At 52.0% G+C, this 60948-nt stretch overlaps 5 protein-coding genes and 1 pseudogene across 7 annotated transcripts; 1 reads left to right on the top strand and 5 right to left on the bottom strand.

Annotated features, from left to right (window-relative positions):
- Window positions 1–3516: 3516 nt before the first annotated feature.
- LOC128267103 (histone-lysine N-methyltransferase 2D-like) lies at window positions 3517–8012 on the top strand. The gene is made up of 4 exons (XM_053003893.1): window positions 3517–3528; window positions 4008–4449; window positions 4521–7593; window positions 7655–8012. Exons 1-4 carry the CDS (start codon window positions 3517–3519, stop codon window positions 8010–8012), a joined length of 3885 nt encoding a protein of 1294 aa, XP_052859853.1.
- A 3845-nt stretch (window positions 8013–11857) lies between these two features.
- Window positions 11858–13156, bottom strand: LOC128267105 (mucin-2-like). Its single transcript, XM_053003894.1, has 2 exons — window positions 13082–13156; window positions 11858–12622 (listed from the first exon to the last, which is right to left on the bottom strand). The coding sequence occupies exons 1-2, from the start codon at window positions 13154–13156 to the stop codon at window positions 11858–11860; spliced, it is 840 nt and encodes a 279-aa protein (XP_052859854.1).
- A 4944-nt stretch (window positions 13157–18100) lies between these two features.
- LOC128267106 (uncharacterized) lies at window positions 18101–20118 on the bottom strand. Its single transcript, XM_053003895.1, has 2 exons — window positions 20030–20118; window positions 18101–19694 (listed from the first exon to the last, which is right to left on the bottom strand). The coding sequence occupies exons 1-2, from the start codon at window positions 20116–20118 to the stop codon at window positions 18101–18103; spliced, it is 1683 nt and encodes a 560-aa protein (XP_052859855.1).
- A 1060-nt stretch (window positions 20119–21178) lies between these two features.
- LOC128267107 (mucin-2-like) lies at window positions 21179–27774 on the bottom strand (annotated as a pseudogene).
- Window positions 27775–40193: 12419 nt separating this feature from the next.
- LOC128276953 (ADP-ribosylation factor GTPase-activating protein 1) lies at window positions 40194–42991 on the bottom strand. Of its 3 annotated transcripts, none has more exons than XM_053015420.1 (6): window positions 42606–42991; window positions 41963–42528; window positions 41780–41894; window positions 41646–41723; window positions 41388–41447; window positions 40194–41247 (listed from the first exon to the last, which is right to left on the bottom strand). In XM_053015420.1, exons 1-6 carry the CDS (start codon window positions 42663–42665, stop codon window positions 40714–40716), a joined length of 1413 nt encoding a protein of 470 aa, XP_052871380.1. In that variant the 5' UTR covers window positions 42666–42991; the 3' UTR covers window positions 40194–40713. The 3 variants fall into 3 exon arrangements, with proteins under 3 accessions (XP_052871380.1, XP_052871374.1, XP_052871388.1); XM_053015414.1 differs by having other exon boundaries at window positions 41613–41723; XM_053015428.1 differs by lacking the exon at window positions 41388–41447.
- A 187-nt stretch (window positions 42992–43178) lies between these two features.
- LOC128275151 (uncharacterized) lies at window positions 43179–56991 on the bottom strand. The gene is made up of 7 exons (XM_053013559.1): window positions 56870–56991; window positions 50531–51073; window positions 49938–50132; window positions 47745–48410; window positions 46498–47675; window positions 46182–46446; window positions 43179–45825 (listed from the first exon to the last, which is right to left on the bottom strand). Exons 1-7 carry the CDS (start codon window positions 56989–56991, stop codon window positions 45375–45377), a joined length of 3420 nt encoding a protein of 1139 aa, XP_052869519.1. The 3' UTR covers window positions 43179–45374.
- Window positions 56992–60948: the final 3957 nt, after the last annotated feature.

Here is a 60948-nt window from a genome sequence, read left to right on the forward strand (position 1 = left end):
AATGGAAAGTGAAAAGCCGGACAGAGCCGCGGAACCAGACGGAGACGGCTGTCTGTCACTTGATTGCGGCGATTCATTTGTTAATTATGTTGTTACCGTGTGTGTGCCGTGTACATAAAATTTTGCTTCAGGAAACGGACCACAGGACGTAACCTCGGTGCGGTAAATTGATGGGCAGCTGGCAGCTCATCATTTCGAGCCTCTGGTAGCAGCATTGGCGTCAGTGGGTCAGTAATGCACACACGTGGCCAGCAGCCGTGTGATTAGGGCGAACGGCAAGCGCGCGCCCGATCAGAAAGGGGCACCTTATGGCTGCCGTGTGGATGGCAAAATAACGAGCAAAGTTTAAGCAGCGCGTTACTTAACAACACTTTCGTTTTCCCTCTGGCCCGCGAGTGCTCCCGCCGTACGAGGCTTGGAAGATTTTCACAGTGTCGGAGGCTCGGAAGATTTTATGGGCCGCGTGTGCGCGTTGCGCGATAAATATTGATGGATGAGTGTGCGCACCTTGTGTGCCGAGCCCGGGCCACCTGTTGATGGTAAACTTTAATACCCGACCACCCGAGACCCGAGACCCGAAACGCCGCCAAGAAGATGGATCCTTTCGCTAAGTTCACCCGGCAAACTCTAAGCAAACAGCGCAACGGTGCAGTGGCAGCGGTTGCTACGCTATCGGGTGGCTATGGTTGCTGCGTTTGCAGTGTTTTATGGTTGTGTGAGGTCGGGCGGGTTTGCGTAATGCTGTGGTTTTAACTCATCCTGCTCTTGGCCAGAGAGAGGCTTGTCGAAACATCCCGGAGCCGGATTTGACTCCGATTCTTGTCGGCACACTTCGTTACGTGACGATGATTAAAAGCTCATAAGCAACCGGCAAACCGTTTATCCTTTAGCATCATGTCCAATCATGGTTACCATGGTATCGCATGATGTTGAGACATATTTGATTCCTCTGCGTTTAAAATTTGTTTCCTGGGCCTCTTGGAGCGAACCGGTTCACTTTGTTGTTTCGTGGGCCATCTGTCATCGAGTAGAACCGATTCATGAACGACTCATTGGGCTAAATAACTGTACACTTTTTCGCTAGGAATTTTAAAACAAACTCCACATTCAACATCATTAATTGATCCACAAGCAGGTCCTCGCACCGGGCAGTCGTAAAGAGCCGACAAATTGGTACATCATTCCCAACCGAAAAGCCGGTCATCGTCAATCGACCAAGCCACTCCACTTTACAGCCTACTTTATTACTTACACACAGTCCGCTCGTAAAATCGAGTAGCTCCCATTCGGCGATCTGATCCGCCGATTCGGACGACAAACGACGCCATCGCCATTCTCATCATCATCGTCCCGTGCGCGGTACGTTTGTTGATCATTTTATTTTCTCCTCGTGCATCGTAAACCGATCACCAGACACCCGTCCCGCGTCATCGTTTCGATTCGTGCCGGGAGATGGCTGGCGTGTCAATTGACACTTGGTAAAAGTGAAAGGGCTGTCGAAGGGCCAGCCCACAACAGTTCGATCGGTCCTCCGAAAGCAAACGTGTAATTTGATGATGTCTTTCAGTGTTGGGATGTTCTCGGTTCATTAAAATTCTACATCACTTTATGGAACCGGGTGGAATTTACGATCGGAGGCAGTACTGTCCCCGCGGGAAAGGGGATTTTAATAGAGACACACGGCGCGCTTCGATCGGGCTGCAAGAATAAAAAACTCCCCCTTTTGGGGCTGTAATCCCCCGTTCCCGCAGGAAAGTGTTGGCTCGGCGATCACCTGTGTTCCTCAAGATTGTGAACATCACGCGGGTGCTGCCCCGGGTTTTGTCTGCAACTTTCTCTTTCAACACCCGGAGCCTGGGCTTCTGCCCTGTGGCGTAACACCGCCAGCACACTCTCCGGAGACCGGAGAGGATCCTGACTTATTGGCGCATTCCGACCCCCAGAATGCCCCGTTTGCTCTCGGCCACCATCGTCGTCGTCCGCGTCGTCCGCGGTCGGACTTTGATTTATGGCCCAAAACGAGACGACGACGCCGGTGTCCAGCGCTCCGTGCAGCTGGCGGGTGGTGGCGAAATAAATCGATTTTCGTGCCGTGGACACGAGCCGTAAATCTGGATTACTACCAGACCGTGCGTGTTAGAAATTTATGATTTCTTCTCGATCGTCGGTGACGAACCCGAAAACCAGTTCGGAAAAAACATGTCGCTTCTCGGAAGCCGTGAGCCACGCACCTGAGGGATCCGGCGGGAATGAAATGAGCGGTGCTGACTGGCTACGGTCACCCCCTGCCGGGGGAAACCCCGGGCGGGTGATTTGTGTGTACGTTGATGAGATGGTAATTAAGATTAAGACCCGCTGGGGATGACGATCCCGAGCCAGGGCGATGACGCTGATCCCGACCCGATCTCCGTCTGCCCCTAATCCAAATCCGACATTCCGGAACGGAGACGAATCAGGCGTGTGAACCGTGATCAATGTCGTCGCGCCAATTGTGCCACCAATAGTTAATAGAAACCGTTTCGCCATTCGGAACGGTCATTAACAGCGAGCGAGCGACTTGCAGATTCCGTACAGGTTTGTAGGTGATTAATTAGTCGGACCCACCACAACAAGCAAAAAAAACTGTGTTGGGAGATTCGGATTCGGTGGCTGAAAAAATGCAAATCATAACAAGACATAAAAGACTCTCCCAGCGATGCTGTTAGAGCCGACGAAAAGCGACCCACTAAAACAAGCTGTCCACGCTCACGGATGGCTGGGCACACGCGCTCCGGCTCGCGGCCCGGTAAGCCTATTAGGCGGACGGAATATTTGGCGCAGCCAACATTTCTTAACTCACAACACGACACGGTCCGTGTACTGCTACTGAACTGATTCACTTTAAATGCATACGCGTCGAGGAGATAAAGCCCGCAAACAGCTTAATTTTGGGATTCCGTGTTCCGTGTGGGGCGCAACAGGGCGGAAAATGGGTTTACATTGCCAGAGCAAAACCTTTAAGCCGCCGAAACAGGAGATAAGGCGATCCACCGAGCGAGCCGAGCGCGCCACGGATCGTTTAACGAGTTTAAGTCATTTTTAATTGTCCATTATTGTCGCGGCACCGACGCAGGAAGGGCCCCGCAACCGATGATTAATGGCCGGCAGGCAGGCCGGAAAGTGAAAGAATGTGTCCGCCCCAGCTCTAGAAGGCCGGACTGGACCGGACGGTTCGGTTCTGGGTGAGAAAAACTGGCCCGAACAACACGGGTCGGGTGAAAGTTGGCCCGTGAGAGTGGTGAGAAAAACACACAGCCTCCGAGGCGGGCGATGACTCGGTGGCACGGAGGATGCGCGCCCGGCAGGTGACGCTGCACTAATGCGCTCCGGGATCGGGAATGTGAGATAAAAATCCGAGGTCCGAGAATCTGGTACGTCATCGTCTCTCTTTCTCTGTGTGGTGTAATGTTATGATGGCAAATCGAATTTTCAATCTACAACGCCTTCGCCGCCGCCGCCGCCGCCACCGGACCCAGGATGATGTCGGAGGTCGGTCGGATGTTTACTTATCATCAATATATATTCGTCGAAATAGCTCCCCTTTTCACCATTATACGAACCACCAATTGTTTGGTTGGTTCAAATTTTGTTTCCTTTGAGGTCTTTTTAAAGGATTTTTCCTTCGGGTTTTTGAATGAGAAGCCCTTTCAGTAATCTTTTGATTAGTGAATGAATGAAGCAATATAAACAATTGGCGTATTACATTGAAAGATGTTTCGCAAGGCTCAAAGATACTAAACCGGCGAAAACACGACTGTTAGTCACTTATTCGAAATACGCATAAAAAGCTGCAGAAGCCATTTATGTTTATTTGAGTAACTTTAAACATTTAACACTTAAAACATTGTCCATCTTTTCGTTGAACCTCAAAAAACCGTTGTTTTATGTATTGCAATTCTTCGTTAGCTCAACTACTTATTGACCCACGTACTAACGGTGGCCTGCTTTGTGGTTTTTTCCGTTTTCAGGCAATCGCCACCTTGGCGGTTCTCCATGGGACAGTGGACTCGAAGAACGCAACGTCTCCCGTCAACGCGGCTAAGGACAGCGCCACGTCCAAGGGGACGACGGTGACGACGACGAAGGCACGACAAACGCCAACGAAACCGGTGACCACCACTACCACCACCGTAGCAACGAAGAAACCCTCTGGCAGCCGTGGAACACCACGCACCAGCACCACCGCGAAGCAGGCCGGCAGTGACCGGGAGGCGCGTGGCAAGCGGACGCTCGAGTTCGGCAACTTCGGGAGCACCAACTACAATTACCCGGGGTCCCCGATCGCCCAGAGACGCGTATCCTATCAGGACCCCGGTCAGTACAGCCACTTCCAGGGCAACTACATCCAGCCGCAGTACAGCTACCAGCAGCAGCATCCGCAGGCGCAGGGCAGTCTAGGATCCTACCAAGGTACTGTGGTTGCTTCCCGGCCTCTTGTCTTGTCACCTTCACCATCCGACCCTTTCCCCATTTCGTTTTAGGTTTCGACGCGCAGCTCGATGGCAGCAACTCGATCGGTAGCTTCCAGTCGCTCGGCCCGGCCGTCCATCATCAGCACTACGTGGAGCCGCCGGAGCCGATCATCGAGATCATCATCCAGGACGGCAACGAAACGGTGCCCCAAGCCGACCCGCACACTTTCTTCCGGCAGCACAAGAAGAAGAAGGAGGAAGTGCAGGTGTTTTACGTGAAGTACCACAAGGACGAGAAGAACGGGCAGCTGGTGCTGGACGACCCACTGCCGGCCATCAAGCCGATTCCGGACGAGAGCGAGGAAGAGGAGGACCCGTCGCAGGAGCCGTTCGTGGTGACGCCGGGCCCGCCGCTCAAAACGACGACGCTCCGGGCGATCATCAATCCGGACTCGGAGAAGTACCACAGCAACAGTGGCATCCGGATCTCGTTCGGTGTCAACGATAAGCACCAGACTGGCCACCAGCTTTCGGAGTCGGAGTCGGAATCGGTCGCGCAGCCCGTCGTGGCTCTGCCGCATCCGGGCGATCAGCGCTCCAAGTCCGATGTGTTCTACCAGCAGCACCAACAGTTTGTCCAGGGCCAGGCCCAGCAGGATCGGTCTGTGAGGCAGCAGTACCCGCATCCGGCACCACCAGCAGCACCGCAGCCGCCGCCACCAGCTCACCATCATCATCAGTTCGCCCCGCAACACTATCACCACCATTATCAGGCGCAACCCTTGGTTCAGCAACCGGAACCGTATCGGTTCGGACCGGCCACTCCGGCGCCTTACCGGGCGCAACCGGCTCCGCCACCACAGCAGCAGCAGCAGCAGCAGCAGCATTACCAACAACCTTATCAACCGCAGCAACAATATCAGGCCCCTCAGCCCCCTCAGCCCCAGCGTGTGGTCTATAGCCAGCCACCACCCCAGCCGCAGCCGCAGCAACAGTTCCAGTTCCGTGGCCAGTTCCAGCCACAGCAACAGTTGCCGCCCCAGCCCCACTACTTCCAACAGCAAGCTCCAGTTCCGCAGCCGCGGCCTCAGCAGGTTCGGTTCCCTCCGCAGCAACCCCAGCAACCCCAGCAAGCTTACTACCAGCCGCAGCCACCGCAAGCCCAACCGCAGCCACTTCAGCAGCAGCCTCAGTTCCAGCGGCAAGAGTACCAACAGCAGCCGAAACCGATCCCGATCCCGCTGCATAACATCAACCAGCAGCCTCCGCTGCGGCCACAGTACTCCCCTCAGCCGCAGCAGCAGCCGCAGCAGCAGCAGCAGCAGCAACAGTTCAACCAGCCCTTCAACAACTTCCATCGTCAGCCGACGTCACAGCCCCAACAACAGCCACAACCCCAGCCATCCTTCCGCAAGCCCCCGCCGCCACCACCTCCACCACCGGCCACCGTGGAACAGCCACCGTTCGTGTCGGCACCCCGGCCTCAGTCTCCGGCCGTGCGAGGCAACTTCTACGAAACGGCACGCCCCGTCCAAGGAGGGCTGGTGCAGCAAGCGGCACCGAACCTTGGCCCAACCCGGGCTCCGGAACGCGAGCACGCGCCCCCAGCACGCACCGCGGCACCCTCCTACAGTGGCCTGTCCGATAGTGAGCACCTGAGCAACCTGAAGCACGTGCTGCCGGCCGGCGGCGAACTCGTGGCATCGGTCTCCAAGTACGAGAAGCACATCACCGAGACGATCAACGGGCCGGGGCCGGTGGAACAGAGACCCCGACAGCAGCCCCAGCAGCCATTCGGCCAGCAGTACTACAACATTCTGCCATCGCAGGAACTGATCAGCCACTCGGCCGAGCCGACGATCGAGACGGTGCCGGCGGCCAAAAAGAACATTGGCCCACTGGCGTCTTCCATCGGGCATCTGCCGACTCCGCAGCGCTACGTCAGCCAACAGGCGGCCCAGATCATCCCGAACTCGGAACCGTTGAACTACGCACCGGAACCACGATTCCGCGGCGGCGGTGGTGAAGCCGTCAGCACGCAGCCAACGGTGGCCACCAGCCGCACGACCTACTCGCCGACCTTCTCGACGACACCGCGCTACCAGACCCCGACCACTCCGACGCCGACGACAACGACGGCAAGGCCGCAGCCGCCATCGACACCGCGCTCGGTGGCCGAGGAAGCCGAAGCGAACGAGAAGAAGCAGAAGGCACTGTTCGATCTGCCCGACGAGGTGCCGGAAGATCTGCGCCAGCAGCTCCTTTCGTCGGGTATCCTCGAGAACGCCGACATCAGTGTGCTGGACTACGACAAACTCGGTGAGACGGCCCTGGAGAACCTGCCACCGGAGCATCTGGCCAACTTCTTCAATGCCGGCGGTGGCGCCCAGCTGGCCGGCTCCAGTAACGTGCTGTCGGTGGTGTCCCCGAACGGGGACAAGCTGGCGGAGAAGTTCGTGACCAAGAACTACGACGTGAAGGGTAAAGCGGACGAGCGCGATCGGTACGAGATCGCGCAGCCGGATGGTGGTGCGGGCGACGACAACGACGCCGGTGGCAGCGAGGAACCCACGATCGTAACGATGCCCGAGCGGCAGCACGTTGACCTGAAGGTGGTGCGGTTCGACTCGAGCAACCCGAAGAACGTGACCGATCGGTACATCAAGCCCGAATCGACGATCCTGCCGTCGGTGGTGACGGCGAACGAGCAGCCGGAGCGCGAGCGGGACGAAGGATCGGCGCCGCCGTCGGCGGCCGAGCAGATCTTTAACCGGTACCTGCCGCTCAAGATTAACGGGGCGCAGTTCCCGATTCCGGATGTGGTGGAGTTGCGTGGTCGGAGGATCGCTAGCGTTGTGGTGTTGGCCCCGGTCGATAGTGCTCCGGCTACGGCGAGTGAAGAGACAGGTGGGTTTCTGATCAACACCGAGGACGGCAGCAGCAGCAGCAGCAGCAGCAGTGACGAGCAGCAGTCGCGGTTCGAGCGGGACGTGCTGCTGGACTCGAAGCGGATCAAGTTCATTGCGGGCGAAGCGCTGAAGCAGCTGATCAAGAAGCCGTCGCGGGACAACTTCCGCCGGTGGCTGGAGCGCGAGGGCAAAACGGACGTCGATCTGCAGAGTGTGGTGCTGCTGGTCACCAGGTAAGCGGGATCCGGGAACGATCGCCAAGAGCCCCGATTCACGATCTCTCTCGATTTTTAGGAACGCCGACAACGAGCAGGAAATCTTCATGTACGACATCGCGACCAAGGGCGTGACGCACCTGAGCGGCGAGCTGTCATCGGCGTTCGTGCGGGTGGCCGAAGAGAACGCCCAGACGCAGAATCTGGACGAGGTGCCGATCGTTGACAGTGGGATCGTGGAGCAGATGGAACCCAAGTCCGCCACATCCGCGTCATCGTCGTCGGTGGAGTACGGAGCGTCTGGTCCTGCAACGTCCTCGGAGGAGCAGGACGACGAGGAAGCCGAAGCGTCCGAGCGGGACGCCATCTACGTGTACCCGGAGAACTACCGGGGCGGGTTGGAGGTGAACTCGGGCTACAGCAACATCAAGAAGTAGAGACGACGGCGACGCGTTCAGAATGATAGTTCAAAGTTTGCCCCCGGCGCCTGCTTGCTGCCGCCATGACGATGCGTGAATGGTGACCGAATGCCTGCGTGTGTGTGTGTGTTTGTATGTGTGAATTGACACCAATCGATGGATTTCGAGAGCTAGCAAGGGATCGGACGTTCGGATCGGAAACAAAAAACTGGCGAGACGCGCACTCGCCCACAATGTAAATACGCTCGGGACTTCGTTTGCCCGAATTCTTTTTTATGTTTGGTTAAGTTAGTCAGTAGCAAATGTTTCCGTGAGTGTGTGTGTGTGTGTGTGTGTGTGGGTTGGCCTCGAAGGTCAACCTCGCCACACGTCGCCGCGATGCATTAGGTAGGCCAATTGATGTTTCCGCGGAAAATGTTTCCAAGTTGCCACTCGCTCGATCGCGAGTCCCGTTGCCGTGCCTCTATCTAAGGACGAAGTAACTCGGCGATCGGTAGCGATATTATATTATTTCAACTCTCGATTTTTCTCGATCGACGCGCTCGGTTCTCGCGATAAATGATGAATTTTGCGTTGTTTGCGTTTGCGATGCTACGACCGGGCACTCCGATTTGGCTGCACGCTCTGAAAAGTGTTCAAAATTTGTTAATAGAGTCACTCCCGGCTCTGGAAGAGCCGAACCGAGCGTGGTGTAAATTATTAGATTTCCACTATCCGATTAGGGGGTTAACAACAAAACGGATACTGTGCCGCGGTTTTCTCGCATCGCATTTTTTCCTAGCTTCGCTTCCGGTCTTCTGTTTGTACATTGTCGAACTAAAACGTACCGCCGTGCCTGTAATACTCTCTCTCTCTCTCTGCCTCTGTCTACCTTTTAATAGAATCTGTTTCTTCAATAAAATATTTTAATACAACACAACCCGGCTAACGGTGTTTGCTGTGATGCTTTCGGTGCGCTGTGACATTCCTTGCAAATGGACAAAAATGGAAAGGAAACGTTCGGAAAATCGCAAGGAACCATAATAAAGAAGCATTGCTTCGATGATGACACTTTTCATGCTTTCGATTGATTTGACGAGCTTTGGAAAATTTTCTCGATCGAGAAATATTTCACGCAAGCTTTTGTAGAAAAGTCTCCGGAGCTTATTTGAAATCGACGGCCTAACCTGAGTTTTGAGTTGTTGAGTTTGTGCAGTAAAAAACTAAAAAGTCCATTTAAAAAGGCATACGAAACGGAAAACCGGTCCCGAAGTCAGCCGTCGGCATAACTCAGACCGGTATCGGCCAGACGCCTCCGCAACCGGTCCGTTTTCTTCACCGCCGAGTGTTTTTATTTATTTAGTTGAGTTTTCAGATATTTTTTTGGGACATTTTCGGATCGACAACTGCGCACGTGCGTGGACACGGTGCGTGCGCGTCAAAATCCTCTCGCAAGAGAGCCGGTTCCAACGGTATTTTAAAAAAGGACATAGCCCAAATTCCACTGATTAGAAAGAAATCTAGCTGTCCTCTTTACTTTCCCGTGGAGATTAGTGGTTCGATGCTGATCGCTGATTGGTGCGATAAGCATTATTCTCTGAGAGTTGTGCCAGGGTGACCAGATGAAATCGGCAAATAAAATTGATTTATTGCAAATAACGTTGAAATTTTTGAAAACTCCGAAATTTAACTAGGGTAGCAGAAGCCACTGACAGCATCAGCGATTTGCATGCAAGATTTGATCCCAAAACTTGTACACAATGTTGCGTGCCATCTTGGTTGCGAAGCTTGCATGGAAAAATTGCGTAATAATATTGCATGATACGGCCAAACAATATTTTTGCCAATATTTCACTATTGCTGAGTGTGAAATATTTTGCTGCAATTTCTCGGTGCAAGGAAACATTTCGTAATAATATTGCATGATACGGCCAAACAATATTTTTGGCAATATTTCAGCATTGCAAGCCACTGGTGCTACCTACCAGTCGCTCCTGTTCTCCTAGTGTTTTTGTGTCTCCAGAAAACCGATTTTTTTCGGGTGGTGGTTGTTTGCGATTTAAAAAAAGGTAACCACACGATGGCAGCGTGCTACCCTGGACTTTTTCCCTGGACCTGCCGACGAAAACTGATTTTCTCTCGTGCATTGCTACGACTCTTACCTTACTTTCCTCCCCCATTTCTTTCGGTGACCAATTTCCATCCAATTCCAGCGGAAAAAAAAAGAAATTTCTAACAATGACTTTTGCGGTTTTAAGAGAAAATGTTTGGAAACAAATACAGGCCGAGGGTCTTAAGGAGATGAACACTACGATGCACAGCCCTATCACACAGCTGGCCCCCACCAGACCTGGTATATAAGATCAAGCCTTACAGTCTTACCCGTTTGCTTTAAGCGCGCGAAGGATTTATTGGTTTTGTTTTAGAAAACGCCCGGCGGCGGATGTGCCCCGATCAGATGGAAGCGGTTCCTTTGCGGAATCACGTTCGACATGTGCGTCTTTGCGGGCGGCGGCAGGTAGTGGTTGGGCGACTGCGGCGGAAGATACTGGTTGGGTGGACAATTCTGCGACGGACACGAACACTGCTTCGGTGGAGGGGGCGGCAGATACCCTAAACTGGTGCAGGGTTGCGTCATGGTCGTGACGACAGGCACGAATTGGGTAAGTGTCTCTGGATCCCGAGTGACGTACTTGGTTTCCGTTTCCGTCAGATACTCCGTGGTCGGCTCGATGACGGTTGATGTGGCGGTGCGCGTCCTGGTTTCGGTTTCGGTGAAATATTTTGTGACGGGTGACGGTACGGAAGTGCTGGTCACCGTTCGAACCACGGTCGTTGGCACGATCCGGGTGCTGGTTTCCGTCCTGTAATCCGTGACTTCGCGCGTCTCCGTTATCGGGATCGTCCTTGTAAAGTAGGACGTGTCCGTACGGTGCGACGTGATAGTTAAGGTGTCCGTCCGGGTCTCCGGTGGCAGCGTGCTCGTGATGGTGTCGTAGACCGTGAAGTCGTCGCACACGCTCTGCTCTGTAACCGTTTGGGTCTCCGTGGTCGTACGGCACGGTTCCGGTAGTTGATTGCACGGCGTTGTATACATGTATCCCTCGAACCGAGGATTGGCCCAGACTTGACACAACACCAGGGCCCACGACGCCACCACCAACGCGGGCTTCATCTTGTGTTTTGTCCGATTCACTTAGATAACACACACACACGTACGTTTGACGCGATCCGTTGCATTTGCCACCTGGCAATGTACTGTCTCGGGCTCGGGCACGAGCATCCAGTTTTATAGAGCATCGAGCGAGATGACACCCAGAACCCAAAGAACCGGTCTTCTTACTCAACGAGTGACCCGAACCCGCAACCCGAATCGATACCCGGCCCCGGAGGACTCGCCGGTGGTGGGCGAAAATCTGATATCGGAAAAGAGTTTCAAGTTCTCGGATGTTGGACAAGGATGATCGGTGGTTTTCGAGGTGAGTGTCACCGTCTCGCGCAGGTCGCCTTGCGTAACCGCATCCCGGCGTCTGTGGAACTCAGGGACAGGCACCGTGCAAAAATCGGGCAAGAATCAACCAAAAGGTTCTGGATGCACCGCCGAATCGCTAAGACCAGTTCCTAGTTTGATCGTTTGACATTTCGGACGCCGCGGTTGTAAAATGCGGCTTTTGCGATATGGGATGGCGGGACTTCGGTTTCGGGATTCGGGACTCCGTGGATCCATTAGAGTGCGTCTTAACTTTCGATTACGACCCACATTAGCATATCATACCTTAAGCGATCATTTTATTTACCATATTTTTGGCTGATAAGCGAACTTATTTGCGTTAAGTAAGCGGAAGCCCAAAATCCGACAGCCCGAGGAAAAGCCGCGGGAAACGTCAGTTACAGGAGCCGCTGGTGAGGTTAAACTTGCACAGCAGCCAGTTCATCAGATCGGCCGGCGGCACGTCTGCCGGCACGTTTCCGTCCCGCTGCGGGCTGCGGTCGACGTAGATGATGTTGATGGCCGGCTGGGACTGCTGGTCGGCCGTTGATCCGTCCGCTCCACCGCCGATCTCGTTCAGCTCCGTCCGCTCGCCGGTGGCTCGCTTGATGGGCTGCTGGCCCGCGGTCGGCTGCGGCAAATACTCTTTGGCCGGCGGATCCACGGCCGGAAGGTACGTGTTAACGGGTGGTGCTGGAGGCGGTGGCGGTAGATATGAGTTCGGCTGACAGTGGGTTGTGGTGAGCAGTGAGGTGACTGTCGTCGGGATGATTTCCGTATGAGTCGATACGATCAAATCGGTTGAGGTGTGGGTAACGAAGACAGTCCGAGTTTCGGTTTCCGTTTGGACGACCGGGGGCAGCGTGACGAAGGCCGTCTCGAACTGGGTACTGGTGAGCGGGGGAAGCGTTTCCGTTACCAGCGTGGTCGTTACAATGGTCTGCGTGTCGGTGACAGTGCTTGGCAGGACTAAAGGACACTTTGGCTTCGTGTAGGTGTAACCCTCGGTGAACGGCTTGGTGGGCTTCGGGTAGCTGTATCCTTCGAACGGGGCCTTAGTGGTCGGTTTGGGGTAGCTGTAGCCGCTGAAGCCACTGCTCTGTCCGGCGACGGACACGGCAGTGGCCATCGCTACGAGCAGGACCTTTATCAGGGGAGTCTGCAACGAGAAAAAATGTATCGCAGAAGATGTCATAAGTCGCCGATTCATACAATATTTTAATATATAAAATAAGAATAACGTTCGAATGCCGTCATAGGAGACGCTGATGGCTGTGACTTTGCACAGAGCCGATTCCGAAACGATCGTAGTTGGCGTTGCTCCTGGCAACTGACTTTCCATCGATCCATTTGAAATGACCGCTAACCGGATTGTCAACCGAATCGAAATTCCGCGAAGCCAAATCTTTTCCCGAAACACTCATTTCGTGGCACTCTCGCTTGGTCGCTGTCTTATCGTAAGATCGTAAACTGGAATTAAGACAAGATTGCTGATCCGCGAACGCCATGATGGTGATTTGCCGACCGTTGGTCCGGGTTCTTGAACTCTCAACAAACTGTGCCTCGGGGGAACCCCCGAAGGCTCGATAAGCGGCTCATGAATCGCGAATAGTCTGACTCCTAGCCTGGGTGGGTTCCAGTTCATCGACTCGAACCCCGGGAACTGTTCTTCCTTGTTGTTGCCGTGCCTCATTTGGCAACCTGCGTCGGCGGTGCGTTCGCCCGGGTTGCGAAATTTGACCGTTCGTCCGACGCACAGTTTACGGAAGAGCCCGCTGATGGGCGGCCATTTTGCAAGCTACCTTGCCACCTTTGCGCAAGGTAGCCTTCTATCATGTCAAACAGCATCGCCCAGTACCCAGTCAGCCGAGGGACCATTTGTTAGCGGCACACACACAGAAACACACACACAAACGCAGACACACTATCACCATCCATCACCGGGAACCGTTAGTGTCGGCATCGGTTAGCAACAATCCGTCAACAATACATCAGTCACTCTCTATCTCCGTCTTCCTGAATTTCACTCGGGGCACTGTTTGGGCTTTTGATAACTCCAAAGTCGATCAACGTTCACAACCCGCGTACTGTCACTAGGCAACCGGAATTACCATTTCAAAGATGTTGTTCACTTCACGACACACGTCCGGCACAAAGAATTGAAGCCTTTTTAATCCGCGGCCAACTGACACTCGACTGGACATGGACACACCGGATCGGTTTCCCGGCAACTGAGCTGGCCATCTTTCGGTACGTTCGGTTTTAATCAACCAGCCCGTGGCCGGTGGCCGGTGAAGGGTGGGTCCACCTTCAGTCCACCACCGCCCCGAAAGGCGGCTTTCGCAGTCGGGCGTGAAAAACGGCTTCGCCGTTGGTGGTGGAAAAGCCAGCCGTCCGCCGGTGAGAGACTTCTGATGTTTCGATTTTATTGCCCATTGTACTGATATTGGGGTCTGCGTCTGTATTCTTTCCGATGAAGTTTCGCGACTTGCCTCGCGGCCCGTCCTTTCGGCTGGGAGGGGTTTTCTGATGGTCGGCCGACCATCGGCCTGACGGCTGTTTTGAAGTATTAGAAAGATTCTGGCGTGTGTCGCTTGCGTCGATTCAGAAGGTGTACCTCGGATGAGTAACGTTACGCCAGCGGCTCTTTAAGATTCTGCCAATCCCCCGGCGGGGGGGGCGGAAGGTCCCGATTAGAGCAACACACAGTTTTGCGGTTGCTCAGATAGGGGATGGTCAAACACGGTCGGTGTGTAAACAAACGAGAGCCCATCCCCTTTCCGGGCGCCCCTTGGACCGTCCGCGACGATGACAACATCGGTTAATCAAATCAAACTCACGGATGCGGACCATTAATCGGCCCATTGTTGGCGGGTGAACCGCCCCGGGGACGGATTGAGGACCACCCCCGGAAACGGAGCCATTTCAAAGGGGAAGAGATATGATCGTGTCATAATGAAATATGGTCCGAATCTTCTGCCCCGGGGTTTTCGTGTTCTGTTGGGGACTTTAATTCGGGCATATCCGGGATCATGAAGGAAAAATCGGTACCTTGTCAGGTGGACAGCCTAATCCTCAGGCAAGGTCAGACACTTACAGTGACATATCACCCGGCTAACCCGTTCGTAGAAAGGTGTGCGGCCATTGAAAGGTACCCTTCACACTGTGGCGGTCTCCAACACTCAGCCCATTGTTCCAATATAATTAAAACCGTTTCACATGCAACAATATTCAAAATGCTTTTAAGTTTTGCAAAACCCCAACTGTCGGCCTGTTTGTCTGATCTGTCCCCCTTCGGCAGCTTTGGGATGACGCCTTTACCGAATTTGTTCGCCCGGTCCCGAAGGTGAGAAAATGTCCATTCTCAAGCGCGTGCTGCCATTTCAATTTTCCACCGCGCGGACTGTTTTGACGATGCATGAATTGATAGGAGAGATGCCTATCAAACAGCCCTCATAAAATCCTCATTAAAACCAATTGTGGGTCTTTAGTTTTGAGGTAAACAGGTACCGCCGTGCCGTCATCAAACGAAAGACTTCAACGCAAGTGACGAACCCGAAAAAGAGGAATGGCGGCAAGTGTGAAATATGGCCCGTAAGACTCTTTAAACGGTTGCTTAACGCACTGCGGACTGCTGCAGCTCCGCGGTAAGGGCTTAATTTGACCGTCAGCTAATTTAACTGCGCTGGCGATCTACCGGGCGGATTGGCAAGCCGAAGCGAACACAGATAAGCCACGGAACAATACGCCCACCACAAAAACCGACCGTGACCGCGCCCCCGACGTGATGGTGTCGGAGGAAAATTGTCGATCGTAAAGCGAGAGCGTGGCAGGGTGCGGTGCAGCATTTTCCCGCTCGGTTTTCAATTAATCTTAAGCGAACCTAAATTGCAGTCGAGGTCATCTCATAAACGGAGAGGCTCATAAAAACGGAACTCGCAGACCGGATGCCGGGTGCCTCGTGGCGTGGCCGTAAAGTGTGACCCCTGGCCGATTTAATTAACACTTCGTTAGGATTACTGTCCCGTTTGCCGACCGGGGTTTTGCCGATTGTTGGCCAGTTAGATTGCAGACCGCGGCCACGGACTAAACGGCGCCCATTGCACCATTGCACCGGAGTGCATCGGGAAATGCCACCATTGAGGGCCCCCGCGCAAACATTGTCGCCTAGTCGGCTGTGTCATCCGGGTGGCACGGTGGACCGGAGTGGCTTTTTGCTTCTGGTAGCCGCGGTCCGTGCTCTGAGAAAACTCCCAGCCCGGGCGGTCGCTCGCTTAGGGGAAGATACGGCCAAACGCCTTTCTAAAATATTCTGGCACCAATTGCGGGCCGCCCGGTTCGGGGGCTTGGGCTTAACGGGTCAACACGCGCATCGGCCATTGGATGGAGAGTAATTGGATCAAGGTCCGACACCGAAGAACAGAGGATGATTTGTAGGCAAACTGTTGAGCGCCGATTTGTTGGCGTCATGCCGAGCAAATGTTGCCACAAAACGTGCTCGTGACGCTGATGATAGTTAAGCACTGTTTTTGTATTCCAAAAGCCCTGTGAAGTCCGTATAAATAGAAGAGATGGGTTTCAAATGTTGTGTCCAAAGCCTTCTTTCATTAAGCCTTTCATAAAGCGTGTATGTGTAACTCAATTTTAGACCACAGTCTGCCATGATCACATTATAACACGCCAGAAGCGGAAATAAATTCCAGAGCCTGAAATGATAAACCCGGATCTTGCCCCCGGATATCTTCTTCGCTTGCGCAAGTCGCACGCTTCCGTCCGTCATACGGGCTAGCAAGTTTACAACTATGTTCGTCTCACTTCTACAGCAGTTACTCATGAATGATAGATTTACGGTTAGGAGAATAGCTGACAGGTCCTGGACAAAGTTTGTGTTTCGGCCCGTTGAATAAGTTCGCTTCATTTGCATAAAAAAACCTAAACTTAACATGAACCTGCCAACAATCAAAGCGGACAATTAAAAATTCCCACCAGTGTGCCGCGTCTGTGTAGTGGAAACAAGAACCGGTTGGAGTGAATTTGCCAAAAATATGCATTCTTTGCTGATGCTTTTGCCTGCACGATACTGCAGGAACCCGAATCCCGAAAAACATGGTGAAAATTAACCGTTGGTGTTCTCTGGCTTTGTTCTCAGTTCAATGCGGAGGCGAGCTTCTGCAGAGAGGACGCCAGCGTTGATGACGTGATCAGGTTAAGACGCTTCAGATTGTATTTTGCAACATGTTCGGTTCATCTCCATGTTTGGACTGGACGATCAACGACTTGCGATGGCCGGTCATTGCTTTACTGTCAACGATTCATATGTCTTGTCCGTTTTTATCCCAGTTACAGGATCGCTCTTTCCCTCTGTCTTTCTCTTTCTGTCTTTCTCTCTCTCTCATTTGATTTGTGACTCATCCAACTCAATAAACGGTTATGGGAAAATAAGCTAATAAGGTACTTCAAAAGTTAATAAAAGCAACATGTTTTCTATAGCGATGTGTACTTGTTTGACAAGAGACATGGCATGTCCGCCTTTTCCCCATAGTGCTTTTTGCCAGCTTTTTAAACTGAACTTCAGAGAAACGGGTTTTGGTTGACCGCGATTCGAACGCTAATTATCTCGCATCGCCGATTATTTCTCAATTTAACATAATTTGAGCAACCCGTTTCAGATCAATAAAATGAATTCTAATCGGCAATATTTTAGAAAAATGCCATATTTTTTTCCCCGATCGTGCTAACGACTATTAAAACCGCAAGGTCCGATAGCTCGAAAACACATCAATAATCGCTGTCCAGCCAACGTGACCCGATGCTACCAATGCAGCAGGGTCATCCCCCGTTTCAGACCCTCACTCGATAAGACCATTTTAATACCCATCTCGCAAATTACACTGCCGAGATCACCCAAGCCTTAAAGAACACAGTTGACAGATCGGTGAACAATGAACACCGAAGAAAGACGATCCTTGCTGGCCGCCGTCGCACTACAATAGAGATCCCGGAAATCTGCACCGAGTATTGCTCGACACCCTGCCTGAGATGAGAAGAAAAATGCAGCAACTCCGATGAAACGATAATAATGTTGTACGCTTTTTATGCCACGCATTATGTGCTGCATTTTTTGCAGTTCGCGTCGTCCTTGAGGATCTCGCTTCTGTGAAACAGGCGACCCGACCATAAATCAACGTCCTGTGCATCCGCAATCGGGGAACGAATTTAAATCGATATGGCAGTGAGGTTCCTTGCTAGGGTCAACGGGTTAACACCCGGGGGTGTCACTCGGTTTTGATCCACCCAGTCAAGGAAGGTGCTGCGGTGTCGAAGGTCATCATCGTAAACGAAATAAAATCATCATAATAAGCATTGGGGCAATCAACGAGTTTGTTAGGGCCATGCTCGTTAGCTAGGGCCACGTTTTATTAGCTGTTTGCTGTGACACTAACAACTCCACTACTTAAAAATCAATTACGAGTGTGTAATCCATTGTTATACTGCACAATTCCCGGCACGAGTCGAGCTGAGCTGCTGCTGGCTCACCTTTTGAATTAATAAATATACAACCTCTCGCTTCTCGCTGATTTCTGCGAGATCACCGCGTTCTCCTGAGAGATCTTAGTGGTGTGCGGATTGTCTACCTTTAGGCGCTGATCTGCCACAACCGGTTCGTCGCTTCGTCGCCCAACCAAGGATTGTGCTCCGGCCGAGGCGGTGGTGGATGCCGACCGAGCGGCACATGGTCAAAGTTGATCTGCGTCGGGATCTCGATCGATTTGAGCACCTCCACCGTCGAGGAGGGTGTCGTCGTCGGAACGGTGGAGGATCGCTGCTCTTCGGTGGTGCTGGTGGTGGTCGATGAACCGCCCCGCAAAGTGGCCACCGTTGGTTGAGCCACCGGACGTTCCTCTCCCGTGTTCAACTCCGTCGAGGCGGGTGGCTCAGACTTTCGCTGGGCCGCCGTCTGCTTCGGGTAGATATTGAAATGGACCATCAACCGACTCGGACCAATCAGCGGGCTGGCAAAGCCCGGAACCGGAACCGGTGGGCCGTTGCGACGAAAGTAGCTCTCCTGCTCATACTCGGCACTTTCGCCGTAAACGTTCCCGGGGGGTCGCACCCGATACGGGGACAATTGCGCGAAGGCCTGCTCATTGGCGGGAGGTGCCCACGGATTGCGGAACCGATTCCGGCGCCCTTTCTGACGGGGCTGATAGGGTTGCCGTACGACGGGCACCGGTTCTAGGTTTAGCATCACCGAGAAGGGCATTCCCTCCCGCGGCCAGCCGGTGTTGCGGGGCTGCGGCGCAAACCGGAACTGTTCCGTGGCCAGCAGATTCACATCGCTCGGGTCGTGTGGCTTGAAGTTGTACAGCGTGTCCGGCATCATCGGCTGCTGGAGCTGCTGGTTAATGAGCTGCGGTGGCTGGAGGACCACCTCCTGAGGGCGCTGCGATGCGGCCCCGAACAGGGTCGTAATGTCACCGTTTTTGCGCGGATGTCGGTAGATCCCGCTGAACTTGATCCGATGGTTCTGGTGGACCGGATGATTAAACTCTGAGGGCTGCAACGGGATCGCACCTCTGTACGGGTGGTAGTTGTAGTGCAGCTGCTGCTGCCGTTTGGCCAGCGTGAGCTGACGGAGCACTCCCTGGATGCTGTCGGCCAACGAGTGATTCGCTTCGCCCGACACCGGCTGCTGCTGGAACCCTACCGGAACCAGTCCAATCGGCTTAAAGTGGAACGGTTTCGGTTCATCGCTGCGGCGGGAAACGGCAGACTCGGGCGTCGTGAGGACTTCGGCCTCCAGCAAGGGTTCCCCTTCGCCGGACCAGGACAGCCGGCTCCGGGCGTCCGTTTCACCCGCTACCGGCGGTGGCTTCAGAAACCGTGCTGGCAGGAGGACCAACCCGTCACGGCCAACAGCTACGGAGCCTCGCAGGCCGCGTGCCCTTTTCATCGACGACTCAGCAGACTCGGCGCTCTGATTCATCAGCCCCGAGGATAGGGGCGTTGTCAGGACGGTGTTGAAGCCGCCGGCACTCGGCTCGATCGACGTTTCGTTGTCGAAGCTTAGCTCGATAACCTGCTGGCGCATCCGCCGCTCGGCTTCGTGCACGATCATGAACAGTGTGAAGAAGGCCACGAACGCCATCGCCAGGATGCTGTAGAGGGCGATCTTACGGTGCTGGTGCTGATCGCGCTTCCGCAGCCCACCACCCCTCGGGGACTCGTATCTGTGGGTGTGTGGATTGCGAGAGAGCGAGAAATAACCTTCGGAACTCGAAACCCGAATCACAAACCACTCCGTCGGCTATCACATGGGTTGATAAGTCGTTAAGCTAACTTTTTTAATTTATTTCTTGTCTTTATCTCTTAAATTTAGCGGCTTTTTCGCATATTTACTAAAGGTAAAACACTTTTTAAATAGTTAAACAAAAAACAGCTTAACAACTCATTGACTCATTGTGGGATACCCGTTCGATTAGGACAAACCGATCACAACCGATTCTTAACATAGGACCCAAACTTTGTTCACGAGGACCCCCGCGAGGAGGCTCTTCTCACTCACTTGTAGACGTCACCGAGCTGGGTGAGCCAGTTGTTGCTGTAGGCCTTCACGAATCCAGGGCCCGTATTGGGCTTTCGATCGTTAAACATTTTCAGCAGTAAAGAACACACAATCACTCAGAACAATCGATCTCTCCTAGTGTTGGGTCATTTTGCGGAAACACTAGCAGACGGCACTCGATTCGTCGGTCGGGCTGTTCGGAATAACTCCCAGCGCGCAGTCCACCGACCCTGTTCACTGTCACCGTAAAACTGTCACGTTTGAAGTGAGCGCGCACTCGTTCGCTTCAACGCGGATTGAAGTGATTCGGGCCATAAACTCCACTCCACCGCCAATCTGTCTGAGCCGATTGTTCCCCGGTCCCCCGTGGTCTTGTGGTTGTGCTTTGCATGTGTGAAGCCTTCATTTACAGCTACCGTTGGCCGCGTGACTTACTTGGCACGCGCGCGCCTGGCGTTGGCGTTGCCAGAGGGTTCAATAAATCTGTGGGTAAGGGGAGGGTGCAGAAAGGGAAAATCATAATCCCGCTTTCGCTACGCAGGTGCACTGAAACCCCGCGCACCGGAAAATGAAGGAAAAGCCCCATCTTCCGGCGTTTATCTTCTCAATCAGTCGGCGCCACAGGCGGTGACACACAGCTTTACGCGCCGCCTAAGCAGATCGGCACGGGACCGTGAAGCGGGTAATTACCTCCGACACGGTCGGTCCCAAGCAGTGACTCGACTGGGTCGTTTCTAACCAACCGAGCCCATCTTGCCATGCCCATCCAGCGGGAGAGTGGTTAGACAAACAAAGCCCAAGCCCTGTCGGCGTACCTTTTTGGCTTTCATTTTCAAAACATCGACCGACGGCGGCCTAGTATTTATTGGGAACACAGCGCCGCGTCTTTTTGGGCATTCCTCTGCCGGTCTTGGAGCGCTACGAGCCGCCACAGCACTTGCGCTTTCGCGAAAGAAGCCTCGCGATCATGTAGGTCGCCCCCGCGGATCCGCGACCAGAATAATAATTAGAGGACCCGTCGTCGCCAAGCGGTTGCATCACCGCGTGAGGGATGGATTTTCGCACGCCCTGGGGCGGTGTCACCTTTCGGAATAAATAATGAAACCATGTCATCTTTGAGCTATCTATTCGGAACCGCACTTAGCACCTAATTCACAAACACTCAAACTCCGCCGGCCAGCATTCAAGTGCAACCGGCACGGCGACCGGCAACTTCTTAACCCTACTGCGCGACCCCTATTTATGAGTATTTCGGTCGAAGGGGGAAAGCAGAAAATGGTGACACGCTACGCTAACGAACTAAACGCTAAAAGGTTACGCTAAACTTTTGGAACCGCACCGAAAACTGAGGGCAGAGAGAGAGAGAGAGAGTGGCCACCTGCAGTAGGTGTGAAGGTAGGTCTCTCGATGGATTCGACAGCCGAAAGCGGGGAAAGGACATGGGGCGGGAATTCGGTGGCAGTGTTTGTGTGTGACTCATGAAGGGGAGAATCGTGATCCTAGGTGAGAACCTTCACTAAAAGTTAAACGGTATGGCAGGCCTAGGGTACGAGTAGCCGGTTGACTCCTCCGGCGGTAAGTACTCCGGGGCGGGCGTGGTCTTTGGTGGCAGCGTCAGAGGGTTCGGGGGTTTCGGGTACGCGTAGCCACAGCTGCCATCGGCGTTCAGTTCGCCATCGCTACATCCTTTCTCTGTCGTCGTACGACGCGTCGTACTGGGCCTCGCCGTTGTTGTGCTCGGGGGCAAATATTCCTGCGGTGGAGTCGTACGTCGGGTTGTTGTCGTCTGCAAAAGGACACGCACAGAAGGATCAGCGCATCTTACATATACCGAGTACGGTGAAGACTTACCGTCGTCGTGGAAACTCGGTTCGGTAGTGTAAATGATTCATCCGGCTTGGGATAATCATAGCCACAGCTTCCGTCGGGATTCTGAGCCGAAGGAGGACACTTTGTGGTTGTCACCACCCGTGGCGTGGTGCGCGTGGTTAGCCGCGTCGTGGTCGTAGTCCTTCGGGTGGTCTGCAAAACGAAATGACCGGTTCAGTATCCTTCCGCTCAATCAAAGCCCTCTTTCGAAGGCTACTCGATCGTTACCGTTGTGGTGGGGCGAGTTGTTGTAGCCTCTTTCCAAAAAGGACCGTGGACTAACCGTGCTTGGTCTGGCGGTGGTAGTCGATACCCGGTTTGGAAGGGTGAAAGACTGATCCGGTTTGGGATAATCGTACCCACAGCTTCCATCTGGATTCTGCGCCGACGGAGGACACTGTGTTGGGACGACCCTCGGTGGTGTTGTTGTGCGCCTCGTCGGGGTGGTCGTCAACCGGGTTGTGGACCTCGGAGTGGTCGTAGTACGGCGGGTCTAAGGAACATAATCGAAATCATCAACATCTTCCCTTAATGCCAAACACCGAACAGCTTCTTACGGTTGTGGTCGTGCGACGGGTTGTTGTCGGTGGAAGATACTCCTCGGCCGGTGTTGTCCTCCGGGTCGTTGGGGTAGTCCGTCGAGTGGTCTGTAAAACTCCGAAATGAATACCGCACTAATCCTTCATGGGTTGGCTAACGTACCGTGCTCGGTCTGGGAGTGGTCGTTGACACCCGGTTGGGTAGCGTGAAAGACTGGTCCGGTTTCGGATAATCGTAGCCACAGCTTCCGTCGGGGTTTTGGGCCGACGGAGGACACTTCGTGGAGGTAACGACCCGCGGAGTAGTGCGAGTTGTTGGCCGGGTAGTCGTCGTGGTTCTTCGTGTGGTCTATCAGAAACAAAATAGCTTTTATAAATCCATTTCCTGTCCAACACCGTTCCACCGATTACCGTTGTAGTTGGCCGCGTGGTTGTCGTAGTACGGCGCGTTGTTGTGGTCGGCGGCAGATACTCCTGGGCCAACGTAGTCCTTCGGGTGGTGGTCTAAAACAATGCGAATAGGGAAGGATTCAAATTACACATTAAAATCTCTCTTCAATCCCTAGTGTCCTAGTTTAATTGGTCCTTGTACCGGACCAATCGGTCTGGAAGAGACAGAATGGATTAAAATACAAATATAGCGTTTCACATACGCACCGTTGTGGGTCTCTGGGTCTGCGTGGTCTGTACGCGGTTTGGTAGCGTGAACGATTGATCGGGCCGCGGGTAGTCATAACCGCAACTTCCATCCGGATTCTGGGCCGATGGGGCACACTTGGTAGTAGTTACGACCCGCGCCGTTGTTGTCCTCCGGGTGGTGGTTGTTGTTGGCCTAGGCGTCGTACGTCTTGTGGTCTGAAAAAAGAAATCTGTATCAATTAGGAATTCTCCAAGGTAGCTACGGCCCCCGCTACGAACCGTTGTGGTAGGACGTGTCGTTGTCTGCCGTGTGGTGGTGCTTGGAGGCAGATACTCCTGGGACGGCGTAGTCCTGCGAGTGGTAGTTGTCGGACGACGAGTGGTCTAAAATACAGTGGATGGCGAAAAGAAATTTAGTTCTTGAACATTTGAGTAATATGTGAAAATATGAGTACATCTTCTATTTGAAAAAAAATGAAAAGAAAAATCAACAAGAAGGAGCAAGTTTTGTTGGTGAAGATTTTCCCGCACCCCAGAATAGTGCAGCAATCCACAAGCCATAGCGTGGATGACAATATCCAGGTTTTAGGCTGTTAACATCTTTGCCCAGACCAGCCAACCACTGAAAACATGTGGTTATTCATGAACTTTGGATTATGTGTAAAAATCCCACTCAATTTAACAGAATTAGCAAAATTAGTCAAACCAATCAGGACCAAAATAATACATGAGGATTGTAGAAAGGGTCACATAACAAAACCAGGATGTTTGGCTACCCTATCTGGGTGGAATGGTATGTATTACGGATACTAAACTTGTGTTCGCCGAAGAGAAATTTAGCTTGTTCCAAATATGTTTGGCTAAATTTTCTCTTGTATCCATCATCCCTAAATACACCAAAACTATCATTTACACATCTTATGTAATGTTTTTGTTTGAATTTTGATTGACCAAAGCAAATTTTTTATCCTCGTTTTGCCTAAAATATTTTGTGTTCGGAAACTTAACTTCTTTTCGCCATCCACTGTATATGCAAATGGTATGCAAATGTATCGTCCAATCGGAGCGGCCCTTAAGATGGGATGCGGACTTACCGTGGTGGTGGGCCGAGGTGTTGTTGTGGACACGCGGTTGGGCACCGTGAACGATTGGTCCGGTTTCGGATAATCGTATCCGCAGCTTCCGTCGGGGTTTTGGGCCGAAGGGGCACATTTCTTCTCGGTGGTCGTTACGACTACCCGTGGCGTCGTTCTGGTGGTAGGTCTGGTCGTGAACGGCGTCGTACGGCGCGTTGTCTGAAAAAGGGGCAGACGACATTACAAAGTTATGCGCTCCGCGATTTCATAACACCGCCGCCCCGTAGGTCATACCGTTGTCGTTGGCCTTGGGGTTGTCGTCGTCGTTCTTCGCGTGGTCTGGAAGCGACAGAATGGATTAAAAGGACCCATAAATATTACCGCTTCACATACGCACCGTAGTGGGTCTCTGGGTGGTGGTCTGAACGCGATTGGGTAGCGTGAAGGACTGATCCGGTCGCGGGTAGTCGTAACCGCAACTTCCATCCGGATTCTGGGCCGACGGGGCACACTTGGTGGTAGTCACAACCCTCGGCGGTGTGGTCGTCGTTGGGCGTGTGGTCTATCGAGAGCAAAGAAGGGGTTAATCTCCATCGAACCCCAGAGTTTGTGTCCTTCGTTACCGTCGTAGTCCTCCGGGTGGTGGTGGTCGTCGGGGGAAGATACTCATTCGGGAGCGTAAACGATTGGTCCGGCCGCGGGTAGTCGTAGCCACAGCTTCCGTCCGGATTCTGTTCGCCCGCGGCACACTTGCGCGGTGGCGCTGGTTCCTCGAACGGAACCTTCGGTTTATCGTAGTGGTAACCGTCCTCCTGCAGGATGTTGTTGCCCGCGTAGCCCCCGCGCAGTATGGTCGCGATGTCCGCCGTGGCCGTGCCCAGTGCAAGCGCCACACTCACCAGCGTCACCAGTCGGCTCGGCTGGTACAGGGTGGTAATTGAAAGACATAAACATTAACGCCGTGCCTTCCGTTTGTGGCCCCAAACGGCGAGCGAGGGCAAGAGTCATGACCCGGTATGATTAATAGCTGCCAACGCCGTCCAAACGCCATTCGTGTGACGATCTTTGCCAGGGGTTAACCAGGCACAGTCGAAGTCATTTGTAACCGCGCTCACCGCTGACAGGTCTCATCACCTCGATAAGGAAGGGTGGCCGTGTGTGTGTGTGTTGCGTGCAATTTACGATGCACCAGAAAAGGCCACACGTCAAGGTCTGCCAAGGTCCCTGCCTGCGCCTGTGCCCCCGCCTGTGCCCGATCGTCTAATTTACGGTACGATCCTCGCGATGCGTCGTCGTCAGCTGACTCTTCCCGCAGAGTTCGGTTCGGAATGTGTCATCGGAGAGGAAACTCCAACCAGAAACTCGAAACTGCGTAGCCCGAGAACCGAGGCGCGGGATTAATTTACTCAAGGCCCCCGATCGCGCGCCGTTCGAGTACTTTCAATTTCAACGTGTGTGCCACGTGTGGTGCGAAGCCGCGTATCCGCGTACACCTTATCCATCTTCATCGAGAACCCCCCGAGTGCAGGTCAACACGCCGGATAGGCCAGTGGCGCTTTTGATCGATTGTGCAACTCCGTAAGATGCGATCCCGGCCACCCCGGGTGCGGGGCGATCTTCCATCTTCGGGGCGACGACGAGCTGCTAATGAACGTTCCTATAGAACAGTAGGTAGTTAACATTCCTGTCCCGACCGGTAGGTTCCGACCGGTACTGGCATCGGGCAAGGCAATTATTGTTTCAGGCTCAGTGTCAGAGAATCGATTATTTGTCTCCTAATTGTAGACCCGGCACGCATTCCCAGCAAATATCATCGACGCGATCGGAAACTTTCGATCATAAACTTACGCGAACCGTGCGATGACCGATCGATCGATTGCTTCTCGCGTCGAATGATCCCCGTCACCTTGAACGGATAATTTACTCTTCTTACCGGTTGACCCACATAGGCACGTTCTACCAGCTGATAAGCGGGCAACAACAAAGTAAGAATTTATACTGCGGCCGAGACGAGTAGCGAGTTTTCAGAACGCATTTTTCATCGTAACGATCGCTGAGATACCGATCACTGAGTGTGGGGGTTACCGAGAGGAGTCACTCCGCGCCGCAAAGGTTGTGCGCATCCCACCAACGTGCGAGAAGCCGAACATCATAATCAACCCCCGGCGAACCGAACGCACCACTCGTCAACATCGACGCCATTAGCACAAACAACAATAACTAATTACTTTCGATTATCGATCGCCGTGTCGGCCGGGCCCGGGCGAAGGCGAATGATGCATGGGCACAGCCGATCCGAAGAAGCGTTCGCCGCCACCGCAAAGGTCACCCGGTCTTGGCGGAGTATGCCGACGCGACCTGCCGAATGCGCTCCTGAGGCACCGGGTGCCAGTTTCGTAGGTGTCATTAGGCACCTGCTGCCGGCCACAATTGTCGTACGCTCCGGATTCCACGTTCAGCTCCTTATGCAAATAGGGCCGCGCGAGATGACGGGCGAGATCTTTGTTTTACGCTAAGTGGCCGCTCGTCGTGGGGAGAATGTTGTACAAATGACCTTTGCATTGGGTACTGACGAATTTTGCCGTAAAGTTCTTCGCTAGTCACTCGATAGGGTCACACTACTGATAAGAGAGTGTGAGATTTGGGTGAAAACGGGCGCATCCGATCGTAAAAATACAACGCGGCGGCAAGCGACGAACGTGACTCACACCATAATCTCCGACGAATATCCCGCCGATAGACTCGCTCCGGGGTGCATAAAAGCAACAAAAAGTAACAACGCTTTCTGCACCATTTGCAAAAAAACACGGTGGGGGCTCTCTGCCGTTCGTTGACGCTAAGTGGAGTGGACACTTTACGCGCGCGCTCGAGCCGCGCCGTGTTAAGAATCGCCGTCGATCGCCGTCACCAGAATGTCCATCAGCGCTCGTGTGCAGTGGCACTTCGGCAGGCAGCTGGCTGACCAAATAAGGTTGGCAGGCAAATTAGTTGACTTCAAATTGCAATGTTTTTTGTGTGCGGCTCTTTGAGGTTCGCTTCCTTGTTGTGGCCGAAACATTTCGCAACCGTAACCTTTCTCTACTCACAGCACGGCACGGCATGGGACGGGGTAATTCTGGGCAACCTTCTGACTGCTCGTTGCGCCGAGCCCGAAGGTCACCATTCCTGTTCGCACCGGGAGGGGGGCCCTGGCCGCAAGGGGTCAGCGAAAAAGAAATGAAGCGCGCAAGATGACGCCGGTTACGCAATGCCCAGTCAGTGGTGGCCACATTATAACTGGTTCGACACGGCGTTCGATCATCGAAGGGCATCAGCTTTGGTTTCTCGTTCGGCGGCGGCGGCGGCGGCGTCGGAGGGTTCATCGTCGGCTCGTACGCGTCCCGACGAGAATAGGATGGCCGGTAGGAAGCGGGTTTGCGGTATCGATTTCTAATCGACGCTGACTTCTTGTTCGCGATCGAGATTCTCAGCTTTCACGATACGGTTGCGCTGCATCGCTCAAAACAGATCGTCCTTCGATCAATTAAAAGCGCTCGTCGCTTTCCTCGCCCAACACACGATCGGCGGGGGGTGGTCGTCCTTTTCTTACGAAACCACCTGTGGCTGGGTGACCATCGACCATCGGGCATCGGATTCCTCTGGTCTGGCTATTCGAATTCAATCAATCGAAACGGAATCGAGCGCGACAGAATTAACGCTTTGTGGCACCAACGTGGACGACGGTTGATGGACTTGCGCACGCGCGTGTGATGATACGGTTTGAAGGTCGCGGCCCGCGGTCGAGATGCTAATGGAATCAACAAGCCAAGAACCGGAGGCGGTGCTCCTTTCCCTTTCGATGGCCGCGTTTCGATGACACTAACGGCACCAACCCAGCCATCGGGCTGCGACGATTCTACGCATTTAACGGATTATGTTTCCTTGAGTTTCGAGCCCCGATTTATGAAGCTAATTCGGATGCGATCCATAGTATAAATTTAAAACCGAATCCAAATTTAAAACTCAAAGTCTGTTGTGGTTGTCGTAGGGGGCCTAAGCACTACTAAACGGTCGATCGGATCATGTTGTGGTTGTGAAAATGAGGCAAAACCAGCCACATTGCGATGTAGGCTTATCTTGGCCACCATCTCACACCTATTCCGTTGAGGCCACTTTAGCCCCAACCGCGCCCCATCACGAGAGACGGTCGTTATCTTATGTTGATTTGTTGCCAGCGACTCCATCAACTCCGGAATGACGACGGTGTAACGGTGGAGAAAGAAAGAATGGTGACGATTCTCACTCTTAACGCGACGAGAGTCACTGACCCCTCGTCGCTTTGTCAACGCACAAGTTGGGCCGTCGTCAACTCACACGTTGTTTAGGCTTAGGCTAAACTACACCAAAATGGGAGCACTATTTTGCAACCGACACTCCCGGGACGGACGGGGGCCACTGACTGGGGCATCGCAGATGACATTCGCGCACTCTGGAGCCTCGACGTGGCTCAATGCAATCAGGTGGGAAGCATCGTGTCCCCAAATGCTGAAAACCGCAAGAGTGTCACGGTCCAAACGTCGTCGTCGTCGCTCTGTCCCCCCCCCGCTGAGCATACCGGTAACGTAACGCTCATTAATACAGCATAAACGGCTGGCAGCATTTTGTTTATTTGGTTAAAGTGTTGGCCCGCCAATTCTTGGGTGGCGAAGGATAGCGTTCAAAAGCTAGTGTCCACCTGACACCCGATAGCCGACAATAGCGGAAACGGCCGGTTGAATAATGCGCCCATTTGTTTGAATAACTGTCTTGGCGGGGTGCAAAAAGAATGTCCAAACTGAAGCCAAAAACCGGTGCCGGGATATCACCCGGTGTGGCCAAACTCCGCGCAAAGGTGTTCTCGAAGATCGCGCATTCTTTCACCCTGTGTTCAAGCAGACGATCATAAAAGTGAATGAACGATCCTTTCCACCCGATGATCACTACGAAAGGGAAGTGAAAACAGAGTCCCAAAGGTCGACGACACTCCTGACAACGACCTCAGTAAACACAACATACCTGACGTCAACGGGCCAGTTTAATGAGCGTTTCGAAATTTGGCACAGAAAAGAGAATAGAAATGTAGCCACCATTAGGTGAGATGCTAATTAAACGGCCGGCGGTGACCTCTGGCGCTTCCTTGGGACACACAGTTTGGGTTTCCTCCAAAGTGGACCAACCATTGATGAAACGCATGATGCTTCGTTTAGCGTGCCTCAGCCGACAGCCGTCGTCATAAATCGCGCCATCCTACGACATGACACTAGTATCGGTCAGATCGACGACGAAGACGATAATCGTTATCACCCCCCAGTGCTCTGTGTGGGCCCGGTTCCACTAACCTCAAAATACGCCCGAGATGCACCCGATGCTCCCGGGAGAAAAGCAGCCGAACGAAATCGAAACCGAAAACCCCAATTGACCAACCGGTTCCCGGGCCGTTAGCCGGTGACCTATGCGCGACGACCGTCACGGTCCAACCAATTAGCATAGGCCACGAGCCGAACAGTTCTCGACTGTGTCAGTGTCACGCCGCTTGGCTCGGCCGGTGCCAGTGTGTTATGCAACAAGCCTCCTATTAATCCACCCGGGGGGCGCCACATTGATATGCTCCACTGGCCGACTTTTCCTGGTCCGATCCCTGAGAGCATGTAGGGTTTTGTCAAACATACAATCGGCCGTTCTCCCACATCAAATCAAATCTCGAGTGGGCACTGATAGCGGCGGGCGGTCAGAGAGGATCGAGATGTCCGATGCAACGGAATGGTCCGGCTGCACCAGCTGCCACTGGTCGACAGCCACTCATCGCTGTCTGATGTACCTGATGCAAGAGTGACAAAAGTGGAGCATTAGCATAACCAAATATCAATCATCCATATTTATGAGCGCCCGCCAAACACCTACTACGCAGTCTAGGGACTAGGGTGGCCGCAGCCGGTTGCCAAATCTTCCTCCTCCGTGAGCGGAGCGGAGCAGGAAGAGAATAGTTTGGGCGTAGTTGGTGGGCGCATATGATCGGTCAGCTCGGCCTTTGGGCTGGCCCTGGGAGTAACTAGTGTGACCATTCAAAAACGCGGGGCCGTGCAAAACCTTGGCCAAACAGAGGCCCAATGGCTAGAGACGGCTGCGCCGCGATAGTGGACCCTCTGCATACCATGATAATGAAGTTTCCATGTCCAGCTGTAGTCCAGCTGGTGCGGAAGGTGCCAACACTCCACGATGGCGCACTGATTGGGTGGTTAGTGCTCCGTTTGGCGGTGCCGGCTGATCAAACAATGGGCTCGTTAAATGTCACCAACATACGGCAGAGCAGGGCTCTGATACGTAATCTGCGGTGAGAAATTGAAGAAAGGTTTCCTTTGTCGGCGTAAAGTTGCATTCCGAATTGTGGTAATTAATAAGCATAGTAAAAATATTTTCAAAAATTAACCACACTAAGGAACAGCAAAGTGACGAAGAACGACAACGCCACGACAAGCGATGAACGCGAATCCCACAATTGCTTTATCGTGGTAGATACTTTAATCAAACAGCAAACTCAGGGAAATACCTGTTAGTCACGTTGTTGTTTATAATTTAAATTAAAGAGCCTTGAGAGAGTGAAATTCAGAGTCCTTCAAAGATCGACTGGCATCCGTGAATCATCCCACCGGCAAGGACAGCACCAGGATATGTTTCATCCGTCACGAAAGAGCCGATTTTGTACAGAAGCTCACAGCGCGCCCTTCTCAAGACGACAACGGATGCAAAAATTCTACTTTCCGGCGAGACAAAGTGCGCTCGGGTGCAGTACCGATCTGAAGTTTAATCGATTCGTTGACGGCATTTGCATAAACAACACATAGCGCGTAAATCATGATCATTTATCCAGCATTTTTATCTATCGGAACACCGCGGGCGACTTCACACATCGGGATTCTAACCCGACAAGAGCCCGACACACCAGCACTCTCTCCGGTCGCCTCTGCCGGCCACAAACTGCGGTATCCGACCGGTGTAACGTGGGAGCGCTGGATTGCTGTCCCTTTGGTTGCGATCGTCACAAAATATCAGCATTCTTTTACCCAGTCACCGGACCCGGCGCCAGTGGAAGATCGAATCGGTGGCAGGCTGGCTCGATCACCGGGGGAGCTGAGAACAACGCACGATCGCACCGACTCGCGGAGCGTGTCTAGCATCCGGATGTGCCCGACGCCAAGCTTCAGCTCCAACGCGAGCCACTTCCATGTATGGAGCTGACGAGTTAATTTCAAAACGGATCTAAAACCATCTGTCCCCATGCAAGCTTGTCGCACTGTGTCACGTCGGCGGACGTGCCTGACATACACGTGTAGTCCTTGTCTGCTAGCGTTCAGGCCGAGCCCGCCGAAGAATTCGCCGGTTTAGAGTCCGTTTTTACACACTCGATCCCCAATCACAAGAACTCACCATTTTCGAGCACTGGAACTATTGCACGGGATGAGATGATTTAGCACTGAAACGATCCTCGATGTCGGTTCGATATCTTCATCCGTCCAAAGTCTAAAATATCTGCGACACCGTATTTGCAACACTTCAAACACTTACAGGCAGCAGCATTCGTATACCGGAAGTTCGTTATGTTTTCCGCAGGCGCTTAATCTGTTTAAAACGGAAGCACACGTGTCCTGGAGTCGTGTCCATGAGTACCGTACGGCTTGTCCCGTACCGACACACACGCGCAACTAGATCTCCCGCCGCACGGGATGGGAAGCTCTGAAGAAAACGCTCCAAGACGCGCCAAAATCCACAGCGGACTGAAATGCGCTGCGAATTTCAAAGCTTTATTTATACGTGCCGCGTGGTCCGCGAAGACGACAAGATCGCCGCCGCCGTCGTCGTCGCGATGTCGCCTCAGTCAGCGCGAACATCACAGGAGATGGATGCTGCCCTGCGCCGCGTGGTGTTGAGGGCCGCCATAACCGGGCCCGTTATGCGGTGGAGGGGATACAACATCTTGAAAGCGTTATTTTTTTCGAAAGACGTTGTGTTGAAGAGTTTACGAGGTTTCGCACGAATCCTAAAAAATATTATTAATATTAGTACATTGTGTTCCTCTTAAAATTATTCTACTTTAAAATTTCGGCTTTTTTTCCAATAAGCTCCAACTACCTTGACCGAACCATTTTATGAACAATGCACATTAATAACGGTAGCAACGACTGCTCAAAGATTACTATGATGACTTTAAGCTCGGTGTCATTTCTAAATTTGACAGCTAAGAAAGGCGCTTGGCGGGCGCTTTTTAAAAATAATCCTTTCACTTCAACCCATTGCAAAGTTGACCTACGGAACGAAACACGTAAAACCGGCACGTTCATCACTTTAAAAGTAAATTTAGAATCAACAATTACACTTTAGTCACGCGACATCATTCTTCCATTCGCGATGCGACACTACACCTTCGCGGCGCAACCTCTCAAGCGCGGCGGATGACTTTAGCGTCGGATGCTGGCCGCTTTTTCAAGACCAAACGGAAGTCTTCGGGGCCATAACGATCGGGGTTTGAACGTAGCAGCCCCTGCATGTGTTTGGTGGGCTTTTAATTGGCGGGACACAAAAACTGTCTCGCCGGTCCGTCTCGACTTCCTTCGCGGATTGTGGAGGGTTGAACAGAGGGTACCATCGACCCGATAGACGGGCCCATCCGACACGGGCGTTAACGTGGGCTACGAAGAGGTCAGCAGGTGCGATTGTGTAGGATGAAAAATTAATCGACTGTTTGCCGATGACATTTTAACACTCCACTTCAGATGCTGGTGTCCGAGAGATGATGGATTTGTGCGCAACTTTTTAACAGGGCTACGATTTAATAGTTCGTCGCGTTGACATGGTAAAACGGTAATCGTGTTCTAAATTGTTTTCAATTGCACACATTTCAAACTAACCACCCATCAGGAACTGATTATTAGACACTGATAGTGACACCTATTGCGGGTCTGCAGAGAAACGGTCTTCTTGTTAGCATGCACGTCCTAGCTGCGCCGTAAAACGGAAGGTAATGGACCATTGGAGACGTGACTGTAATTGCATTCTGTTTTATTGGCGTCTAATGGCGCCCGAGATTGTTCGCTTATCTTCACTTTTTTATGGAATGGTCAATTATTTTTCTATTTTAAATTCATAACCTACCCCATCATTCTTCTATAGTATAATTGTATATCTGACCTCGTTGAGCATACCTCGTTTGCCCATCCGTTGCTCACGCGTTGGATTGCCCTGCAGTGTCCATATAGGGTCATCTGGTTTAGCCACCGACAGTGGTATGCGTGAGAAGAGCTGCCGAGCAGCCACCGATCGTAGTCTTTGCGAAATATGTGCCTCATTTCCTTTTCCTTACTAGATCAATCCCACTGTCAGCTACTGGTACACGGGGTCCGTAATATTGGCCATACATGTATCAATTGCTTCGAATATTAATGTCACGGACGAGGACCCGAAAGATGATGATTATCGTCCGACAGTTTTGTGTGTTGTGATTAATTATCAGAAGGACGAGTGATTTCTCCCACTGACCGACGTACATTCATTAATCCTTCGATCCAAACGGCACCATTAGCCATGAACTATCGTGTCCCATCATATAAAAATTGGGGACATATGAAGCTGTGTGCAAAAACATCAAACCCCAATCTGCATCGTTCCGTTTGCCAAATGTCGAAAGTAACACCGAAACCTGCACAAATGTGAGAATCCCCACGCGGTCCGTACTATCGCAGCATAAGCGCCTCTGCGCTTCTGTGGAGATGCACGCACCCCTCATGCATTCGAAGGCGACCTCGAGGAGTCGTCCCGTTGTGACCCAGTCGCGATCGCCAATCGGTGGCGGCGACCAGCACCGATGGCTGCAAAAAACCCGTTCCTGACCACGGCTGACCTGCGACACATCGATCTCCGTGTGTAGGACCGCCACCAGCACGATAACGGCACCATCGACCTATCGACAGCTATCGAGACAGAGAAACCTCAGTCGAGTAACATTTGTGATGATGACACCGAAAAGCGTATCCTTATTATTTGCAGGACGCACGCGCAAATATGCAAAAAGGAGAGCCAAACGCGAACGATCCAAATTCCGTGCGCCAGGTGGCACGAATGTGCGTTTGCAAAACGGCACGAAAAGGAGGACGAAGCACGATAAAACAAAAGCGCGGCCACGAACGAAAACAACACAACCGTGCGGTCAGAGCGGTTTAAAAATTCAAACAAGCTCAACGAACGACCCAGCGACGAACCTTCATTCGCGGCGATACCGGCCTTTATTTAGCGAAACCAATCATGGCGTTCGATATTTGTTTTAAATCGATCGTAAATCAATGGGCCTGTCGTCTGAGACCTGGCAAACACGCGAGCATAACTACGTCGAAGCACTTTTTAAGTGACACATTATTGAATCGGTAGCCCCCTGTTAAAGAGGCGAAACTTTAATTTAGTTTTACCTTCAGCCTCAGTGTGGACCGCGCAGAGTGATTAACGATAAAAAAGAACTGTAAAATATCGCTAAAAATGATCGTCTCCCATACGTGTGCCACCGTCGCCACCGTCGCCGCCGCCTTTGAGCATCTTCGGGGAGACGAGGAGCGACCTTGAAAGTAATGCCCCGCAGCCAGCGGCACTTGTAACAGGACCGGCGTAATTTATGGCCCAACAACTACATCCGAAAAGCGACCCGAAGTGGCTCGGTTGTTATTATAATACAATCAGGGCGGAGCGCAGAGGGCAAAGGCAATGCCACTTATGCCGCGACTGTCGAACCTCGCTTGCCTTCGATTCTGTCGAAAAGTTCAGCCTCCCAAACCGGAATGAAGCGAAAGAGAAAGGGGAGGATGCGACGCCCGATGATCACTTATCGGAAGACCTGCCGCCCTCGGGCGGTACTCTGGCTCGGGAGGTGTCCTTATCAAACAACCATTCGAGCAGCGGACGTAAAGTGCAGCCATCAACTGCATCTGAGTCGCCCGTCCTTTCGCTCGCCAGTCAGAGGGGTCAAAGGGTTCGGCCATCGCATTTCGCGATGCGACGCCCGCCGAAATGGACTGGAACTTTGCCTTTGTTTCCAATCACACTGACCAGGCCAATGGCCTTGAATGTGCCAAGGGTGAGACGATAACCATAAGCACATTATCGTCAGCAATCGTGCCCATGAGAGGTGTTTGTTCGATCGATCTGTTCGGGTCGTCGGTCTGGCTGGGTAAGTTTGGGCGTTTTCCGAAACTAATTTAAACCTCGCGAGTCATCCAACAAGAAACTGCCAGACGTCTGAAAATAAGAAAATAAGAAAACGGTTTAAATATTCGACATCACGGCGAGGGTCGTCTGGGGCTTTCGTTTCGAAAAGGATTTTAAAATAAAAAGACAGTCCATCGGAAGAATCTCCTAAACCGGAATGGATGGAAACTAAAAAGGCGGGCGCTTCTATTCTCGTTCGTGCTATTTCGGACGATTCGGCTTAAATTTGGAACCGATCCGTTGCTTTTTTTCTTCTTTCTGGTCGTTGTGACGAACAAAGATAGCACAAAAGTCGGTCTCGATCGAACGCGCATCCGGTTTGCGACATAAATCGAGAACCAGTTCCTAAAACCAAGCACCCCAGCCCACGATCGGCGATCGGCGAGCTTCCTAGGAAGATGCCAGAGTACGCAGATTGTGATTTTTACGGCATGCGAACGCGCTGGTCGGTTTCGTAAATCCGCAATAAACACGAATTGTCACCCCCCAAGATGAGGATCGTCTCAAGGCGAGCCGATAGAAGTGTAGAAGTCTAAGGGGAAGAAGGAAGAATTGTTAACAGACAAGAATGCAAGGGCAACCCCCGGGAAGATCGGTTCAGAAGGCGCACGGCAACATTGAACTAGATCCCATTGATGACCATTGCCACTCGAACTAGAACGTACTGACACTGAATGGTGGCGCACTGCTGCTGCTGAGATCTGGCCGAGCATATTAAATAATATCATCCTCACCAGCATGGAGCCCGCCGGGGTTTGATTTTGAGCGTTGTTCGACAAGTTTTACGCACTTTGCATTAATTAAGCCAGGTGCTAGGGCTGGTGTCGGATCCGCAACACACGGTGACACTCGTCCCTCAAGGCACACTCGGCTCTAGTAAACATTCATAACTTTACAACCGGATTATTCAAAAGCCGTGGGATTCTGCTTTCAACGGTGATTCTTCCTCTCGCCCAAACCGAACATGCCGTGGGCAAACACGAAGCACCGGTTTGAGCGTATTCCATATCCGACCGTTTTTAAATAAATAAAATATCACTCATCAATTCGCTGTTCGCTTCTGAAATTGGTGGATAAAATAGTATTTAAAAATATGTCGATATCGTTTTATGGAAGACACTTACCCATGACCTTTTCGCGGCAGACGCGCGCCACGACCTTCCAGTGGAATACAATGCACTATCAGATAAATGATGTGCCCCGTGATTTATAACAGCCAGGATCGAGAAGCTGGACCCACATACCGGACGGCACGCAAGATGATGGACGGTTCTGCAAAATAATGGGGAGAAACAATAAACTTAAGCCACAAACCATGCTCTCGGGGGGCCCCCACTTTTAAGCCTAGTTCCCCACAGAAGCGATCCACTTCGGAATGAATCCGATTAATGGTTCCCCCGGCCAATTTGATTATACTTCACCGAAAAGCATCCCACCGGTGTGCCAGGTCCAGGGTGCAAGATAAATTACATTTCAAGCTTATGCTAATCAACAACCGGGTGGCGGGCGAAAGAAACGATTTGTCATCTTTTGGCATCGTGGCCATCAATCCGACCAGAGGGGATGGGATTCACACCTGTTCTACGGCTGCCCGCTCTCTTATAGGATCTTCGGATAATCCCCAGCCGATGGTGATAAACATAATTTAGCCAAACAGATCGAACCCGAGAGGCCGATATATAGTGTCCGGTGATTTGTAAGAACCACTCACCGGACGCTTTTGAAGGAATCTATCGAGCGCAACGTTCACCCCAACGAGCAACGTTCGCGCCGAAGGATTCACACATTTTGGGCAATTATCGACGGTGTCCGCGTCCTTGCGTTAATTGCACGACAACGTTGCACACATCAACCACCCGACAGTGGATTCTCAGCTTGATGTCGCCTCCGGTGGATTGTGCGCCGGGCTCGGCTCGGTGCGCGATAATCGCTGTCCGGCGTCGCGACGCATCTTGAAACTCGAAGCCCTCGGGGGCACATCTCGATAGGTGGACAGGTGCATGGCCCCCACCGTGAGCTTTCGATCGGAAGCAACCGACGGCTGATTAACGATAATTGTCCTCTTCCGAGTTTGGTTCCCAGTTTAGCCTATGTTCGGTAGCCTAGTAAACACATTGGAGGAATACTGTGCAGGCAAAATATGAAAGGAAACTCTGGCTGCTTAGGGTTGCGGTTTGAATTTCCGTGTTAGTGCGACCAGTGTCGCCGGCACCCATTGAATTGGCCTTGGCCTACGGCGGCGGGAGCGCATGTCCGTGTGGACAGATTGTCGCACATTTTCGCATCACCATAAAATCGATGCCGGTGCGGCGAATTAAGCGTGAGATTTCCCTCGAAAGAGACTGTTGACCTTCCGTTGCGGAGAATGTTGGGACACCATTAGGAAGCGCCTAGGAGGACAGGGAAGCAATAGACACTCGTGACACACTCGCCGTACGCGAATTCGATGCAAATGAAGCGTGAATCAAGCAGATGGGCTACTGCGATGCGTGACGCTTTTTTCACCACACTCAGTAGGCTGGCGCCGTGGCTTCGAATTTCTCGCACGCACGCGCGTGCCTTTTCAACTTTCGCAACAATTGGTGCGAACGAGTTTAAAAGACGTAAATTTACAAACCGGGCGTCCTTTTTCTCTTGGACTCGCCCAAAACGTCCAACCTTTATCTTTACAAGAAACACTGCGCGACGCCCGGAGGCCGGAGTGCCATCGTCAACGGGAAACCTTCACGGGGCACGCACGATAACACTTCGGCGAGGCAGACATTGGTGGTAACATCTTTGGTTTTATCATAACTTTAATCATAAATTCCAAACGTCATTTGGTAATTAATTTTACGACTATGTTATTCTAATGAAACATTATCAACCGGCGGCCTTCGAGACGGTCGTTCGACGATAAGCACCGAAAAGGGGCAATCGAGCGTGACATGTTCAATAGCTCGTTGAGATGCGCCGAATAAGTCGCGTAAAGGCGTCCGATAAATTTGTGCATTAAACTTCAAGGGAGACAACATCGGCCTGTTACTTTCGAAACAGTTTCAAGTGCCACAAGATTGCTTCTGAAGGTTTCAGTGATTTTTCGGCGAACTATCGAGCCATCTTCGAACCGTCCACCACCGTCCGGGACTGGGCGATTCATCCACAGTGCTCAACGTTGAGGCATTTCCGACCGAATGTGTCCTTTCAAGTGCGGTGATCTTCAGCGCGTCGCCGGTTGGATCCCTGTTCATAAATTACGAACTTTTATCGCACGGGCCGGCCGATTTCACCATCATCCTCAAGGACTCGGTCAATGGCGGGGACCTTCGAAGACTGATCATTAATAATAATGTAAACTTCCATTACCGCCATAACTTTTGGGCAACAAATTACATTTAAACTCGATCGTCGCCACCGTCGGAGGGGTATGCAATTATTTATTGCCATGGATCGTGTCGAGTATCGTTTTTTTCTTGCAAAAAATAACAAAAAATATTGAGTCTGATTCAAACAATGGCAAGGCATCCGTGTGGCCCATTAGCGCTTTGGGATGATCCGCTACTTATCTTCAAGCTATGCGGCTCAAACAAATTTTATACAACACAAATAAAACGGCAAAAAACCGGCCCGCCCGTCATTAAAACATAACCTTTTAGGAACGAATAAACCTGGGTCGGCTGGGCACTATCTGAGAAGTCGCATAAACACGACGTCGCCGCGCCAACGAACAGCCAAACACGATGGCTCAGTCCGAAGTCCCGTAGCACCACCCTGCTCTAGTATCGCTTTGAGCATCCTCAACGCAAACAAAGAACGGCACACAGCACGTTTAGATGGCCAATAAAACCCGAAACCTGTTCGACGCATAGCCCAGCTTTAACGGCTGCGGGGCCACCCGTTGCTGGAATTTCGACGCGACGATTCGGGCGGCGGCCCGGGCAGACCTTCGGCTCGAAAGGGCAGCGAACGGTGCCGGTCTAACAGCAAACGATGGCTTCCTGAAGAAGAGACTTCCGACCGACCGAGAGGCGGCAGCCGGCGAAAACGATACCACAAGATTAACATGTGTCCATTTGATTTCCCGAATCAAATGGCCACTCCTTCAGTGGTTTATTAGAATTGGGATCCCAGTGCGGAAACGTTCGAGGGCAATAGAACGCTAGTTCCGGGATGGTGACAAACGGTTCGCCAATTCGTCATTGAACCGATCTCGTTGAGTCCATTTATTTGCGACACGTCCCCGGATGGGCTTGGGAGATCAATCTAAACGAGCAGGGTGGATCTACAGGGGCGAAACTTAATTTTCTCACCAGCCGTACCCACGCATTGGTCGGGCTGGGCCGGCCGGTAGGATGGTTCGGTCTGATTGCGTCATTGGCGCATTGAATGGACGGCGTTCGGTGGTCACTGGTCATGAATGCAAACAACCCTCAACCGGTTCGGTTTAGCCCGCCCAGTAGCAGGCTGAATGGCGGGCTCGGGCGGAATGAAATGATGAATTATGGTATGCTGGTGACAGCAGCCTTCACAAACTGTCGGTCGTAATATTCCATCCACGTCCTGGTCGGTCCTGGTGCTCGGTTCAGCAGCACGTTTCCTATGATAAGCATCACACACGGTTTCGGACTTTCAGAGATTCGAAACCTAGAACGATGCTTATCGGGGTGGACAACCACGGGGCACGGATTAACATCCTATTAAAGAAGCAGTGATTCAGCAATCCGGTTAAGAATGTGGGTTCTTTCAAGTTCTACGATTGTCTTCGGATGCAGTTAAAAAGAGGATCGCTTGCGTGGAGCTCTTGTTTGCGATTATAATTAAGATCTTCTTGGTTATACACCTTTCTCCTCGCATAAACATAATCATTTTGCTAAACGACCCCGTGGCATGGAGACAGGACAGGGCCAAGCCAAGCCCACTCCACGCCACTGAGGTCCTTTCACCTACAATATAGAATATGTGTATATAATTACCACTTTTTCTTTAATATTGTGTTGCCTCTTTACTCACTTCTTTTTTATCTCTCTCCAGCTAACCCTTTTTTCGTCTAAGATATATTTTCCTAATTTGCTCTTTAATGCTACCTCCGGCAGATCTGAACAAATGCATTCGGCTCCGAGACGCCCCAGAACCGCACATTTTCATATACTCTCTTATGATACAACAGAGGACACGTGGTCAGAGGATGGGGATTACAATCCGGAGGGAAAACTGGAGCCTAGTAATGGATAATAAGTCATATCTGGCAATTTTCATGGGTTGATTCAATAAAATCCGTCACACAGACTGCACCTTATCAGAGCGATGCACCGTGTTTGGTTTAGTTGTTCAGCATGTTCCACAGATCGTCCTCTGCGTTGTTGTTCGCCTTCTTGGAAGTGCCGCTGGCGCTCTTTGGCGCTCGGTTGCTTTTAATATCAAGGGATGCAAAGTCCTGCTCCACACTGGACTGCGTTTTCGCCTTACCACCACTAGTACGTCGTGAGCCACCGGCCTTTGACTGGCGCTCAACGTTATCGTTCCGTACGTCCACACTGTTAACACCGGCCGATGATGGAGCTGTGGCTTGGGGACCGGTTGACGAGGAGTACGACTCGAAACCGGTCCAACCGTCATCGTCGTCTCCACCGACAGAACCGTTGCTGGAATTCTGATACGATTGTGGCAAGCTGTTGGAATTGTTATCGTCACCGGAGCGCTGCTGCTGGTAACCTTGCCGACCATTCATCATCGGACTGCTGATGCCACTGTCCGCCGAAATGTTGCTGTACTGATCGTTGCTACCCGACGGTGTGCTGTAGCTACCACCGGGTCCACTCAATCCACCCCAACCTTTACGGCTTACCTCGGTTACCTGTGCCATGAAAGGGGAAATGATTTAGTAACTAGTGCCACATCGGCAAGAGAGCCTGAAGAGAGGTTTGTCTATTTGCAAATAACCAAGTTGAAAAATAAAATCTACGCAACTAGCATTCTGAAGCAACAAATACCAACCTTGGACGCCAGGTTTGTCACCTGGGAACCTACACCTTCCAGCAGAGTACCCTCCTTAACCTAAGAGGGAGGGAAGCGCGACACAGCGGGAACCAAAGAATAAAACGGCCATCAAGGAACCAAACATACAAAAAAAAAGTAAAACAAAGAAAATATTGCGTGCCCACGTTAAAAAACGATGAAAGGGATTCAAGATACGAACTAAAAAGTGCATCAGACATCTACCTTCTCCGAAACGGTACCGGAAACTTCTACTACCTTTTGCGAAGCCATACTTCCATACTTGAGGGCATTTTCCTTCGCAACGTTGGCTACCTTCGAGAACACGTTCCAACCCTGGGAGGAAAAAAGATCTTTAGTAGGCGATCACCCGGGGCAACGAGAACACCTACCGTAGCCAGCGATGATTGAACCGAATCGAAGAGCTCGTGTGATTGACTGCGCGGCGGAGGATCCATCGAATAGCCGAAGCCGGAATACTTTCCTCCCTGATTTGGCGGTAAGTTCCTGTGCGGTGACAACAAACAAAAAAGGTCAGCGAACGGTGCTAACACATTCCCGCTATCTGTACGCACTCGGGCCGGGAAGCGTTCTCCTCCTGTTTGCGGCTAAAGAAGTCCTCCTTCTGTGCCTTAAACTCGGGCGTTTGATACTGTTGGTAGCTACCACCGTCCTGATAGTACGACGGCTCACTACCATTTTGGTAGCCGCCTCCCATCGAACCGCTACTTCTGGAATGTGACAGTGAGCTGGACCCGTTGCCGGTGCTCTGGCTATTTGCACCGGAAAAGCCGGCCGCCTTCAAGCGACCCGCAGCGGACCCTTCATCCCACGGTTCGCCCTGCGCCAGTGTGCTGATTTTATCCCGATACAGCGCCGCGGCACGCGTATTGTACTTGCGCTGGATCGGCAGCGTGTCGTCCCAGTCGTCTTGCGAGTCGAAAAACTGTCTTGCCCGCAGATTGCCACCGGCCTTCATCTTTTCCAGCTCGATGTCCTTCCACTTGTCCATCGAAACGGAGCGAACGAACGACAGGTGCACACCGAGTCCACGGTGTTTGCCGGAGCACTCGAGGCAAATCCAGATTCCGTACGTCACCGACACCCATTGGGGGTTGTGTGTTCCACATTCGAAGCATTTCTGCAATACATTTTGAAGCAAAGCGAGGCATACTATGACCATATGGAACGGGGTTGAAGCCAAAAACAATCACTTACATTGTTTCCATCAGATGGCTTCAACTCACTCAGCACCCGACGTGTACGTGGACTGGCCATTGTTGCTACGCGCTACGCGGTGCTCGAAACACTCCGTAACAAGCCTCGATACTACGTTACGATGGAACCAACGTTCGAAATGCACACGATGCACAATCTTGGGTCGCAGGTGAAACTGTGAAACGGGACTCCCACGGTCGGATCCGGATGCAAACACTTTCACCGCAACAAACACCGAGCACAAGAGAAGGTTCCCGTTGCGTGCGAGCACCGCATGTCAGCAAACGGATTCTCGCATTTATCCCGTTGTCTGGTCGGTCGCGGACACGGATTGCAGATTGTTGTGAAGAAAAAATCAATTTTCTACACTTTACTGCTCGCAATTCGCGAACGCTCAAAACCAACACGACGAGGCACGCAATTTCGTAAACGTCAAACGACGTGTCTCGAAACGGTTTGACGTTTCGTTCGTTGCGTCAAACGTCAGTTCGATCCGAATTCAAATTGTTTAAACCCTTACGGCGACAGACTCCATTTTGCGAATAAAACATAATACTTTTTAAGTATGCCAATTTTCCATTTTATTACTTCGACAATCATCGCCTTGCATCGTTTGCACATTCTTAGACCCTTACTTCTTTCCGTTAGCCAGTTGGGCTGACTATACCTTACAAGACTATAGTGGATTTACACGAGGTTTTCATCTGGCGGTACCATTGAACTCTCTACCATTCGTTTGCTTTGCTACGTCCTTCCTGATTTATGCTGTGGTTTTCCTTTTCCCATATATGCTGGTTTTGTATTGAATCACTGCGCGTTGGAGTACACATTTGCACAGACGTTAATAGTGTGGCGTTGGAGAGAGAGAAGAATTTGGATCTATTCTGTTTGTAATTTAGAGAATGCCAGGTCAACAACGATTACTATAGTGCCATTATATCTTTCTCATGCTTCCCGGATAACTTTTTCCAGTACAATATAGTTGGAGTTATAATTTATTTCGCTCAAAGAGACTATACACCCTTCGCTAGGGCAAAAATAAACTAGCTTCTGTTTTTTGTTCGCAACAGTAGAAAAAATACGTAAAAAGTGCCATACAAGCCACGTGCAGACAGGCGCATACATATGAAAACTTTCTACTTTGCCTCTCTCGTATCTTGCCGTTTGTTGCGCCATATTCAGCCCTGGTTGGGTGGCCCCTTTCCGCTTCGTTGGGATGCAATTTACACTAGAAAACCTTCCGAAAAATAATATCTCTCAGGGTATGCACCATTTCTGCTAGGCAAAACGCCCGGTTCATCGATTGCAATTCAGTAACAGCTCCGTATTTTTCAAAATATAATCCATTTGTTTTGCGGACCGCATTTTTTTGAAATTTGACTTGCGTTTATCCAATGGAAGCGACCAAGCGCTCAAGGACCAGGTACCAAAGAGTTTGCTGTGGAGAGTAGACGCTCAAACGCTATCAGCGACATCCGTGGGTCCAGTACACGCGCTTCTCACGCACTGCTCCCGCAGTAAGGCAATTGGTAGCATTCGAGGACTCGCGTAATGTTTGAAATGGAATTAGAAACGTTATCTTAACACATTCTAGCGTAATGTTTATCCCGAATTTAAGGTAAGTGGGTTGAAAAATGAATAGGACATCAATGCACAATAGGAACTGATAAACTCAGACTGCAAAAGTAATTATTGTAGAACATTATGTACACAAGAATGCACAACATTTACCCAAGTTTTGCGTGTTCTTTAGAGGTATTTCATGCATTTACATTGCTGCTACCCAACCGCCCAACCTTTGCGCAATGGGGCACCGATTATCCACAATCTTTCGGGGTCTGTGGGGACCGAACTTACTTGCAAAATAATTAAGCCTACGTTAACAACTAAGTGCGACAGTAGTATCGTCTGTAAAATAGGCCACCATGATTTGTAGGTACGCTCTCGCGCAAGCTTTTCGTACGCGCTCTGTCCGATTGTTGCACCGTGTTCGATTACTGTGTCGATAATAGGTATATATATGCTCTATAGAATACCGCTTATGAACTACGTATTGGAATGACTCCACCGCTGGGACTAATGGGGTTTAAGCGTCCCGTTAGAGTGTGGTACAATCAAACAGGATAAAGCCGCCCGATTAATAGTTATCTCGATTGAATCAGTCTCTCATTCACAATACAGTCGCGCATGCCGACACACAACACACACGTCTCGTTCGCACACACCCAATCACTCGCCCCCGTAAAGTCTATAATATCCTCTCGGCGACGACAACGACACGGACAAGGAATGTCTCGTAATACCTCGCACTTCCTTCCGTTTCCACATCATACAGCAGATCGATGCATTGATTCCTTAATACTAAAGTGACCAACCGGCGAAGGTGAAGCAGCTTGGCAGCTTCACACTTCCAGTCGGCGCATGTACCCGCAAAAGGGAGGCTCTGCTCTGTGCCAGAAGAGGGACGGAACTACAGAAATGGACAATTACATTGCAAACAGAGGCAAATGAGATGAAACAAAGAACAAGCAAATAACAGGACAAAAACAGGGAAAACGCAAAAGGCACCGGTGAAGGCAACTTGAACTAATTTTTCGAAATGTAACAGAACACACAATAGATAAACAGAATCTTTTAACCCCCAAAAAAACACACGTACAACAATAAAAAGACGGCCCGCGACGGTGGAGAATTAGGTAGGCGATTAGAGTCTAACATCTAGAGCATCAAACGCCTAACAAAATGGCATCATCTTGGGTTCGGTTTCCTCTACGCTCGATTACCATTGACGACGTCGGCCACTGGAGCAATGCTCCTTCGAGCTCCTTCTTCGTCGGAACTACTCTCACTCTCACTCGCCCCGTTGTCGTCATCCGTATCCTTTGCCGATGTGGTACTCTTCTGCATGGGCTTCTGTTGCTTCAGCGCATTCCGATCGCTCCGTCGACCCTTCATTACCACGGCGGACGCCAGTTCCGGGTTCGATTCCAGCGTCGACCGTTGACTTGACGGTGCGCGACTATATTCGGAGGTGTTTTCCTCGTCGGAGATCGTCACGTTGGACGGGATCTTGCGGTGCACGATCGGTAGAGAGTGATGGTGATCGCCGTTAGAAGCGGATGCTGGTTGGCTGGGTTGACTCACGCTGACAGCTGACCCGCACGTTGTCGTGCTGGCATGCTTGCACCGGCGGCTCCGCTTGATCGGAAGACGTCCCAAACTGGAAACGACAAAGCACGGGAGAAGAGTTAGATTAACTTCAAGTTGATTGCGGCTCATAAATGTGACCCGGTGTTACTAAGACGGGGAGAGGTCGTAAAGGGCCACGTAATCTGCCGGTTATTTAACCACTCGCCTACAAGTAGCGGAAACATCACGAGATTCCAACGTAATGATTCGTCACATGTGGCGGCCTTTGATAAGAAGTGGACACCGGTGTGGTATCGAACACAACCAAGTTAAATCTCCAGCAAAAACAGCAACCATCATCAGAACAACCGTTAAAACAAGCACGGGGCAGCCCCTCGTTATCGTGTCATCTTATCATGGCCTAACGTTATGACTCATTTTGCTCACCTTTTGCGACGGAGCGCATAGTTGAACAGCTCCTCGACGGGCTCTTCGCCTTCCTCGTCGGTCCAACTGTCCGTACACCGCTCGTCCTGATGCTCCGTCTGAAGCCTCCGCTCGACACGGCCGGTCTCGTCGCTTCCTTTAGCAGCACCACCCGGTGTGGCCAGTGGCCCACTGTACAGGTACGCCCCGACACCTCCGCCTCCCGACACCTTCAAGTTGCCTCCCGCAGCCGGATGTTTCATGAGAATTGTGGAACCTTCAACGGTTTGCTGCTGCTGCTGCTGCTGCTGCTTCGTCACGCCAGTTCCGGAGCCAAGCCTCTGCTGTTGGCACCGGTACACGATCACGTTGTTGTCGTTGAGCAGGTTCCCGTATGCCATCACCGCCGCTGCGCTCTGTAGCCGCTCCGTCATGATGTTCACCTTCCGATCGAGCGTATCGATCTTATCGTCGTCGCTGCAAGCACGATCGAGCCGCTCGTTGCTGTTCATCGCGTCCATGATCGGATCCGGGCTGGAACACTCACGCTCCCCGTCGTCCTCGTACTCCTCGACGTCACCGTCCGCTTCCTCTTCCTGCAGATTGCCGTGCTGCTGCTGCTGCTGCTGTTGCTGCAATCGCCGTCCGTAGCGATGGTGCTCGCTGGTTCCACCGCTGGTCGTCATCATGTCGCTACTGCGGCTGTTCGTCATCGTCGATATCGAGATCGAGTTGCCGTTCTCCTCGTCCTCAGGCACTTCCCCGTCGTCCTCCGACTGTGGCTTACTGCTGCACCGGTAAACACTGCTAAGCTGCTCGTCCACCGCCGATCCATCCTCCCGACACGACGACGGCGGTGCCGCTTCGCTTCTCGCCTCCTCCTCTACCTCACGTAAACTCGTCGACATGCGCTTCGTCGCCACGGCCGGGCTCGGACTCGCATCCGTCTCGCTAATGTCCATGGCATCCGTTTGCGTTTCCATGTCGACGAGCTTGACGTGGCGCGTTTCCGGTTCACTCTGTACCCGCCGGTCCCGGCTGGGGCTGGCTTTCGGTGAGTTGATGAACGTCCCGGAACCGACCCTCCGGTGGTTTCGGAGCTTTTTTGTCCTTCCCGAAGCCGTCGTAGTCAGTGTTACCGGAAGCCCACCCCCGGAACTGGTGTTGGTGAGGGGCTGTGAGACTGTTGCCGCCGTTGCACCGCTCGTTACGGCCGTTGCGCTGGTGGCTAGCGGGGCCAGTGTGCTGTAGGGGGGCGGTGGAGCCACCACCACCGACTTGGCACCCTGTGGGCCGGAAGGATTCAGCTGAGCGTACAGGGTGGCCCGTGACGTGACCACCACCGGGTAGCCGGTGGGAGCCGTTGGGCTAGGTGTCGTGGACTCGCCGCACCCACGGGGCAGGGCAGCCGCCATGGAAGGAAAGCTAAACGGGGTCCGTTTGCGGCCGGCTTTGTCCGAGCCACGCTTAAGAAGGTTACATTTGCGCGCTTTGTACGGTAAGTGCTTTTCACGTCTGGAAGGGAAGAAAACAAGATGAGTGAGCAACGTATTACCATGGCAACCAACCGGCCGCAAATCTTACTCGGCAATGTCACGCTCCTTCTGCTCTAGCTGAAGGTAGTAGGCGCTGAGCTGCAGGTACAGGGTGTTGGTTCGCTCCAACCGCCGTTCGTACATCAGGCGAATGTCCTGCGCGTGCTTCCACTCGTCCTTGCGCTTCTGTATCAGATCCTGTTCGTACTTCTGGATGTTCATCCCATTGCTGGTCAGCTTGGTCATGTGGCTACGAATCTCTTCGCGCCACGACTTTTGCGTCTCGTAATACCCGGCGAGCTGCTCCTTGGCACAGGCCTGCAGCAGTTCGCGGCCCGCAATGTCCAGATGCTGGAGAATGATTTTAAACGATGGCCGGTTGCGTGGTTTCGCGCTCCAGCACTGTTTAATGAGCAGCTTGAACCCATCCGGGCAGGAGCTCGGTATGAGCAGGTAGAGCGAGTTGTTGCCCACCCCGAAGATGATCTGCGACGAGTCAACGTTCTTGTACGGCACCTCGCCGGTCAGCAGCTCCCACAGTACAACGCCGTACGACCAGATGTCCACCTTCTCGTTGCACGGCTCGTTACGGATCACTTCCGGCGCCATCCAGGCAACGGTCCCCGCAAAGCTCATCTTGGTGCTGATCTCGTTCCACTCGCGCGACGTACCAAAGTCACTGATTTTGATTACATCATTGTCGCCGATCAGGATGCTGAGTTGGGGGGGATGATAAAAGCAAAACATAAATCATACGGTCGAAAAGTCCTCGGTCCTCGGTATCCATTACGTCACCGTTTCCGGGCATTGCATAAGAGAGAGCGCGCCCAGTGAGCCAATCTATGACGTACAACTGGAACGCTCTGGAAAATAGAAAGCATCCGGTTGCTCCTCCGTTTGGTCACAACACGCGACCACCGCTTCGAGGACCCTCTGGCGCATGCGTTTGTTTTCGTTGCCGATAAATAGAAACCCGCCAACGAGTGTGGCCGTCGTCGCTAGTGACCTTTCGTTTCGTCAAATGGTGTCTTTTTCTTTCCCACAACGCACCGTTTCTTCACGCATCATGATGCGGTACCGCGTTTTCCATTCCGGGTTCGCCAAAATGGTTGGGTTTTCCCAGCCCAAACCGGGGGGGTAAAGAGAATGCCGTACCGTACACATCACACATACACGCTGTGGGCCCATCATTTGTGACGTCGTTCGCTATGCGGTTGGCTATCATATTTCGCAGACCGGCTCGCCGCACTGTCGAAGGTCACTTAGATGGTTGTTGTGGCGGTGGTTTGGTATCGACAGTTGTTGGAAACAGAAAGTAACCACTAATCGGACGGACAGATTCGTGGCGCAATACAGAAACCCCTCTCCCAAACTGGGTGAACGGCAATCGAAATAAATTATCTACCAAAAATGTCCCCACAAGCATCGGGAGGTATCGAAACTTCACCACATCCAATGCGTTGCTAAGTTTTGTTGGCTGCCATCGGCGCCATATTTTCTGCGGTTTCAACACCCTAAGCCTACTTGGACGCCAATCGATACACACTTCAGAACGTGTACCAGAAACTTCTTTCGCATTGCCTATGGAAACTTCTTCTGTCCCGCAACAAGAAAGCCAAGTCGTTTCGCCCTCTCTGTGACAAAATGAATCTGTCACACGGATCAATTCACAGCCGAGCGAAGGAAAACTAACTTTCTTTCGCAGCCCCGTAAAAGGCGGTGGAAAATAAAAATTAACTAGTTTTGCACGGCTCTCTCTAACACACACACGCACACACGCTAACGAGTGCGTCATGCTTCAGATCCGTGCCGTGTTAAAATTCATTCCGGGTTTGCGCGCGTTACGTTAAGCCCGTAAAACAATCCACTTTTTTATGTCTTCACCGGCGATCCGGCGCACTCTCTGATGGAGGTGATTTTTTGTTTTGTAAAACATAAAAACAACCAGAGGCTGACAAGTGAAAGACACCCGCAATCGTGGCCGTGGTCGTGGACTTTCGAAAAACTAGTTCGAAAACTGAGTCTTTGGATCTTCATAAGTTAGTTGTGATTCGGGTATCCCATTATTTATCTTTACAGTGCAGTGTTTGCGCAAAATTGAGCGCTACGCTAATGAGATCACATTCTCCGGGGCTTGCTATCAGCGGGACTTTGTGAACAACACGGCCAGACTAATGGCCAGACTGTTGTTTTGTTTGCCCTGATGTGATAAGCGGTTTTTCCCCTTCACTTATCGACTTACTTGGGACTTTTGAGGTCACGATGGATGATCTTGTGAGAGTGCAGATACTGCATACCGAGGGCGATCTGGTGTGACCAGGAGACGAGCTGCTGGGGCGATATGATACCGCCGTGGTCCTGTAGCTTCTTGTGGAGGGGCCCGTGCGGACAGAACTCCATGATGATGCAGAACGCTGGCGCCTGAGTGCAGACCCCTCTGTGGAAGAGAACAGAAGAAAAAATGGAACGTCAGACCATGGCCACCGAAGTCACAATCCAATCCAATCCAGGCCAATCCGTACATATATGGGGTGCAGAAGTAAATGGGGACGACATTAGAGCGAATCCAGGTGCATATGGGACCGGCCGCCAGGGAGTCACGCGATTGACAGGACTATAATTCATACACGGGCCCCGCGGCGCACCTTGATATGCCCTGACCCCGAGGGGATTCCGTGGAAAACGCAAACTTCCTTCAGCGATATAAATAGCTCGAAGGGTGAAAACTAATACTTGCTTCCCTCTGTTCCTGGCTCCTCCTGGCACGTGACTGCTAAAATGCACGCGATGGACCAAAGAGACAGGAGGCCAAACAGGGCTTCGCCCGATACTTACTTGAACTTGACGATGTTCTCGTGGTCCAGCTTTCGCAGGTGCTTGATGTCGGTTTCCTTCGCCTCGCGCACCTTCTTCACGGCGACCAGCTCGTTGCGAAGCTTGCCACAGAAAACGGCACCCTGAGCGCCACTGCCCAGCCAAACCATATCCGAGATCGTCTCGTACGGGATCTCCCAGTCCTCAGTCTGTTTGTTCTTCATCTCCATGATGTGGCTCTTGCCGATCAGCGACAGTACGGGCCGCATGCAACCAAACAGCCCGTCCATCCAGCCGCTCATCGGGGCCGGTTTGTTGGGCATGCCGACGCCAACCCCGACGCCCATTCCGACGCCAACACCAGGCCCTTCGCCGGCGCCGACCGGTATCTGGGGCCACCCGTTGCCGCCACACATCGCCACGTGATGGTGGGCCACCATGTCCGGACTGCTGTCCGTGTTGGGCCCGTAGTCGCCACCGTAGATTAGCTGCGGATACGGTGGCGCCGATTGCTGTTCCTTCCGCAGTCCCAGATGGTCCAGCTCCTCCTGGATTGACATCATACTGAAACGAGAGACCAAGAAAAAACATTGTCAGAATGCCGTGTGCCGGTGCAGAAGTCGAATCAGACCAGGAAGCACCAGCGTTTGTTTAGCCCACCAACTTTATCTTATCGCCGGCCAAGGTGTGTGTAGCACAAATCGTAACAAAAGTATAGTTTGGCCATCCAAGCCACGAGAAAGGTCACCAGAAGGATTGGGAAATCCGGTGTGAAACCCTTCGTCGCCGAATGTCACCGGGGTAGGTGGGCCCAGGGTGAAGGTTAGTCCGCAGGTGTCACCGTTGGGTGTTTGCTAAATTCGTCTCAAACGTCGGCTTCTTTGTTTGACCCACCCCGGGAACTGGAAAAAGGCCATAACCAGCTTATCTCAGCAATAGTACACCGTCATCGTGAGGGGTGGCGTGGTCGGAATTTCATCATGCGGTTAAAAATAGTTAGCTGTTGGCCACTTTCTATCGCATTTATCGGCATTAGCATACAACATTGCAAAAGCCCATAAAAGTAACTCTCTCTCTCTTAACAGTGCTTAACGTAAACTTAACACCCTCCAAGTCGCTGTTCGGTACCCGGAGAGTTTTGGGGCCACCGCCAATGAATGGCGTCTTTGCTTTTGCGTCGCCCTCACGCGCTTGCTTCAATATTTGCACCAAATCGACACACCGCGCGCCGTTTCGCGCTCGGTTGGCTCGGCTCGGGTGACCGCTTTATCTTATCAGCTTCGACTTCGACGGCGTTGGCAATGATGGTGTGTGGCCACACAATAATAGTGCAACATGCCACCACCATCAACATCAGCTGTGCCGCCCGTGGCGGCGTGGCGGAGCAGGTTGCCGGTCTCCGGAGATGGAACTCCGTGTCACCGTTTCATTTATGGATACCTCTCCAGCGGCAGATTTTCCGTAGTTTCCGAAAAAAATCTGGGTTATAGACTCGGGCGTCTGGGGCGGTGCTGGGTTTACACAAATGCCACAGAAACATCCGCCGAGGCGCAGTTCCCCGCAGAAGGAGGCCGAAAGCGGCGACAAAACATGCTTCCAGACGCACGCGAAAGTTGAACAGAAAAAAAGGGGAAACACATCTGCATTGGGTGGGTGAGATAAACAACGCACGTCAAACAAAAAGGTGTCGCGTGTTCCACTTCTGCGGCCCCCGAAATTCGGTGCCCCCCCGCGGAAGGTGTGTTCCACGTTTCCGCCACCCTTTTTCCCACGTCGACAACAGGAATGTACATGATCCGATCCGAGAGCCGAACGCAAGATGGCGGTGGTCGGCTGGTGACCTAATCTTAATAGCGGGTGCTGCGCGGGTGGATACTGCTGTGTGTTATCGCCAATGAGTCCCAGGCGAGGGTTAACCGCTTGGTGGACACAATCAATTCAATGATTGCCGTAGCTGCCCATTACATGTCCGTAAATCGCGTATTCCTTGCTCCACAGCTTGCTCCGTATCGTCGTGTGAAGCCGTCTAGTGAGCTTTGCTAAAAAAACGATACCGAACGTTAGGGTTTGCGTCATCAACCCGCCTATTTCCGCCGCTTAACGGAGCGAGAATAGCCACCACACTTGAGACGCACGACACACGCAGCGAAGCCCGGAACTCACCGACGGACAGTTCTTTAAGTTTTTGCCATTTTGTTGTCACACACATTTAATTAGGTTTTGATAATTAAGCAGCTTCATCAAAGAATCATTAAAAACGGGAGGCAAGGCAGGCACAAGAACATGAAACAAGGCTCGGGTTGACGTTTCTATCTGCACACAGCAATCAAGTCAACATAGGGGTACCCATCAAAGGAGCCACTGCAACACCGTTTATGGCAGGCAGAGCGACGCAAGAATCTCACGTAGGTTGCTATCTGGCGACGATCGTGCCCCGCCGTCCGCCGTCACCAAGCCTACTTCTCGCTTGTCGCGGCATTGAACACGCATACTGTTACCGTGTGCCAGACGGTGCGGCAAATAAGGTCCGAGATCGAAGATTTTAGCCGCTTTGAAGTTCCCGGCTGTTCGGTTGGCTGGCTCTCACAGAAAGAAGTCAGAAGGAATTCGGCAACAATAAGCACGCACACTTTTCACAGTTTCACGTAACTCGATCTATGAATAAAACGGCACAGACTAACGTTTTAGAATCTGGCTTATTTTCCAAAATCTACTGTAAAATGATGAAGTCATTTAACATTCCAATAGGTCTTGTCATGATGGCGCACACTGTACGCTTCGTTGACAGTTTTACCTTGTTGCCAGAATTCAATATCGGGTATCGGAACTTTCTTGCCACACTCTGTGTACAAACGTGATCCTCGCCTCCCGGTGCGCTGATCAACATAAAGAGAGAGAGAGGGCAGTGCGCCCGCGGGACATCACCGCGGATTTGAACGTTTGCTAGATTAACGACTGCCCTGCCTGGATCGTTGACATCGGATTTTACTTTTGTTTGTATTCTACGCCATTTTGCTCGCGCGATAGACACGGCCGGGAGAGACCCGCGCGCTTCGGTCCATCATGCTCCCCCCCACCAATCATCATCATCATGCTAATCGTTCTTTGTTTGAAGCGCACGCAAGAAAAAGGAAACTTTACGCGCTGCGCAGTACACGCCACAGCCAGGTCTCGGTCATTGCCAACAACCCGGGCCGCAACCCCTCCCCACCACCCCTCTGGAGCTCTGGTTCTCAGGTTCTCAGGCGAACCGATCGTACTAACGAACCAAAAAGCTGCTCCAAAGGGGGGTTTCGTTAGACGATCGTGCGCGAACAACGATTGCGAAAAAGTGAGAAAACCCCAAAAGTGCCGTTAGTTTCACAAAAGGTGTGAAACACTATCCTCAGCCGAGCTTGGCAGTTTGTGTGTCGCGCGCACCTTAATTTCGGGTCGCGGACGAACCTAGAAAAACCTCGTTCCGCTCCGGTTTTCTCCGGTCTACGAAAACGGCTCCGATTTCTGCTGCCGATGCACTTGACCTCGGCTCGGCTCCGTCGTTTGCTGATTGTGTGGCACCACGACGTGCTGTCGGTGTGGTTGTGACACGTGCGGTCACAGCCCGGAAAATGAGACGCATTTTCAAGCCCTTTTCTTCTTCTGTCTTGTGTCTTGAACTCCGCGTCCAATCGGGTGATAAATCGGCCGTGGCAACGCTCAATATTTTTTGTAATGGGCCCCCCCTCTAGGTCAGTTACTGAGCATGATAATGAAGCAAACGCTTTTATTATAACTCGAGCCATAAAAGGCGAACATTAGGTAAGAAGAAAAACGTGACGCAAAGATTCTCGCATTGTGACACCGAACAAGGTTCCACGGCCCGAAACGCGGGGAATCGATGCGCGAAGGTGTTGTTCGCTTAATCCGATTAGGACGTTACGGACGGACGGCGGCTTAGCGCATCGAAGGGACTGGCCTCCGCCGAGAAAGAAAGTACTGGGCCCGGGCAGGCTAGTGATGATAACGTTCTCCGGGGTAACGTTCCTTATCAGTCGGAAGCACACATCCGCCAGCCTCAAATCGACCCGACACTGAAGGATGAACTTTGAGTGACGTTTGATCTACTTCTTTCACCGACCGACACAACACGATCGGAATGCCGCAACATGTCTGCCATTTTGTCGAAAGATCGTTGATCGCTCCAAGGCAACAACCCCCAAACGATCGCTGGGGCACACTGGCGTGTTAGAACGTAAATTGTGTCAACACACCGGAACCGACTGAATAGAAGAATAACAAAATAGTGTAGTCGATTGGACAATTACCCTCTGGCAAAAAAAAGGTGACAAGGGCAAACGTGGTAAATAAAACTATGCTCAAAACCGTAGAGTAGAGGAGTTAATAGTATAGGAAAGACGCAAATGACGCCTGGCTGACCGGCTGAGCCAGGCGCGTAATTTAAACCGGTGACTGGTGACTTAATACCAAACGATCAGCGGAAGTCGCTTATCGATTCATTTGCATTTTATAGGCCAATTGCACGATCACTCTGGAAGTGTTGAGGATGCTGTCGTATATCGTCGATCGACATCCCAGTGGATTGCACCGGAAATCAGACTAAAGCTTCTAACCATTCACCCAGCAGCAACGGAATATCCATTCACGGGCTGTGCGCATTTAGTAACACACTTCAGGCCCACCCGGCCACGGCCACCGCGCACGTGGGAATCGGCACGACCGACGTCTCACAACCCACGACTCTTGGCGCAGTCGTGGGGCGACTGCAGACAACTTTATGGACGTGACTTACGGCTGTACACGGTGGACCATGGGTTTCCGGCCACCGCAGGCGTTTGTTTTCGTCTTTTCACGGATCGGATTGCATACGCTCATTAGTTAGGAGCATTGGGAGCACCAGGCCACATTATACGAACCCCTGTTTCACGATGACATTCTCGAGAGCTGGCTTATCGGGGGGATCCCCACCGTTGCGATCGAAGAACGAGCCGCGGAAGACCATCGTGTCTCCGCCGCCAGGGTCGCCGTTGTTGCTTTTCGGTGGCTGTTGATCGATCAACTTGGACGTCGGACGACCCGTTTCGGCCGTGTCTGTCTGTCTGGGCGGGGAACGCGAGACCGTCTCGCTTCACGCAAATGCGCGATATCTGCGCGCACAAGTGGGCCGCACACGCACACGATTTGGCTGCGGTCGTGATATTTATGATTATCTATATTAATTTGATAAGCGCTTTATCAGCGGGCGGTGCACACACACGGTGTGCACAAATCTTCCCGTTTCTCAGAACGCTCTAACTGTTCTCCAAAACGCGATAACGGGCGATTAGCGCTCGGCCCATCAATAGCTATTGGTGTTGCAACGCTCGCTTTGACCACCTTGATTTGTTTGTGAGCCCTTCTTTTTCGATCATTACCACTTTTCTGTTAACTTTTCGACAACTTTCAAACTCAACGTTTTTACAACGTTCTGTTTACGCTTCGCAGCTTCCCAAGACGCGTTCGCACTCACACACCAGCAGGCGGCGCCTACTACACAGGGCTTCTCGTTTCTCTACTCAAGGCTTTCGTGGCACACACCAGCAAAGGTCACCGCGTAGCATAGAGCCAAAAGCAGCCTGTCCAAAGTAGGCCACACTTGGTGCGGTTCGCAAAACAACACACGGATCTATCGCGATCGCTGTCAATCATCCGATCCCGGGAGCTCTCTTCTCTCGCTCTCGCACAGGACACTTGGCAGGTATTCAGAATCACATTTAAAAACGCTTGAAACACTTCAGGATACCTTTGCCAGTCTCCCGACGAATCGAACCGATCACCGAGATGCGCAGGTGGATCGTCTGATCACTGTTTGGCACACATACACAACCACACCAATGGGTGGTGCACAGAACAACAATGCTTCGTGCGTCTGAAACCAACCGAGAAGGCCTTGAGAAAACCCACTCTCGTCAAGGGTAATTGGCGACACACAGCAGCGCGGCGGACAACAAAGGCTGTCGGTGAAAGTCGGCGCACAGGCGACAATACAAAACTCGGAAACGCGCGATCGATCGGACTGAGTATCTCTGACGTTACGAGCGACTTCTGCGGAACTGACTCGCACTCCCGCGAGCTACTAAGCGCGGAGCAAAACCCTTTGCTCCGTGAATTGAGCTGTGAGAGCACATGAGAAACCGCGAGAGTGCGAGCAAAACTGACAGCATGATAGAGAGACTGACGCGTCGAAGGCTTAAGCCGAGCTGTCAGACAGCCCACAGCTTTTGTGTTTTTTTGCTTACAGAGAACATTCGCGATTCGCGAATACGTAAATGATTGTTGGGTTCGATTAATAATTTCCTGACTTTCAGCTCCGCTAATTCTTACCTTTTCCTGAGATGGTGGTCCGGTTGATCGGTGGCCAAGTTCTGCAGTGAGGTGCTCCGCTTCTGGTAGTCCTCGAGATGCGCCTGGCTCGAGGTAGCTCTAGTTTCACCCGTATGCTCCATTGTCGTCGTTTGTCGTTCCGTTTGATTCGCTTCAGAAAGCGATGCTCAAGCGATACTCCGCCTCGCGTTGTTTACTACTTTTTCGACCCCAAGCTGATGGCACACATTTTCCTCTACACCAAGCTCTCCTGCTTAATGACTTTACACTCTTTTCGCTATCCTTTGCGCGATCGATGACGGGATCACGTGCACCACATTGAGAACTCGCAAACTTTTTAGCGAAAATTTAAAGCACTCTGATCAACGGGGTTCACAGCAGTTAGTTTCGAGGCGATCCTCTCACGTTGCCATATTTTACGCGCAAAGTCACGCAAGTCCAGGTCACGGGATCGAACGGGAACGCGTGCGAACGGTTTGTCTTTTGTTTCTGCCTTTCGAAGCCAGTTCCCCGCGGCCAATTCAATGCTAATCAGGTGCTCCTTGTTTGAAAGAAAACAGGGGTGTAGAACAGTTAGAGGTCGATTTAAGTAATAAAATCCAGTTCATATTAAACTAATAAAAAAATGGAGACTAAAAAATGGGTAATAAGGAAAGAAGCGAGTGACAAACAAATTTTATGCCACTCGTCGGAGTGAAGGTAATTATTCTCGAATCCAAGCCGGTAGACGGGTTTTATGCGCCCCTCGTGCGCGCCGCATCTTACGCAACACACCACCAGACACTTCCGGCAACAAGCGGGGACGTCGCGAAACTTTTCGCATAAACTAACTTCGCGAAGACGAGAAAACAGTCCAAGGAATCGTTCCGAACGGTGCCGAACGAATCTTGTGGAGACCGAGAAAAAACTAGCAAAAAAGCCACTCCGCGCGTCAACTACTTCTGGCCCGGTGCCAGTGCGTTCCGGAACTAACGCTGCAGAACGCCTTCTGTAGACTGTTAAAAAATCCACAATTTATTCCACCAATTCCGGATCCGTTCCGTTCGCGAGCCAAAAGAATTTTCCAATGTTATGAAATCTTTGGAATACGTATAACGCAACGGTGTCTATTTAGAAGTGGCGCGGTCACCGATAAATAATATTTCCCATTTTTCCACCCCAAACCCACAACGCTGTTTAGGTCGCCACACACCTTCCATTTTGCAAACTGCACACATTATCTTTTGAAATTAATTAACCACACCGTTTTGGTCATTATCCCTTTTCGAGCGCGAGTCTGGCTGATCGCGCCCGCTCGTTCAAAGAGAGGATTGCAAACTCATACATAAAACAATTGCACTTCAATTGCAGATAATGATCACACGCAACCGCAGCTGGGTTCACCAAATTAAACCGCGTTTCATGGGACCCCCATGAAACAAAAAGCAGAAAAACATAACCGTAACCATAGAAGGACGGCTGCACGGCCGGGACGGGCCCGGTGGTCAGCGTGTCTTGCCGGAGTTAATCCACACGACAGACACCACACCTGGGGTAGAGGGGGGGTGCCTACACACTCTTGCGTCGTCGGTCGGACCCTTGGTAAATAAATTTTCGATTTCTTCGTCCATCAACCCCCTTTGAAAGCGTAGAACGGGGTGCGAAGTGCATATCGCGCTGCAAAAGCGACGAACCCCTGCCCTGGCCGCAGGATTGGGCTTAACGCGCCGGACCACCCGGACCCACAGATGGCCGCAGCGTGGTGACGAAGTATCATAGCGCACGTGTGCGCGCCCAGTGGTGCCGCTAAAACAAGAGGAAGACAAACACACAACAGAACGAAGCACTCACATACTTTTTGCCTTTTTATGCGATTGTAAAAATGAAATATTATGCAGTGGCACGAGAACTTCCTTTTTGGGGATTTTTTCTTTGTCATTTCGAGGGGTCATTATTCGTGCAAATCAAGAAAGTAACGCTGTCAAGTTGATACTTTTTATTTAAATGTTTACGGAACGGAGCTAACGGTAGTGACAGTTGGAACCATCAAGTACTCCTAGGAGCAACAAATATTTTCAATGTCCAGCGCACGGTATCGATCGCTGTGCGAAGTGCGATAATTGGGAGCTACTCAAAATACTTCACCGATCAGTGCCCCTAAACTCACAAGGATGTTGGGGAAATGTTACAACATTCGAACTCGGTCCGCGGTCCGCGCGACTCGCTATCGGTTGGTGGAACAATTATACGTTTCGTTTCGGCCATTGCGTCACAATAGCTCGCCGCCGCCGCCGCCGGCGACTGGTTTGTCCGTTTTGCGAAATTCGATCACTATCGAGGACGGGGTCTGTCGACGGCACAGGGCAAAAGCAGCACGCAGCATAAACGCTGTGGGGGTCTCTGTGACGCACGCAGAGAGCGAAGTCGTCGTGTCGCCACGAAGGCTACCTAGGACAATACTCGGGCATTCCATTTTAGCCGTTCAGCCGAGATAGTGGCCGGATAGTTTCTTGCCATCGTCGCGCCAAAGACGCAACACGAAAAAATCAATAAAATCCATCAAACGAGTTACACACGCACACGGTGCGGCCGCGGCCTGGCATTTCTTTTATTGCGATTGCAACGGGGCCGCAGGAGAATACGCCGGATTGTGCGACAGTCGCGCACGTTGCGGAGGCAAACGAATGTCTTTCATTCACAAGGCGAACGGAAAATTCAATTATGCCGTTGATTTGTAAAAATATTTCAGATATTTCCATTACGGGGACGTTGGGGTGTGGACGCAGATAAATGTGAGGTCAAGCTGATATCCTTGGGCACCATAAGAGACACTCAACCGCAGTGCGTTCCATAGCAACCGCGGATGGGCAATATTGTTTTTATTGTATCTCGTGGTAAAAAAGTTAATCCTAGCAACCCTAGCGTAAGCTTACCTTTCAAGTAGTAGGCGCCGAACAGTAGCTATATTTGCCGAAAAACTTTATTTAATTTTCCGTAGTATTTTCACGCACAGCACGCTTGAAGGGAAACACTAAACACCTAGGCTCCTAGCGCTCCGCTCGGCGTGGGGAAAACCCACCGTGTTGTACACACGCACTGCGCCGCAACAAACACCGAGGCAATGCCGAGTGGCCGACGGAACGGTAATAAATATTTTCCGCTGCTACACTTCGCGGCCACGCTCGATACACAGAGCAAACCGCGACCGGACCAACACCAGCGCAGCGGACCGCGGCTTCGGGGGGAGACACAATGAGTTGGGGTGGGTCCCCTCGTGTGTTGTGTTGGGCGTACAATTACCGACACGTGCGTGCGAGCTTTAATCCCGTTTGGCTGGCACATACACACACACCTGCAGGCTCATTAATGTGTCCACAAAAGCATTCCGTTCGCGCTTTTCTCGCGCGCGGCAACCACAAACACACCGCACCGCAGCGTGTTGTGTTTTTGTTATTTTGTTGTTTCTGTTGCTGGCGGCGGGGTGGCGTAGCTTTGTTTCACTCACGTGCCACTCTCTCGCGTCTCGCGGTTGTGGCGCACGCGCAGCCTGGCGCACATTACACGCTCTCTTCGCCGCCGTTCGCTACGCGCTCAAAATGGCTGCCAAAAAGCCTCCAAAACTCGTCCACAAACCGTACCGCCGTCTACCGAAAACACGGTGGCAGGGACATCCGCCGGTTCGGGTTACTTTCGCACCGTGTGGTCACCTTTTACGACACGCATTCACTTTTCATTTCAAGGTGCACCGATGCGCCCCTTGCGGCGAGCAATCCTATTTTTGCTCCACGGTGCACTTGGATCGAAGCAACGCACGGCCGCTTCTTTTTCTTGCGGTTGCTGCCACCGTGTTGCAGGTTTTATGTTGTGCTCAATTCCCACAGTGTGGCCGACACACGCGTATCTTTGCTTTTCTTCCCACGACAATCGATGCGGAAAAGTTCACTAAATTCGACCCGCATCCGACCGTCGGGACGAGCGACTTCGGTGGAAACTGAAACGAAACTATCGGACAATTCCGAAAGCAAAACGCACGATTCCGAAGCAGCCAGCATCATCTATATAGCGCTCTCTCTCCTCCCAACGCTCTCGCATAATAGCAT

The sequence above is a fragment of the Anopheles cruzii genome, chromosome 2 (assembly GCF_943734635.1).
Source record: "Anopheles cruzii chromosome 2, idAnoCruzAS_RS32_06, whole genome shotgun sequence".
Lineage (NCBI taxonomy): Eukaryota > Metazoa > Arthropoda > Insecta > Diptera > Culicidae > Anopheles > Anopheles cruzii.

Bases quoted from the DNA above. Each gene is read 5' to 3' on its own strand.
- LOC128267103 (XM_053003893.1), top strand. The intron at 4,450-4,520 runs GTACTGTGGTTG...ATTTCGTTTTAG, and splicing joins CAGTCTAGGATCCTACCAAG to GTTTCGACGCGCAGCTCGAT. The intron at 7,594-7,654 runs GTAAGCGGGATC...CTCGATTTTTAG, and splicing joins GTGGTGCTGCTGGTCACCAG to GAACGCCGACAACGAGCAGG.
- LOC128267105 (XM_053003894.1), bottom strand. From the start codon at position 13,156: ATGAGGCACGGCAACAACAAGGAAGAACAGTTCCCGGGGTTCGAGTCG. The intron at 12,623-13,081 runs GTCAGACTATTC...TTCTCGTTGCAG, and splicing joins GGAACCCACCCAGGCTAGGA to ACTCCCCTGATAAAGGTCCT.
- LOC128267106 (XM_053003895.1), bottom strand. From the start codon at position 20,118: ATGTTTAACGATCGAAAGCCCAATACGGGCCCTGGATTCGTGAAGGCC. The intron at 19,695-20,029 runs GTGAGTGAGAAG...ACACACCCACAG, and splicing joins CAGCTCGGTGACGTCTACAA to ATACGAGTCCCCGAGGGGTG.
- LOC128276953 (XM_053015414.1), bottom strand. From the start codon at position 42,665: ATGGCCAGTCCACGTACACGTCGGGTGCTGAGTGAGTTGAAGCCATCT. The intron at 41,724-41,779 runs GTAGGTGTTCTC...TTTTCCTCCCAG, and splicing joins TTCAATCATCGCTGGCTACG to GGTTGGAACGTGTTCTCGAA. The intron at 41,248-41,387 runs GTTGGTATTTGT...TTCATGGCACAG, and splicing joins TGACAAACCTGGCGTCCAAG to GTAACCGAGGTAAGCCGTAA.
- LOC128275151 (XM_053013559.1), bottom strand. From the start codon at position 56,991: ATGGAGCATACGGGTGAAACTAGAGCTACCTCGAGCCAGGCGCATCTC. The intron at 51,074-56,869 runs GTAAGAATTAGC...CTCTCGTTTCAG, and splicing joins GACCACCATCTCAGGAAAAG to TATGATGTCAATCCAGGAGG. The intron at 47,676-47,744 runs GTAAGATTTGCG...CTTCCCTTCCAG, and splicing joins AAGGAGCGTGACATTGCCGA to ACGTGAAAAGCACTTACCGT.